General features: G+C 50.2%; 3 non-coding genes and 1 pseudogene across 3 annotated transcripts; 1 reads left to right on the top strand and 3 right to left on the bottom strand.

Moving 5' to 3' along the window:
* The first annotated feature begins 26,521 nt into the window (after nucleotides 1–26,521).
* On the top strand, nucleotides 26,522–57,534 carry LOC123363231 (annotated as a pseudogene).
* A 4,833-nt stretch (nucleotides 57,535–62,367) lies between these two features.
* Nucleotides 62,368–62,440, bottom strand: TRNAV-GAC. The gene has a single exon. It is a non-coding gene; the product is annotated as a tRNA-Val (tRNA).
* A 2,492-nt stretch (nucleotides 62,441–64,932) lies between these two features.
* On the bottom strand, nucleotides 64,933–65,004 carry TRNAA-UGC. Its single transcript has one exon. It is a non-coding gene; the product is annotated as a tRNA-Ala (tRNA).
* Nucleotides 65,005–68,728: 3,724 nt separating this feature from the next.
* TRNAC-ACA lies at nucleotides 68,729–68,800 on the bottom strand. Its single transcript has one exon. It is a non-coding gene; the product is annotated as a tRNA-Cys (tRNA).
* Between the last annotated feature and the right edge of the window lie 2,867 nt (nucleotides 68,801–71,667).

The raw sequence follows: 71,667 nt of genomic DNA, 5'->3' as shown, positions 1-71,667 counted from the left end.
ACACATAGGAACCCTAACCCTAGGGACGGAAGCCCTACCCATAGGAACCCTAACCCTAGGGCAGGAAGCCCTACCCATAGGAACCCTAACCCTAGCTCCAAGTGCCCTACACATAGGAATCCTAACCCTAGGGCGGGAAGCCCTACCGATAGGAACCCTAACCCTAAGGCGGGAAGCCCTACCCTTAGGAACCCTAACCCTAGGGCGGGAAGCCCTACCCATAGGAACCCTAACCCTAGCTCCAAGTGCCCTACACATAGGAACTCTAACCCTATGGCTGGAAGCCCTACCCACAGGAACCCTAACCCTAGGGCGGGAAGCCCTACGGATTGGAACCCTAACCCTAGCTCCAAGTGCCCTAGCCATAGGAACCCTAACCCTAGCTCCAAGTTCCCTACACATAGAAACCCTAACCCTAGGGCGGGAAGCCCTACACATAGGAACCCTAACCCTAGGGCGGGAAGCCCTACCCATAGGAACCCTAACCCTAGGGCGGGAAGCCCTACCCAGAGGAACCCTAACCCTAGCTCCAAGTGCCCTACCCATAGGAACCCTAACCCTAGGGTAGGAAGCCCTACCCATAGGAACCCTAACCCTAGCTCCAAGTGCCCTACCCATGGGAACCCTAACCCTGGGCCGGAAGCCCTACCCATAGGAACCCTAACCCTAGGGCGGGAAGCCCTACCCATAGGAACCCTAACCCTAGCTCCAAGTGCCCTACACATAGGAACCCTAACCCTAGGGCGGGAAGCCCTACCCATAGGACCCCTTACCCTAGGGCGGGAAGCCCTACCCATAGGAACCCTAACTCTAGGGCGGGATGCCCTACCCATAGGAACCCTAACCCTAGCTCCAAGTGCCCTACACATAGGAACCCTAACCCTAGGGCGGGAAGCCCTACCCATAGGAACCCTAACCCTAGCTCCAAGTGCCCTACACATAGGAACCCTAACCCTAGGGCGGGAAGCCCTACCCATAGGAACCCTAACCCTAGCTCCAAGTGCCCTACCCATAGGAACTCTAACCCTAGCTCCAAGTGCCCTACACATAGGAACCCTAACCGTAGGGCGGGAAGCCCTACCCATAGAAACCCTAACCCTAGGGCGGGAAGCCCTACCCATAGGAACCCTAAGCCTAGCTCCAAGTGCCCTACCCATAGGAACCCTAACCATAGGGCGGGAAGGCATACCCATAGGAACCCTAACCCTAGGGCGGGAAGCCCTACCCATGAGAACCCTTACCCTAGCTCCAAGTGCCCTATCCATAGGAACCCTAAGCCTAGCTCCAAGTGCCCTACACATAGGAACCCTAACCCTAGGGCGGGAAGCCCTACCCATAGGAACCCTAACCCTAGCTCCAAGTGCCCTACACATAGGAACCCTAACCCTAGGGACGGAAGCCCTACCCATAGGAACCCTAACCCTAGGGCAGGAAGCCCTACCCATAGGAACCCTAACCCTAGTTCCAAGTGCCCTACACATAGGAATCCTAACCCTAGGGCGGGAAGCCCTACCGATAGGAACCCTAACCCTAAGGCGGGAAGCCCTACCCTTAGGAACCCTAACCCTAGGGCGGGAAGCCCTACCCATAGGAACCCTAACCCTAGCTCCAAGTGCCCTACACATAGGAACTCTAACCCTATGGCTGGAAGCCCTACCCACAGGAACCCTAACCCTAGGGCGGGAAGCCCTACGGATTGGAACCCTAACCCTAGCTCCAAGTGCCCTAGCCATAGGAACCCTAACCCTAGCTCCAAGTTCCCTACACATAGAAACCCTAACCCTAGGGCGGGAAGCCCTACCCATAGGAACCCTAACCCTAGCTCCAAGTGCCCTACCCATAGGAACCCTAACCCTAGCTCCAAGTGCCCTACACATAGGAACCCTAACCGTAGGGCGGGAAGCCCTACCCATAGGAACCCTAACCCTAGGGCGGGAAGCCCTACCCATAGGAACCCTAACCCTAGCTCCAAGTGCCCTACCCATAGGAACCCTAACCGTAGGGCGGGAAGCCCTACACATAGGAACCCTAACTCTAGGGCGGGAAGCCCTACCCATAGGAACCCTTACCCTAGCTCCAAGTGCCCTACCCACAGGAACCCTTACCCTAGCTCCAAGTGCCCTACAGATAGGAACCCTAACCCTAGGGCAGGAAGCCCTACTCATAGGAACCCTAACCCTAGCTCCAAGTGCCCTACACATAGGAACCCTAACCCTAGGGCGGGAAGCCCTACCCATAGGAACCCTAACCCTAGCTCCAAGTGCCCTACCCATAGGAACCCTAACCCTAGGGCGGGAAGCCCTACCCATAGGAACCCTAACCCTAGCTCCAAGTGCCCTACCCATAGGAACCCTAACCCTAGCTCCAATTGCCATACCCATAGGAACCCTAACCCTAGCTCCAAGTGCCCTACCCACAGGAACCCTAACCCTAGGGTAGGAAGCCCTACCCATAGGAACCCTAACCCTAGCTCCAAGTGCCCTACCCATGGGAACCCTAACCCTGGGCCGGAAGCCCTACCCATAGGAACCCTAACCCTAGGGCGGGAAGCCCTACCCATAGGAACCCTAACCCTAGCTCCAAGTGCCCTACACATTGGAACCCTAACCCTAGGGCGGGAAGCCCTACCCATAGGACCCCTTACCCTAGGGCGGGAAGCCCTACCCATAGGAACCCTAACTCTAGGGCGGGATGCCCTACCCATAGGAACCCTAACCCTAGCTCCAAGTGCCCTACACATAGGAACCCTAACCCTAGGGCGGGAAGCCCTACCCATAGGAACCCTAACCCTAGCTCCAAGTGCCCTACACATAGGAACCCTAACCCTAGGGCGGGAAGCCCTACCCATAGGAACCCTAACCCTAGCTCCAAGTGCCCTACCCATAGGAACTCTAACCCTAGCTCCAAGTGCCCTACACATAGGAACCCTAACCGTAGGGCGGGAAGCCCTACCCATAGGAACCCTAACCCTAGGGCGGGAAGCCCTACCCATAGGAACCCTAAGCTTAGCTCCAAGTGCCCTACCCATAGGAACCCTAACCATAGGGCGGGAAGGCATACCCATAGGAACCCTAACCCTAGGGCGGGAAGCCCTACCCATGAGAACCCTTACCCTAGCTCCAAGTGCCCTACCCATAGGAACCCTAACTCTAGCTCCAAGTGCCCTACACATAGGAACCCTAACCCTAGGGCGGGAAGCCCTACCCATAGGAACCCTAACCCTAGGGTGGGAAGCCCTACGCATAGGAACCCTAACCCTAGCTCCAAGTGCCCTACACATAGGAACCCTAACCCTAGCTCCAAATGCCCTGCCCATAGGAACCCTAACCCTAGGGCGGGAAGCCCTACCCATAGGAACCCTAACCCTAGCTCCAAGTGCCCTACACATAGGAACCCTAACCCTAGGGCGGGAAGCCCTACCCATAGGAACCCTAACCCTAACCCTAACCCTAACCCTAGTTCCAAGTGCCCTACCCATAGGAACCCTAACCCTGGGCGGGAAGCCCTACCCATAGGAACCCTAACCCTAGGGCGGGAAGCCCTATCCATAGGAACCCTAACCCTAGCTCCAAGTGCCCTACACATAGGAACCCTAACCCTAGGGCGGGAAGCCCTACCCATAGGAACCCTAACCCTAGCTCCAAGTGCCCTACACATAGGAACCCTAACCCTAGGGCCGGAAGCCCTACCCATAGGAACCCTAACCCTAGTTCCAAGTGCCCTACACATAGGAACCCTAACCCTAGCTCCAAGTGCCCTACCCATAGGAACCCTAACCCTAGGGCGGGAAGCCCTACCCATAGGAACCATAACCCTAGCTCCAAGTGCCCTACCCATAGGAACCCTAACCCTAGGGCGGGAAGCCCTACCCATAGGAACCCTAACTCTAGGGCGGGAAGCCCTACCCATAGGAACCCTTACCCTAGCTCCAAGTGCCCTACCCATAGGAACCCTAACCGTAGGGCGGGAAGCCCTACACATAGGAACCCTAACTCTAGGGCGGGAAGCCCTACCCATAGGAAGCCTTACCCTAGGTCCAAGTGCCCTACACACAGGAACCCTTACCCTAGCTCCAAGTGCCCTACACATAGGAACCCTAACCCTAGCTCCAAGTGCCATACCCATAGGAACCCTAACCCTAGCTCCAAGTGCCCTACACATAGGAACCCTAACCCTAGGGCGGGAAGCCCTACCCACAGGAACCCTAACCCTAGCTCCAAGTGCCCTACCCATAGGAACCCTAACCCTAGCTCCAAGTGCCATACCCATAGGAACCCTAACCCTAGCTGCAAGTGCCCTACCCATAGGAACCCTAACCCTAGGGCAGGAAGCCCTACCAATAGGAACCCTAACCCTAGCTCCAACTGCCCTACCCATAGGAACCCTAACCCTGGGCGGGAAGCCCTACCCATAGGAACCCTAACCCTAGGGCGGGAAACCCTACCCATAGGAACCCTAACCCTAGCTCCAAGTGCCCTACACATAGGAACCCTAACCCTAGGGAGGGAAGCCCTACCCATAGGAACCCTAACCCTAGCTCCAAGTGCCCTACACATAGGAACCCTAACCCTAGGGCCGGAAGCCCTACCCATAGGATCCCTAACCCTAGGGCGGGAAGCCCTACCCATAGGAACCCTAACCCTAGCTACAAGTGCCCTACATATAGGAACGCTAACCCTAGGGCTGGAAGCCCTACCCATAGGAACCCTAACCCTAGGGTGGGAAGCCCTACCCATTGGAACCCTAACCCTAGCTCCAAGTGCCCTACACATAGGAACCCTAACCCTAGCTCCCAGTGCCCTACCCATAGGAACCCTAACCCTAGCTCCAAGAGCCCTACCCATAGGATACCTAACTCTAGCTCCAAGTGCCCTACACATAGGAACCCTAACCCTAGGGCGGGAAGCCCTACCCATAGGAATCCTAACCCTAGGGCGGGAAGCCCTACGCATAGGAACCCTAACCATAGCTCCAAGTGCCCTACACATAGGAACCCTAACCGTAGGGCGGGAAGCCCTACCCATAGGAACCCTAACCCTAGCTCCAAGTGCCCTACCCATAGGAACCCTAACCGTAGGGCGGGAAGCCCTACACATAGGAACCCTAACTCTAGGGCGGGAAGCCCTACCCATAGGAACCCTTACCCTAGCTCCAAGTGCCCTACCCACAGGAACCCTTACCCTAGCTCCAAGTGCCCTACAGATACGAACCCTAACCCTAGGGCGGGAAGCCCTACCCATAGGAACCCTAACCCTAGCTCCAAGTGCCCTACACATAGGAACCCTAACCCTAGGGCGGGAAGCCCTACCCATAGGAACCCTAACCCTAGCTCCAAGTGCCCTACACATAAGAACCCTAACCCTAGGGCGGGAAGCCCTACCCATAGGAACCCTAACCCTAGCTCCAAGTGCCCTACCCATAGGAACCCTAACCCTAGCTACAATTGCCATACCCATAGGAACCCTAACCCTAGCTCCAAGTGCCCTACCCATAGGAACCCTAACCCTAGGGCAGGAAGCCCTACCCATAGGAACCCTAACCCTAGCTCCAAGTGCCCTACCCATAGGAACCCTAACCCTGGGCCGGAAGCCCTACCCATAGGAACCCTAACCCTAGGGCGGGAAGCCCTACCCATAGGAACCCTAACCCTAGCTCCAAGTGCCCTACACATTGGAACCCTAACCCTAGGGCGGGAAGCCCTACCCATAGGACCCCTTACCCTACGGCGGGAAGCCCTACCCATAGGAACCCTAACCCTAGGGCGGGATGCCCTACCCATAGGAACCCTAACCCTAGCTCCAAGTGCCCTACACATAGGAACCCTAACCCTAGGGCGGGAAGCCCTACCCATAGGAACCCTAACCCTAGCTCCAAGTGCCCTACCCATAGGAACTCTAACCCTAGCGCTAAGTGCCCTACACATAGGAACCCTAACCGTAGGGCGGGAAGCCCTACCCATAGGAACCCTAACCCTAGGGCGGGAAGCCCTACCCATAGGAACCCTAAGCCTAGCTCCAAGTGCCCTACCCATAGGAACCCTAACCATAGAGCGGGAAGGCATACCCATAGGAACCCTAACCCTAGGGCGGGAAGCCCTACCCATGAGAACCCTTACCCTAGCTCCAAGTGCCCTACCCATAGGAACCCTAACTCTAGCTCCAAGTGCCCTACACATAGGAACCCTAACCCTAGGGCGGGAAGCCCTACCCATAGGAACCCTAACCCTAGGGCGGGAAGCCCTACGCATAGGAACCCTAACCCTAGCTCCAAGTGCCCTACACATAGGAACCCTAACCCTAGGGCGGGAAGCCCTACCCATAGGAACCCTAACCCTAGCTCCAAGTGCCCTACCCATAGGAACCCTAACCCTAGGGCAGGAAGCCCTACCCATAGGAACCCTAACCCTAACCCTAACCCTAACCCTAGTTCCAAGTGCCCTACCCATAGGAACCCTAACCCTAGGGCGGGAAGCCCTATCCATAGGAACCCTAACCCTAGCTCCAAGTGCCCTACACATAGGAACCCTAACCCTAGGGCGGAAAGCCCTACCCATAGGAACCCTAACCCTAGCTCCAAGTGCCCTACACATAGGAACCCTAACCCTAGGGCCGGAAGCCCTACCCATAGGAACCCTAACCCTAGTTCCAAGTGCCCTAAACATAGGAACCCTAACCCTAGCTCCAAGTGCCCTACCCATAGGAACCCTAACCCTAGGGCGGGAAGCCCTACCCATAGGAACCATAACCCTAGCTCCAAGTGCCCTACCCATAGAAACCCTAACCCTAGGGCGGGAAGCCCTACCCATAGGAACCCTAACCCTAGGGCGGGAAGCCCTACCCATAGGAACCCTAACCCTAGCTCCAAGTGCCCTACACATAGGAATCCTAACCCTAGGGCGGGAAGCCCTACCGATAGGAACCCTAACCCTAAGGCTGGAAGCCCTACCCATAGGAACCCTAACCCTAGGGCGGGAAGCCCTACCCATAGGAACCCTAACCCTAGCTCCAAGTGCACTACCCATAGGAACCCTAACCCTAGCTCCAAGTGCCCTTCACATAGAAACCCTAACCCTAGGGCGGGAAGCCCTACCCATAGGAACCATAACCCCAGCTCCAAGTGCCCTACCCATAGGAACCCTAACCCTAGCTCTGTAGCATGGGGGTGGGTCGCCTGCTGGGATCATCTGGGCATATTTCACCTTGTCAGCTCCCTGCCATTGCCTTGGGGGGCCGTTGTTCGCTGCCTCTGGCACCCAGTTTAGCCTCCTTCCTGAGGGCTGAAACGCTTTCATCTATCTTAGGTCTGTGGGATCAATTTGTGTCATGGTGTAATTCTGTGTTATTCGGGGGTCAGACTAGCTGAGCTAATGGCCCCTTCTGCCCTTAAATGCCATGAAAACATTTCCCTGGTTTCTCTTTGCGCCTGACAGACACCACGGTGAGGGGCCCAATAGAAGATCCTGGACACAGCGCTCTGGCTCTTACTTTACTTGGTGACGTCAGCGCTTTCCTAGCAAAGCTGCTGCTAAAGTGCTGGATTTGGGGAACGGTTCGGCTCTGATTCAGAGATCTGCCTGCGGGGTGTGAACCTGCCACGAGGAGCGGGAAATGCAACCAGCAACGGGAGGCATTGGCTGAGCTCCGGGCTGCCCCCGTGTAGCCAAAGCTTAGAACTGAGCAGCGGAGTTTAAAGCTGGCGCTGGGAGTGACCTGAACACGCGGGGCACGAAGGCTCCTGCGTGTAACGCTTGTTGGGTGGGCAGCTGAGCGTAGCTGATTGCCGGAGTTCAGGGCTGCACCCCGGGGTGCTGAGCAGGTGTCTGTGCTCAGGTTGGCCTCGCTATGATGGTTTCTGGAAAGTTTGGGGCCACCAGTCTCCCTAAAGATAGGGGAACCAGGCCAGAAAAGGAGGCTTTCAAAACTCTGGTACGAATTGCCAGTGGGACTGACCCTGTGAAGAGCCGCTGCAGCCCTGCCAGGGAGAGCCAGTCTCTCTTTGTGCAGCCCCCTCCATTCCTCAGGACAAGGGTTGTGCTCAAAGATCTGTGCCCCGTGTTTTTACCTCCGTGTGAAGCGCGCAGAGCAAATAACCCTCAGCGCCTCAGCTCAGTTCCAGGCTCCACTTCCACCCGCTCAGGCAAGATGGTGCAGAGCAGGGCCGGCTTTAGGTCTATTCCACCAATTCCTCCGAATCGGGCCCTGGGCCTAAGAGGGCCCCACGTCCAGTGAGAATCCCTTCCCTGGCTAGAGGCGTCTTTTTAATTTTTACTCATCTGGCGGCGCTCTGGGTCTTCGGCGGCACTTCGGCGGCGGGTCCTTCAGTGCCGCCAAAGACCTGGAGTGAGTGAAGGACCTGCCGCCGAAGACTCGGAGCACCACCCAGTGAGTACAAGCCCTGCACTTCCTAAAGCCGGCCCTGGTGCAGAGGAGCCCCTGGGTGGCTGTGGGCCTGGGGAGGAGGCTTTTGATTTTTCGGCCTGACCGCTACGGGCAGCAAGGCCAGCCGTCAGATGGCCTGCTCTCCCATCCACCACGCTCATCAGGAGCCCTTAGTCGACAGGCTCGGAGAATGCGGGCATCGCCCCCCACTACCTCTCGCATGCAAAGCGAGCACTCTGCTGCTTGAGCTAATTCCCCGCAGCTGGCCTGACTCTCAGGCACCGGGCAAAAAAAGGCAAGGGCTCTGTGGCCTTAAGCAGAACACAGCCTGAAATGGGGGCGGGGCGCTACCCAGAGCTGGGGAAGGGGGTCCAAGTCCCAGCCACGCTCCTCGGCACAAACACCAACGCTCCCTCCCTGGAGTGTGCCTGGGCTGAGAGTTAGCCCCTGAAACAAGCACCAAATTTCAGAAGACAACTCAGGGATAGATCATTTGACGATTGCCTGCTCTGGCCATTGCCTCTGAAGCGCCTGGCATCGGTTACTGTCAGAAGACGTGATAGTGGCCTAGCTGGACCGTCGGTCTCACCCAGGAGGGCCGTTCCTATCTTCACCACTTTCCTCTAACCCAAGCAAAGCCAGGAGCAGGCCCAGCTCTGCAACTCTAGCAGACTCCCTGGCCCCTGGCCCAGCATACAGCAAAACGACCCTGCCTCCGCCAGGATAGACAGCCACCGACTCCCTCTTCCAGACCAACGCAGCCCTTCCCCGCTTTGGCTGTCTCCAAGCTGTCCGTGCTAAACTCTCGGTGTGGGCGTTTGGCTTCCGCCAGTCAGAGTGCCATGCCTGCGTCTTCCCAGGGCTGACTCCCTTTTTGACATTTTCTTTTTCTCAGGCACAGGGAGTGACCTATGTCTGGATTCTCCCTGTCTCCCATGAGGTGTTGGGATGGTGAGTGAGAACGAGGAGGAGAATCCCCAGCAGGAAGATGCTGAGCAAGTACAACCCACTGCCCCGCTCCTGCACCCCCTTCACCCCTAACCCCTGCACCCCCTCCTGCACCCACGTGGGGACAGTGACCTGTGTGCATGGAGCAGCTGGCATTGCTGCCTGCTCCTCCCTGGGATGCTGCTCCTCCGGGCACCCCGAGGGGCTGCAGGGCGTGGGGAGGGGCGAGAAGTGACATCATCCGAGCTCCCTGCATCCAGGTCACTTTCCTCAGCCGGGCTGCGTCAGGGGAGGGCAGAGAGCAGCAGCTTCTGATGCTCCCCTCACAGCCCAGCCCAGGTGGGGAAAGCGACCAGGACGCATGGAGCACATAGTGTTGCTCCTCGCTCCCCCCAGCCCTCTATGGGGCCACGGAGGAGCATTGTGGCAGGGGAGAGCAGTGAGCACCTTTGCACTGGCACACGGTGCCTTTTGACCCCCTGGAGTCCTGGGCGGCTGCCGGGGGGCCCCACCCCTAAGGCCGGCCAGGCTCCCCAGCACGAACAGCAGAGACAGAGGGAGACTGGCCCCACACTGAGCAGAAGTAGCCTGGGTGGCTCGTAATGGAGGCTCGGGAGGGCTCAGCCTCCCCAAACCTTGTGTCGCCAAGGGGGCAGTGGGGCCCATGACTAGGGGCCCTGGAGAAATTAGGCCCCCCCTGGAAAAGTCTCCCCCATGTCTGCCCCAGGGCTGGAGGAGCTCCCACTCCCTGCTACGGCCCAGGGGCTGCAGCAGGGGCACAGAGCTTCTCTGGTCTCAGGGCCCCATCTGGGCAGGGGTAAAGGAGTGACAGGGTGGGGCCAGTGGGGGAAGGGGTGGAACAGAGGTGACAGTGGATGGGGCCGTGGGTGGAAGCTGTGGAAGGGGGCGGAGCCACAGACAGAAGTGGGGGTTGGACATGGTTCCAGTGCTGGGGGCCCCGCACTTGTTCTCCCTTTCCCTGGGCTTTGGCATCACTAGTCCCTGCTTAGTGAGTAGGGTTCAGTGGTCCCCAAAATGTGGGGCATGACTCCTAGGGGGACACAGATGAAGTTTCATGGGGGCACCTCAGGGCCCGAGCCAGCCCCCATGGAGGGAGCAGCACTCAGCCCCACTCTGCCCCAGCTCTTCCCCAACCCCACCCTCAGCCTGGGCCCCTGACTCCCAGCTCGGCCTCAACCCCCTTACCCCTGTCTGCACCCTTCTTCCCAGCAAACAACAGCCCCACTCCCAGCCCCGGTTCTCGACCATGGCTTCCGAGGGGCCACAACCATGGATGTCCTCAATCACATCTATGCAGTCCAATAAAAGCTATTCCTCACCCACCCACCCCTCCATCAGGACCGACTAGATTTGTTCTGCTGCCCTTCACTCATGCAGGAAGGATAATAACATTTCATTCCACTCAATCCTAAAGTGATTTGTAACCCACCACCAGCCAAAACTGGTCATTTTGGGGAAGCGGCCCCATTATGCTGCATAGCTAGGCAGAGTAAGTGTGTCTGTGCAAACACGGTCTGTTCCTAAAGTCTTTCCCCCAGCTCATTCAGCCCCTGCTTATGCTTAGTATTTAAAAACTCCATATTGGCCCTATCACTGCTGGCCTTAGATTTCTCCTCCTGTCCCTTTTTCTGCTAGCTCAGGTGAGGTGGCTGAGTGGTTAAGGTGATAGACTGCATGCATGGGTTCAAACCTTTCTCATGGGATGTGTTTAGTCTTCAGACCTTCTTTATAGACAACCATCTACCCCTTTGGTACAATGACAGAGCAAACAAAAACTTTCTCAGAAACTCAGACCCTCCTTGCTTTAAATAAAATGTCTAAATCCCATTTTTTAAGAAATTCTCTAGTCCCATATTTCTTAGTTTTTATCTCAAAAGGTAACATGCTCATAATCTCCCCCAAACACCCCAGGACCTCCCCAAATTATTAAAATACTCCCATCCTGAGCAAGGCCACAACAGTGAACCAGAGCTAGTGTCTAGACCAAGCTGTTCTGAAGGAGACAACTCCAATATTTTCTCCCTGCTTCCCTTGGCAAAGTCTGACTGAGAAAACAAAATTCCCCAAACTGAAAATTTTCTGCTAAGAAACCAATACTACTCTGTTTGGGGACTTTGGTTTGAATGTATTAATATTATTCTCTTCTGATTTCTGAATGAGTTCAGTCCAGTCTTTGTCCTCCAGGTGTGTTTCCAGATGTTGAGTTGTGGGGGAGAGAGGCCAAGTCATGATGTCTCTACCCTTCTTTCATAGTTTCTTCCGACTTGCTAGGAAGCTCCTTTGCTACGATGGTAGTCAAGCAGTGTCCATTGTCTCTGTGCTGTCTCGGAAAAGCCTGCATTGTACACGGCTCCTGGGATAGTCCTTGGGAGTGTGGATACCTTCAATGGCCAGCAGCGAGTCTGGCTCCTCCCTTGTCACACCTGAAAAACTGGTGGGGGGCATTTCCCAACCTCATAACATATCTCAGTAACACACACAGAGCAAAATTTCATAACTTCCCAACCAATGGGAGCACACACAATCCAACATGATATTAATGTTCAACAGATCAAGACTTTTGAAATGATACCTCACCAGGCAGACTTTGTACAAACCATATCATCATTATATGGGAGTGGTGAGTATGGGGCTTGCAGGGGGCTGCTTTGAGCAGAGCGTGCCACACCTGGGCTTACACTGCAATGGAGACGTACCCTTAGAGTCCATCTCTCCTGGGATAAAGATGGCAGCAGGGCTGGCCTGGGTCATCTGACTTGGGCTCATGGAGCTAAAGCTGAGGGGCTAAAAACTGTGGTGCAGATATTTGTGTTCACGCTGAAGCCTGGGTTCAGAAACCCTCACCCCTCATGGGGCCTCAGAGGTTGGGCTCAAGCCCATATGTCTGCACTGTAATTTTATAGTCTTGCAGCCTAAGTCCCATTACCGTGAGTCAGCTGACCTGGGTTTTGAGACAGGTGCCCTGGGTGTGTTAATCACAGTGTAGACATAATATTAGGCTACGTTTCCAGTGCAATGAAACACCCAGGGCTGGCCTGTGTCACATTAATCAGGATCACGCAGCTTGGTCTGGAGTAAAGTTGCAGTGTCCGTGTCTCGGCTCAGGCTCAGTCCCCTGCTCTAGGAGCCCAGAAGGTTGGGAGGGAGATTAGCAAGTGGAAATGGTAAAACCGCAGGGAAGTATTACCCTGGACTCAATGGCATTTCTCCATTGGTCTGTCTGCTCTGGGGCAGGGACAATAACACGTCCTGCTGCTTTTGTTATTTCAAAGGGTGGTTTAGGATTTTCATTCTCAGACACTGGGCACAAAGTAGGTCTCAACCCTCGGCATAAACTAAATGAGCTGCCCACAGATTCTAGCAGCCACAATGAAGCTCAGACCTGCCCCTGTCCTAGAGGGAGGGGGTCATCCTTGAGGGGACTGGACCACTGACCTACCAGCTCCTAAATCCCAAACTTTCAGTAACTCTATTATCAGTGCCTGTGAGTGTTATTTAAACCATAAGAACAGCCGCACTGGGCCAGACCAATAGTCCATCTAGCTCTGAATCTTGTCTTCTGACAGTAGCCAATGCCAGGTGCCCCAAAAGCCACTCCCCAAGGTACCAGTGAGAGTTGAACCCAGGATCTTCCGTTTACTAAACAGGTGCTTTAACCAACTAAGCCATGGTGCCTGCTGTTACTTAAAGCATCATGTCTGCCCACACCTGACTCTCTGCCAATCCCCACAGGGACCTGACAAGCTTTGCTTGTGTTTGGATTCTGTAAAGCAGAGGAGCAGGTGAAGGTTTACTCTTAAGGTGGGTGTGTGATTCTTTGGACAGGTCTGTGCTGCAAAATTAGGTCGGTGTAACTCCATTACTCATGTACACCCCCCCCAAGCAATGCAGTTCTATCAACCTAACCCCAGTGCAGATAGTGTCAACAGGAGGGCTTCTCCCATCAACAGAGCTTGGGGAGGGGCTTGGTTAGTGAAGACCCAGAGAACGGGTGGCCCATGACTCTTGCATGCGGGGAGGCTGGGCATGAGCACTGGAAGCTCTCTAGAAGTTAGTCCGCCTCTTGCTCACTCCTCTCCTCCCCTGAGGCCTCCTTGCCTGCTGCTTGTGCCTCTACACCCTCTGCCCCAAGGTCTGCCCACCACCCACACCTCTCTGCCCCTCCCCTGACCTGCCCAGCCCAGCCCACCGCTTGCACCTCTCTGCCCCTCCCCTGAGACCCGCTGTGCCCACCTCTTTCTTCATGCTGCTGTTGTTATTCCATGACACATCAGGGATGGAATAAAAAGCTGAGTTTACTCCAGGGTGAGGAAAGAAAGGAGCCACCAACCCCCTGGCAAAGCTCAGTGCCCCAGAGAAAACCTGCCCCCTGCTATCGCAGTCACTGATGTACTGGGGGTATGGCGGGAAAGGGACTGTCTGAATTAAGGCAGCCCCAGGGATGGGGAGGGAGCTGGGGGGAGAGCACTGGGGGCTGGCAGGGAAGTGACTCTGCATAAGTGGCCCCTCCTCAGCCCATCTCTGCCCCCCTGTGTCTGTGGCTCCCAGCGCTGCTGGCCCCACTGACAACCCCCCTTCCCTCCTGGCTCTGGCTCCCCTCAGGAGTGGCCGATCCAGCTCCAGGAGCGCACGTGCCCCCTGGGAACGGGACAGGGGCCAAGTGTCCCAGCCAGAGCGGGAAGGGGGCAGTCCAGGAGTTCTCAGACGGGGGGTTACAGCCCCTCGTGGGGGGGTGAGGTTATTATGTGGGGGTCACAAACCGCCCAGCTCTGCAGGCAGCAGCAGTGAGGGTGGCAATGGAGCAACGTCTGCTGTGAAAAGTGATATTGACAAATGTCTTCACACCCCCAGTATTAAACAGTAACTATTTAAAAACCCTTTTCTGCTTATAACAATAATTCAATTGACGTGTGTTCTAGGCTGAATTTAAAAGTGGTGAGAAAAGTTAAACTCATTTGAAAGAATTGGGTTATAAATTAAGCATTTCAAATAACGTTAAATATGAAAAAATGTGTTTTGAATTGATGCGAGGGGTCGCACTCGGCACCTTGCTTTGTGCAAGGGGTCACCAGTTCCAAAAGTTTGAGCACCACTGGGTTACACAGGGAAAGAGAAAGGGAGACACTGAAACAGGCCTGCAGGGGAAATCCCTGGGGAGAGGGGTTCCCAGCTCACACATCTTCCCCGCACATCCCTGGGTTGTATCTCCAGTGCCGAGGCCATCACAGATCCCCTCTCTGCCCAGGGGGCTTGCACACGTAGTTCCTTCTGCCAGGCCTCTGCCTCACTGAATAGTTGCATAAATTCACTGGTGCTCCTCCTCTCCCGCTGCTTCTCTCTGTGACCCTTCCGCCACTTGGAGTCGGCAGCAACATGGCCCAGGGTTCAATATCTTGGGGATCCTTTTAAACAACACAACACAGAACCCGCTCGAGCCCCCACCCAGTAACCTGGGACAATCCTACACCACCCCTGGGTGTCTCTAGGGGCAATACTTCCCCTGGCCAGCACCGAGTCTGAGGCTGTGTCTACACTACCAATGCCAACAACGGGTTCCGCTCAACAACGATTCACAGCAGTGCGGCCCGACACACGGTCATTTTCATTCTTTGAGTCAGGAAACCCACAAAAGCCTCTTCTTTTGTACTGGTGTAGACAAAAATAAGGTGACACTAAATTATTCTGATTGCTAAAAGCAGGTTTAGGGGGTTGTGTATTTTTGAAAAACAAAATCAGTACTGATCCTTCTAACTAGCAGCATGAGATAAAGAAAAGAACCCGGACAAACCTTGTCAGTAACGGCTAATGTCCTAAATGGGAAATCAGCAGCGGTTTGTAGCTGGGGGAGCGAACAGTCTGAATGTGTGTGACCCAAGCCCAGCCCCCACCCCCACATAGCAGTAGGGCTTGGCACTCTCAGTGCATTGGTGTGGTGGCTCACTGGTTAACTAAGCAGTGACAATCCAAGGAGGTTCCCTGAGTCGGTTTCACTCCTCAGGAGATTCTGCACCAAAAAATAAAAATTCTGTGCACAATATTTTAAAATTCTGCAAATTTTATTTGCCAATAAATAAATATGGAGGCTCCAGCATGGTAGAGCGGAGCAGAGGCTCCTGGATGCCCAGAGGTGGGATATCACCCTGCAGCCCCCTCTCTCCTCCAGGGAAACAGACTTGGTGGTGAGGCTGCACCTCTCTGCCGCCTACTCCAGGAGCCCCAAAAAGACTCCCCAGAACTGCTCATGAGGGGTGCATGACCACTCCTGTGGCTTCCCTATCAGAAAGTCAGATCAGCTGGCCCTGGGTGATTTGAAAGGCCCTGGGGGCTCCAGCAGCACCGTGGGGCTAAAGCGGATTCCTGCCCACCCTCGCTCTGCACGGCGCACCACTCCCAGAAGCACCTGGCACATCCCTGCGGGGTGTGTCTCTCACACGCTGCCCCTGCCCCAAGCACCAACTCTGCCATTGGAACTGCAGCAATGGGAGCTGCAGAGGTGGTGCCTGTGGGCAGTGGCCCCAGGAGATCCCCCCCGGCCTCCTCCATGTAGAAGTTGCTGCCAGATGTGGGTGCGGGTCACTTTCAGGAGTTGCCCAAGATAAGTGCCACACCCCAACACTCTGCCCCAGCCCAGATCCTGCACCCTGCGCGCACCCAAACTCCCTCCCAGAGCCTGCCACTGCCTCCCCTGCCCATCCCAGAACCTGCCCCTCATGTCCCCAAACTCCCTCCCAGAGCCTTAGGCAGAGGGGGGAGGGGCGGGACTTGGACCCGTTCTGGGCATGACCAAAAGTTATATAAACCTGGCAGCCCTGAGCTGGAGCCCTAGTCACTGCCCATCTCTCGCCCTCCAGGAGGGGACTCTGTGGGGCAGGGCTCTGCTGGGGCTTTATTCCTTCCTTTAATCACCGTGGAAGGGTGAACAGGAAGAGAATTTGTTCTTCTTTTCTCTGCAGAACACACGCAGGGAACTGGGTTATTGCCAGGAATAAAATCTAAGCTAGCAGAGGATGGTTTTGATCCATTGACCGCTGGGTTATGGGCCCAGCACGCTCCTGCTGCGCCACTCTGCTGTGGGGAGAAAGGGGCTTCCTGCAGGATGGATTCCCAGTGCAGCTCCCAAGTTGTGCCAAGGAGATTTAGACGCTTTAGCGGCAGGTGATTGACACGTGCTGGGTCCCAGCCCCAGCGCTGAACTGACCCGCGCTCGCTGCATTCTCCGCCGGGGGCTCCTTGGTCTGATGGTTCAGCAGCACCAGCCCCGCTCCCGCTTTTCCCCTGGGGAGACCCAGCCCCTCTCCTGCCCCCTCCGGGCTGAGGCGGGTCCCCGCTTCCCCGCGGGTCCCAACCCCCCTGCGAGGGGCCCGGGGGCGGGGCCAGGCCCGGGGACACGCGTGGGGGGGGGACACGCTCCTGCCACGAGGGGTCGGGGCTGGGGGCTGTTCGGGGCCGGTTATTACGTGGGGGTCACGAGCCCCCCCGGCTCTGCCGCTCCCCGGGAACAGGCGGGGGGGGTTCTGAGAGGCACCGGCAGGGAGAGGGGGCGGGGCCGGGGGAAAGGAGGAGCGGTGGGGGGAGGGTCAGGCTGGCCCCGGGGACCTCCCTTCCCTGGGCTGGAGAGGGCGGAAGTGCCCCCGGGGCAGGCTGGGAGATGTAGTTCCTCACGCTCCCTGGATAGGAAGTGACGTTGGCGAGGGAGGCGGAGCCGGACTGCGAACTCGCGCGAGCCAGAGAAGTGTTCTGTGTTTCCCGGCTCTGGGCATGCGCAGATCGGGGGGGCGGGGCGGAGTGTGATCAGCTGCTGGGTGAGCGCCGCGCGGCGGCTCCATTGTGAGCTGGGAGCCCGGGTGGGGTCCCGGGGGGGCTGGGAAAGGGACGGGGGGGGGGGACGTGTCGGTGCAGCCCGGACATGGCCGGGGGGGGGGGAAGAGCCGGTGATCCCCGAGGAGCGGGGAGAGAAAGGGGGGGCTGAGATCCCCTCGGATTTACCGCTGCCCCCCCCGTGGGGACCCCCCGCCCCCCCTGTCCTGCCCCCTTTCTCCCTAGAGAGCCGCGAGCAGCCCCCAGGGTGACCCCCTCCCCCACACCCCTGAGAAGTTCCCTGTTCTCCCCACCCCGATTGTGCCCCATTTTCTCTCCCCTTCGCCAGTGTCCAGCTCTCCCTGTGGCTGGTGGGGGCTCTGGGGGTGTCTGGGGCCCCTGGCCAGGGACTCTGGGGACTGGGGGCCAGGGAAGATCTGGCAGGACCCTGGCTGGGGCTGTGGGGGTGTCTGGGGCCCCGGCTGTGGGGTCTGGGCTCTGGGTATTGGGGGGTGTCTGGGGGCTGCTACTAACCCTGATCCTGCTCCCGGATCAGTTTGTGCCACAATCCTGGCTCCAAGCACGGCCAGGCAGCCCCCAGCCAGGCCCACTCACCCTGATAACTTTCTATCCACTTACCAAACACTGTGAGGTGAAATCACAGATTTTGCTTTTTTCTGCTCTTGAAAACTGCAGGAACTTCCGGTCCCGTAGGGAATATTCATGCCCCACCCTCCGCAAGTCCTTGTCCTAGATCTGGGGGGTGAGGCAGATGGAAAGGGGGCTAGAAATGCCACACAATGGTCTCTTCCACAGCATTCTGGACTCCGTCTTTCTGAAATCTGGTTTCATTGAGACCATTGTTAATCCAGAATCACTGCATGGAAAGACAAGGAGTGACTCCAGATGGACAGTGGGGTGACTGAGATCAGCAATTCTCCCTGTGAGGAGGGGCTCTCATTAGCTGCTCTCCCCAGAGAGCTAAAGGAGGGAAGCTGCTCAAACGCTCTGTCCCTCTTTGCTCAGGACATTGGGGTTCAGCTTCCTGGGTCGGATGCTGTAGCCTCCATTGTGATCTGGGAGACCAGGCTTAGCAGTCGCTGCTCCCCCAGTGGGGGTTCTGTGCTGGGATGTGACCTTAATTAAAGCTTCTTCTCTGCCTGGCCCAGGGGATGACTTTCTCCAGCTGGTACTAGCCCCCTAGGGCAGCCCTGGGCCCTGTTAATACAAATTCGGAGCTACGGACTCCAGGTTATTGAAAGACCTCAGGGAAAGTGCTGGGGACTGGCAAGAAAGTGACTCTGCACAAACAGCCCCATGTCATTTCTCCTCCGATTAGCAATTGCCAGGAGAAAATCCAGCCATGGGAGAGCAAAGCCCCCAGGAATGGGACTGTCCCAGCCAGAGGGGCAGGCAGAGAGGACAGGGGAAAGAGAGACTGAAAGGGGCAGTGGGAGAAATGAGTGGCGGGGAGAGATTTCCAGCTCTCTAGTCCACCCAGACACATGTATTGCAGCATCCCTGGGCAGAACCACTTTCCAGTGAACAAGAAAAGGGTCAGACAGAGGAAAAGCCAGTTCCTGACTCCATATTCCCCCTGCTGGGGTGTGGCTGCCCTGGGGTCAGTGTCCAAGGGAATCCCCCACAGTGACTCCTTTGGTTCTGCTCTTTTCCAGCCTTGTGTTCGGAGACTTTGTTATGGGATGTGGGAAGGGAGAAGGGAGGTTAAAAATCTCTCTGTGGGCTTAGCTCGGCAGGAGGGGCCAGGTCTACACAGTAATAAAGAGATTGAGCATTTCCCAGCATGGCAGAATCTAGGATGTCTGTCTGCAGGGAAAGGGCCTTGGAGAATCATCCTGTGAAATTAACTAAAGCCTGTTCTGAAACCCCCACAACTGCCCTTCTCACCCTCCCAGGCTGCAGAATGACGTCCATGTTTCGCTCCAGCTCATCCCATCCTCCCATGGGACAGGGGAGAGAAATGGCTGCAGAGGAGCCTGTTCAGGTAGGGATTGTCGGGGGGTTGCTGGTGGGTTCCTGCAGGAGGGAGAGGGACAGCAAATACAGCGGAGATGGGAAGATTTGCACAGTCTGGTTTGGAGCGGGGCAGGAAATGCACAAGGTGGGGAAGGGAGGAGGACAGCTTGTGACATTCCTGCTGGGAGTTATTTAATAAGTGGCCCAGATTCTAGGAACAGACCCATGAGATTAGGAGGTGGAAATACCCTAATTTTTTAAACAGAAAATAACCCTCTTACATGGGGCTAGGAAAACTGACCAGACTCCCAGTGCTGAAGCCTGACCTGACAAACCAGCGGCTGCTGTGAGATAGGAAGGGGGCACCCACCAGTGAGGTTTAGGGGAGATTTCCCCCCCCCCATCATATCCAGTTCCTCACAATGAGGAGGGTGTTGGGCTTCCTACGAGGGAGCTCTCCCTGGTCCCTGCTAGGGGCTCCATCTCCTGTATCAGTCTGTGGCTAGCAGGCGTGTGATGGATCTGCTGGGAGAGACAAGGGGCTCTCGCTTCGTCCCCTTAACCTGGTGATTCCAGGATGCTCTGAGTGGGGTGGAGGTGGCACTGACTGTGATCCACCCAGAGCTTGCATTTGATTGGCTTCTCTCCCCCACAAATAGTGTGAGTGGGGCAGCAGGTACTGAGTGTTGGACCCTTGCTCTTTCAGGGGCCAGTGACCTTTGAGGAGGTGGCTTTGTATTTCTCCAGGGAAGAGTGGACTCTGCTGGACTCTGCTCAGAGAGCCCTCTACAGAGACGTCATGCAGGAGAACTATGAGAATGTGACCTCGCTGGGTAAGGATTCCTGTCCCCTCAGTTCTTGGAAGGGGAAATGAAGAGATACGGTTCATGCCAGCCCCACAATGCCACCTCTGCTCTGTCCTGTCTCTGCATCACTCCAATATGCCAGTGACCCACACACACTGCCACAGACCCTCCCCTGCTGAAGAGCACAGGAGCAGTATCGCACAGTGTCAAATATCATAGAATCATAGAATCTCAGGGTTGGAAGGGACCTCAGGAGGTCATCTAGTCCAACCCCCTGCTCAAAGCAGGACCAAACCCAACTAAGTCATCCCAGCCAGGGCTTTGTGAAGCCTGACCTTAAAAACCTCTAAAATATCTCCTGTTTGCATAAGTAAACTTCTTTGAGATAGGGCGACCACATCTGCACGCAGTGTTATGCTCCTACAAAGCACATGGGATCTTTGTAGAGGAAGGTAAATACACAGCATTTATTGAGAATACAACAGTTAGCATATCTCACACACTCTCTCTCTCTCTCTCTGCCAGAGCTGTTCATAGTTACCAGTCTGTTGTAGCTCGAGTTGGCCAATTACACTGAGCACGAGTGTGGGGCTGGGCTCTTGTCGGTCACAATCCAATGCTCCGGGAATGTGGCAAGATGAACCCAAACTCCCATGGCCAAGCACTCTGGTTCTTATAGGGTTTTTTCCTTTGTTGAAGTCTATGGATTTTGCTGTGTCAGTTTGTGATCGGTTACTTCTTAACTGGTGTAAACGTTCCAGTGCACCTCTGAGAGGGTCAGCCTGTCCTTTGTTCTGATTTAATCAATTGTCCTCACGGGTGCCAGCCTTTACCTCAGGTCATCAATCTGCCCTTCATTATGGATGCGCGTTGATGATTCTTTGATGTCCTTTAAGTCTCTTGACTCCTTCTTCCTTGACTCTGGCTATAACAATGGCCTTTACACCTTCTCTTTTCCTAATGCATACATCCTCATTCACACAAACCCATTGAGAATACAAACAGTAGTATTTTATATCGAGCAAAAAGGCATTGCAAATGAAACCTTGCCTTCAATGTTTCTCTAATCTACTTAACATAGACACAATAGAGAATCCTGTCTCTTATTTACTAAACCTTAAAATAAAGACATGTATATTTAACTAGAGTGCCTAATTTGTAATACATAGAGGAAACCATAGTAGACAGTGTAACTTATCCTAAAACAAAAGGTGACCACAATCAGTCAGGAGGATTGTTCTGGTCTGTCATTCCTTTCTGCTATTCAAACAGGGTGGCTGACAGGATGAAATCAAATCATACATTAAATTCTCACAGTACATTATAAAATCCAGCTCCTACAGCCGTATTCGAGATGTGGGTGCACCATAGATTTATATACAGGCAATATGATATTTTCTGTCTTTTCTATCCCTTGCTTAATGATTCCCAGCATTCCGTTCGCTTTTTGACTGCCGCTGCACATTGAGTGGATGTTTTCAGAGAACTATCCATGACTCCTAGATCTCTCTCTTGAGTGGAAACAGCTAATTTAGACCTCATCATTTTGTATGTCTAGTTGGGATTATGTTTTCCAATGGGCTGCACTATGTGCTATCCTGACATCTAGTACTGCTGAGATCCTGCATCCAGTGATATCCCTGCCCTTCCTGTTCCCTTTCTCCACTGAACCCCACCAGCCCATGGTTACTGTTCCCAGCTTCCCCAGGACTCTCTCATTGTCTCTGGACCTCTCCGTCAGCAAGAAGCAGTGGCAGGGAGACTTGCCCTCTCTCTGGAGTCTTGGATTTCTGGGACATGGATTTACTTTCTCTGTGTTTTGGGAGCCTCTTTGAAATTGAGTGTCTGTGACATTAACCACAGTGCAATCTGGAGTGTTGAACAGCTGTTTCCCCTCAGTTCCCCAGGCTGGGGTGCCTTTTACACTGTTTTACTGTGAGAGCAGCCACTCCTGGGCAGGTAACACACAGTCTCCAGCATGTAACTCGCTCCCAGCTACACAGTATTTAGTGCTGCTAGTCAGCGACTCAGGAGTTACAGTGCAGCACAGGAAAACCCCAGAAAAGTCTCTGTTCCCAGACTTCCCCAGAAATGTGCATCTTTCCCTGTCCAGCACACTACTGAACAAGGCAAGCTCATATGAAGTCTGTCATTTCATCAGTGGAAACTGACATGCACCAGCCTTGTTATCCCATGTAGATGAGTGGATTCATCCCTGCGGCACCCCCTGCTGGTGACTTCTGGGAATTAGCTCATTCCAGCTCCGGTGCACCCTCTGCAGGCCAGTGATCTGCCTGTCCTCTGGCCCCCCGTGTCCCTCCCTGGACCTGGTGCCCCTTTTACCTGGGGTGCTGCCCTCTGGCAGTAACCCCTCAGTCTTAGGGTCTCCCCTCCCCAGGGAACTCCCACCCACTATTCCCATCTCGGCTCAGTATAAGGCCAGTCATGGTCTAGCCCCACACCCTGGGGCAGACTGCAGTATCAGCCACTCATCACTGGCAAGGAGGGTTTGGACCTGCTGCCTTTGCCTACCGCTGGGCTGCCCTCTGCAACCCCCCCCAGTACCTATTGCCTTCTGCTAGGCCGCAGCCTGGGGCTTTCCAGGCTGGAGCTCCCCAGCTCCTCTGCCTTTCCCCAGCCCTGCTCCACTCAGGTACCCTGTGTCCAGCTCCCTGCAGCCGGGCCCATCTCCCTCTACAAACAGAGAAAGACTCTATCTGCCCCTGGCTTCTCTGCCTTTATAGGGCCAGCTGAGTCTGTTTGGGGTGTGGCCCCAGCTGGAGCCACTTCCCCCAATCAGCCCAGCCTAAAAGCTGCTTTCAGGGCAGGAGCAGGGGTCCACCCCGCTAATCCCAAATGCAGTTTCCAACACACTTTAATCAAAACACGCTAGTTGGATAAAACAATAAAACAAGATTGTTAATTACCAAAAGAAAGATTTTAAGTGACTACAGGTAACAAGGCATGAAAGTCAGAATTGTTTACAAAAGAAATACAAGATAAAACACAAACTAACATGTAAGTCAGGGGTGGGCAAACTACGGCCTACAGGCCCAGCCTGCCTGGCCCTTGAGCTCCCAGCCGGGGAGGATCCCCCTCCCCACCTTCCCCTGCTGTCCCCTTGCCCCTGCTGTTCCCCTGCAGCCTCAACATGCCGCGCTGCCAGTGCTCTGGCCCACGGCTCCCGGGCAGTGCTACAGCGGTGGGGCTGCAAGCTTCTACTTCTCTGAGTGGCATGGTAAGGGGGCTGGTCTGCGCGCTCCTGAGGGACCTCATGTCTAGCTCCGGTGAGCCACGTGGCTGTGGTAAGGGGGCCAAGGGGTTGGATATGGGGCAGAGAGTCCTGGGGGGCAGTCAGGGGACAGGGAGCAGGGGACAGTTGGGTGGGCGGTCAGGGGATGGGGAATGGGGGGGTTGGATAGGTGTGGGAGTCCCGGGGTCTGTCAGGGGGCGGGGGTGTGGATATGGGTTAGGGCAGTCAGGGGACAGGGAGCAGGAGGGGTTGGTTGGAGTTTTGGGGGGGGTCTTGGGAGGAGGTGGTTAGGGCACAAGGATCGGGGGGCTTAGATAGGGGGTGGGATCCCAGGAGAGTTCGGGGGGGGGTTAGTGGCGTGGGGTCTCTGGAGGGGGAGGTCAGGGGACAAGGAGCGGGGTGGGTTGGATGGGTCGGCAGTTCTGAGGGGGGCAGTCGGGGTGGGAAGTGGGTGGGGTCAGATAGGGGGTGGGGCCAGGCTGTTTGGGGAGGCACAGCCTTCCCTACCCAGCCCTCCATACAATTTTGCAACCCCGATGTGGCCCTCTGGCCAAAAAGTTTGCCCACCCCTGATCTAAGTTAACAAGCTGAAACGGATTGAAAGCAAATGTTCTCTCACCATCTGCTGAGACAGGCTGGTTTTTCTTTCAGCCAGGACTCCCCTAACCCGCCCCTGCCGCCCACGTTCAGCTCTGCGGGAGTTGTCATGAGCAGAAGGGAAGAGGAGAGAGAGAGTCTCAAGCATTTTTCTCACCTCTTTTTATAATTCAGTTCTTTGTACAAGAAACAACGTCAGTTCTCAGCCGAGTCATGGTGCCAGGCTGTCCGTTGTACATATGAGCTTCCAGTGTCCCTCTGATGGAATGTAAATGTCTTCACACCTTCCCCCTGCCGCAGAGTGGCTATTTGACCAGCTGTTTAACTTGCTGTCTCCGAGAAACTGATCTTCCCCGGAATTGTAACTTTTTCAGTAATATCATCCAGAAAAATTTCATAATATTACAAGTTGCTACACATTTTAACAGGATAATATTCAGTAGATTATGTGTTTTCAAAATGCCATTCTGTGTACAAAATTGATCATAATTTTCTAGAAGAGTGAACATAGAGGTACAGACTGACACAGTGTCTGTCTGTGTGTGTTCCCAGCAGATATGTGGGTATTTCAATACGTCATAAGCACAGTGTTCAGTATCTTCAAGGACTGGGGGAGCTGGTCCTGGGAATTCACTGCTTTACCAAGTGTGACACTGTATGGAATTGTGATAACTGCCCTCCCAGGACCCCACCCCTACCCAACCCCGCTGCTACCTGTCCCCTGACTGCCCTGACCTCTATCCACCCCCCTGCCCACTGACAGACCCCTGGGACTCCCACACCTATCCAACCCCCGTCTCCCCAAAACCTCCGCCCCATCCAGTTGTCCCCTGATTGCCCCCCGGGACTCCCTGCCCCTTATCCAACGCCGTCACCTCCTTACCATGCCGCTCAGAGCAGCGTGTCTGGCAGCCACATGGACCACGCAGAGCCAGACACAATGCCCCGCAGGAGCGCACAGCCCCGCCCCGCAGGAGCACTGCCCACGTGGTGGCATGGCTGCGGGGCAGGGGTAGCCTCCCCAGCCGGGAGCTCAGGGACCGGGCAGGACGGTCCTGTGGGCTGGATGTGGCCTGTGGGCCGTAGTTTGCCCATCCCTGATCAAGGGCATAAACCTATTGAGTCAGCAAGACATGCAGGGGTATGTCTGTGTGCTGAGACCTCCGAGGCTTTTCCATGCCATGTGCTGTGAAGCTTCTGTTTGGGACACAGGTAGTACAAGCCACATGGGAAAAGGAATATAAAGGGCAGCTGCATCATCTCCATTTTGTCTTCAATCCCTCTTCCTACCTCTGGAGCAACTTCTCTACAAACTGAAGCCTTGAGCAAAGGACTGAATGACCCATCCAACCTGTGGATGTGTTCCAGACGGACTTTCAAGCCAACAACTCAACAATACTGCTAATAACCTGATATATAGATTTTGGAATGCATCTCACTGCTTTCCCATTTAACAACTTTTTTTGTGTCGTGTCTTGTCTTGTCTTTCCATGCTAAAGGATTGGCTGGCAGTGTGGTCTTTTGGGTAAGATCCAAACCTATAGTGATCTTGTAATGTGGCTGACCCTTTGGGGTCAGAAAAACATTTTGTATATGAGCAGAGTTTTTAAATAACCTCTCACTGTACGGGACCTAGGTGCTGATTGGGAGTCGGAGAACTGGAATGCAATAAAAGGGGCTGTGTGATTTCTTTTTTCAGCTTCTCGATAACCCGTGTGTGGGATCAGAAGCACAGTTTAACTTCAGTGTTAACCACCAGTTTTGGGAGCATCTGCTCTCCCTTTTTCAGCCTGCCCTGACCCTGGCATTTTCAGTGTGGACTGCCCCAGGCACACCAAGTCACACTAAGCACTGAAGTTAAATTAATAGTGTGGTTTTTTTTATGACAGTCTTGTGAAATCAAGTGACCTCCTTTGTTTTCTTTCATCTGAGCAGGGTTTCCAATTTCCCAACCTGATGTGATCTCCCAGCTGGAACAAGGGGAAGAGCTGTGGGTCCCAGACCTCCAGGGTTCAGAGGAAAGAGAGATCCTGAGAGCTCCCTGCACAGGTGAGGAAACATTAAACCAACTCAGAATCTGTAAGTGCCTGAAGGAAACATCTGGGATGCCCTTAAATGCCCTTGGAAGGTCTCTCAGTTCAATATTGTCCCTAGCAGGGGTCGTATCCTTAGGGTAAATATAGCTCATGGCTTCCTGTAGACCCTAGCAGACACCAGACAGTAGCTTCCTCCTTTCCCCCTGTGAATTTGGATGGGATGTGAAGCCTGAATTGATCCCCTCCTCTCTCCTGTTTGGGGAAGAACTTGGGGGAGTTCAGTTCCTGATTTTTATTTGACCTCTCTCCAGTACTTGTATTGGTTTGGCCTTCCCCTTTCCATCCCTGTTTGAGGTTTCTGTCTCTATCACAGCAGGTGACGCAATGGTATGTGAGAAAGTGGAGCAGAATTCTCAGCAGGAAAATGTTGAGCAAGTGGCTAAACACAGAGAATTATCGCAAAGATTGAAAAGGAATGTGTCCAGGAGTCATGAGCAGGGAAAATCCCATCACGTTCTGCACATAACAGAAAGAGAGCAGAGAAAGCAGCCAGAGGAGAAAGTGGGTAAATGTATTTCCTGTCAGGAAACTCAGAAGGACCTCAAGGAAATCACAACACAACAGGAAATCCTCAGCGGAAAGAGAAAAAATACATGCACTGAGTTTGGGAAAAACATATGTGATTACTCCATCCTTATGAAGCATCACAGAATCCACACAGGGGAGAGGCCCTATGAATGCAGTGAGTGTGGGAAAAGCGTCACTAGCAGCTCAGGCCTTTATCAACATCAGAGAATCCACACAGGGGAGAGGCCCTATGAATGCAGTGAGTGTGGGAAAAGCTTCACTAGCAGTTCAGGCCTTTCTAAACATCAGAGAATCCACACAGGGGAGAGGCCCTGTGAATGCTGTGAGTGTAGAAAATGCTTCACTAACAGCTCAGCCCTTTCCGAACATCAGAGAATTCACACAGGGGAGAGGCCCTATGAATGCCGTGAATGTGGGAAAACCTTCTGTCAGGAGTCTACCCTCACTTGAAACTGGGCGGTTTCAAAGTGAGGACCCGCATGTCTTCCCCCCACCCCAAAATCCTAGGGTAGGTCTCCCCTTCGGCTGCCACCACCCGGTCAATTCCGTGGGCCGGGACACCCCTGTTTCCCCCCTTGGGAACACAGATCAATTCACAGAGGAGGAACCTTCCCCCTCCCCCCTGATTCAACTCCTTGAATCTCACACACACAGGGAAGCAGCCCACTTCCCCCTCCCCTTCCCCTGAATTTCCCCAAGGGAAGGAATTAACCAAGTCCAAAGAAAAGAAAAGAATTTATTAAGAGAACAAAAAGAAAGTACAGAATCTCTATGAATCCAAGCTGGACACTCATAGGGTATAACCTTATCAATCTCTGGAGAGAATCCCCTCTCCCCCTTTTCTCAGTAAAAGCAATATCAGCAAACAGGAATAAAGCATTTCCTTTAGCAAACACACAATTGCAAATATAGAAATCAAATCATAAGACTAATTTGCCTTTCTAATTAATACTCACTATTAATTAGTAGAAACTACTCCAGGAGAACTTGGAGACATGACTGTCCTCTGTTAGATTCAAAAACAGTTCTCACTCAGACAAAGGCTTCCCTCCACAGAGATTTGAAAAAATCTTATCTCTGATTGGTCCTCTGGTCAGGTGGTCACCAGGTACTACATGTTAACCCTTTACAGGTAAAACAGACCTTAACCCTTAACTATCTGTTTATGACACGCCCCCCAAATCGCCAACAGTGGGAACTACTGGTGGTGATTTCCTCCTAGAACTGTAAAATAAACAGATAAACAAAACACACGCACTATTACATATACTACTAAGTATGTAAACACAAGATATTTGACACTGAAGAACACTTTGTATGCATTTGAGCGGACATACTTGGCATCGTCCTTGCCCATCCCCTCCCAGTGGAAGGAATGTTTTTAACCTGTTTTTGCTTTGTTGACCCCAGAATGCCCCCTGGGATGTCAGGGCCCAAGCTTAAGAGCTTGTCCCAGTACTTAGTTGGAACTACCAACTGTCTTTGAGGATGCTGGCCTTCCTGGTGTGCACCAGAAAGAATGTTCTTATATAAAAGTCCTTGTTTTACAACAAACTGGAATTGGGTAGAAGAGCTGAGAGGCGGTGGGTTGCTTCGTGCCGCCGCCCAAAGCTTTTTTAAGGCTGTGATCGGCTTCCTGCTCAGTCTGGAACTGTTCCCTTGAGGCGGGAGACACCAGTTCCTCTGGGAGCGATGTAGGTGATGAGGTTGTTTTCATTGACTGTGGACCGCTCTCCGCTGGTGCACAAGGTGATATTTCAGGCTCTGGCTGAGCCTGTTGGGTAGAGTTGTCTGCTGCTTGTGCCAGTTTAGGCCCGTTGGCGCCCCCTGGCGGTGGAGTTGCAAGCGCTGGCGTCAGTGCTGGCGCTGGTTCTGCCGCTGGTTGCTTTTCCAGTGCTTTTCCTGTTGGATGGGAATGTACTTTGGCGAGCACTTCCCCCCACCTCAGGAATCCTGAGTGGTACCTTGTATCACAATGGACGCCAGTACCTCTCCACCGGAGGCTTTGTAACAGAAAGCCCTGCAAAAAACTGAAAATACTTGTAACCCTGAAACTGCCTCAGAGTGCCTCTGGTAGAAAAGCCTTGCCTCTCTCTCTGGGTTCGAAACACCACTGCCACCATGTCAGGAGTCTACCCTCACTTGAAACTGGGCGGTTTCAAAGTGAGGACCCGCATGTCTTCCCCCCACCCCAAAATCCTAGGGTAGGTCTCCCCTTCGGCTGCCACCACCCGGTCAATTCCGTGGGCCGGGACACCCCTGTTTCCCCCCTTGGGAACACAGATCAATTCACAGAGGAGGAACCTTCCCCCTCCCCCCTGATTCAACTCCTTGAATCTCACACACACAGGGAAGCAGCCCACTTCCCCCTCCCCTTCCCCTGAATTTCCCCAAGGGAAGGAATTAACCAAGTCCAAAGAAAAGAAAAGAATTTATTAAGAGAACAAAAAGAAAGTACAGAATCTCTATGAATCCAAGCTGGACACTCATAGGGTATAACCTTATCAATCTCTGGAGAGAATCCCCTCTCCCCCTTTTCTCAGTAAAAGCAATATCAGCAAACAGGAATAAAGCATTTCCTTTAGCAAACACACAATTGCAAATATAGAAATCAAATCATAAGACTAATTTGCCTTTCTAATTAATACTCACTATTAATTAGTAGAAACTACTCCAGGAGAACTTGGAGACATGACTGTCCTCTGTTAGATTCAAAAACAGTTCTCACTCAGACAAAGGCTTCCCTCCACAGAGATTTGAAAAAATCTTATCTCTGATTGGTCCTCTGGTCAGGTGGTCACCAGGTACTACATGTTAACCCTTTACAGGTAAAACAGACCTTAACCCTTAACTATCTGTTTATGACACCTTCAATCGCAGCTCAGGCCTTTATCAACATCAGAGAATCCACACAGGGAAGAGGCCCTATGAATGCAGTGTGTGTGGGAAAAACTTCACTAGCAGCTCAAGCCTTTCTAAACATCAGAAAATCCACACTGGTGGGAGACCCTATAAATGCAGTGAGTGCGGGAAAACCTTCTGTGGGCACTTAGCCCATGTTAGTCATCAGAGAATCTGCAAGGGAGATCAACAACATAAACACCTCTAGGGCTATCAATACTTTTTTTCTTCAGTAATTTTCCTGATTCCCACATAGTAAATTTTAAAGCTGTTTGAACTGTTTGCAGCATGGTTATCCCTCAGTTTGACCAGATGAGTGGCCCGTTTTTGCCTTTTGCCGTTTGCCCTGTTTTGAGGTGGACCCATTTGTCCTTTCTATCAACTCCATTATCCCATGAGTAATTCGAGTGTGCCCTTCCTATCAGGAACCAGGGAGCATCACATTTGTACTATTCCTCCTATTTCAAAATTATTGTTAGTCACCAGTGATACAGATTGTATCATTGCCCATTGTTCTCACATTGCTCTGGGTTGTGCTGAAGAGCAGATATAATGGGAATTTTTCAAATTATATTTAAATAAAGAGGAGCAGGGGCAGGAAAAAAAAGTGTAATTTCAGCCTCTGTGACACTGGAAGGAGATGGGGAGAGTCAGAGATTCCCTCCTTCCCCATCACTGCAGAACTGTTACCTTTTCTCTGAGCCATGCAGAGGTTATCATCATCACATTCTATCCATCCACTTCTCAAAGTGTCCTGTGAGGAACAGTTCTCAGCTGTCTGTGCTTGGAGATGATGGTTTGACTTCTTTAATCTTATATTAGAGTCACTCTGACTGGAGATGAAAGTGTCAGAGACCTGGAAGGGGAATTCAAATGGATCCCAAACACAGTGTGATCATTGGGAGTTTAAATCGCAGGTTCCATCTATTGGTAAAGCCACTTCTGGCAAGGTGAATGGTTTTGTCCCCCATTATGGCAATGCTAGGATACTAAAAATTTTGTAAATAACATAACTGACTATTGAGACAGTGCTGAGTGAAGTATGTTTGAATGGATCAGAGGAGAATGTGATGGGAGGATCTCTTGTAATGATTCTGAATAATAAGATGTAACCTGCTCTGGAATTTCACTTCACACTTTCATTGCCGTGTATTCTAGCTCTCTGTGATGTGGGTTTCTATTTTTCCTGAAGGCTGTTTGGTCACTCAATTGGATATTAGTTCAGTTTGATAGGATGTAGCTCAGATTTATTGGAGAATTTAAGACAAATGACTATTTGCTAAAGTCATCATTTCTCACTTCAGCTTTGCTTTTTCCCCATCCCTGCATGATGACATGGAGAAAGTTGAAGTGCAGTTCTGTGTGCATTAGAGAACTCTCCAATTTACTGGACAGGCCAACAAAGAAGCAGCAGTGATTTAAAATCTGTACTCAGAAATGGTGATCAACAGTAGAACCCCAACTAACTGTAGGAAATGCATATGATCACAGTGTAGTTCAATTTTTTAAGTCAATATTGTCCCATATGATCTGGGGAGAAAATTCCATGGTAAGTGATTTTTGAACTAGGCACAATGCCCTTGTATTTGGTTCCAAACCTTTGTAACCCAGGCCCTACAGAAGATCTTTCCTAGCTAATCTTATTGTATCGGAGATGCTGCCCTTCATGATGCAGATGTTGAGGAAATAGAAGTGGAGTTTTGTTGAATTTATCCTTTGTAGGTGCTAAAAATGTATATCGAATCAAATCAGTTTTGGAAATCTAATAGCTGCAGAAAAATAGCTATTTTTGAATAGAAACTCCAGCTCTGGTCACTAATGAAGATTGTGATCCAGCCCTGTATCCAGTCCCTTGCCTGGAACTGTGCCACCAAATTAAAGAAAAGCTGAGCATGTTTTGGTAAGCCTCACTAACACTGCTGAGATTTGGAGTGGTTTTGTAAAGGATTCTACTTCGGAGAAGTGTAAATTTACCCTAACCAAGGCCAAGGATTTGGAAAGAGCTGGGGCTGAAAGAGTCCACATCCAGTTCTTGGTTTCCACCCCAGTAAAGGAAGCTCTGGTGACCAATGACCCAAGGAAAATTGTTTGTACAACTCCATTTCCTAGTTCAGTGTCACTGATTACAGTTCCAGAGGATGCCAGGTTACATTGAGAACAATCATCCTTCACCATTTGGATCCAAAGAGAGAGTGCTTCAAAGGACATTCCTTCCCCGTGGATCCCAAACTGGCTGCCTGATTGGGTAACAAGGACTTAAGGCTGTAGAAATGATGGTAACCAGTGAGGCAATGAATGTATCAGGCTCCAATTTCAGACTTCCGGATACTCGCATGTTGAGTTCTGATTCTATGGTTTTGTGTCTGATGCTATGGCTACACAATAAAGCTGATGTTGGTGCAGCTGCACCAATATAGCTGCGCTGCCGTAGCACTGCTATTACAGATGCTTTCAGCCAATGGGAGAGATTTCTCCCATCAGACTTGATTAGTCCAACCCTCGCAAGTGGCAGTGGCTCTTTTGGCAGGAGAAGTTCTGCTGCTGATGTATCGCTATCTACACAGGGGGTTAGGGTTGTGCAACTACATTGCCCTGTGGTGTGGATTTTTCACACATCTGAGTAATATAGTTAACTGATAAATGTCTTTAGTGTAGACCAGACAGTTCTCTTGTGTTTTATGCATTTACATCACTTCTCCTCTAAAGATTACAAGTGTGACACAAGAGGTCTTTTTCCTCATGATGCAAAGATTCCCACATAGGAGACCCCTTCCACCAACACATACTGCAGAAGATCCTGAGATATATGAACTCACAGAAGTGGTTGGGACAAACCACAACTTGAGCCAAGGTTCAGTTGTTGGCAATGGGCATGAAAAGAAAACTAACATATATGATAATTTGTGATCTTTGAATATGTTTTTATCATCTATTAAAATGAGATTATTGGTGAAGTTATTGGTTAAAGAAGAAGAGACTAAATGTGTGATAATCTGAAGTATTTTGGAAAACTGAGAGTTGTCTTGTTTTTTTGTTTTGTTAGTCGTACAGGAAATGATGGCTAATCTTGAAAAGTTAATTTGATTTAATTTACCCCCTGTAGTATGAAGAGTTTTGGTAGAAAACCTCACTCCAAAGGTTGGGGTGGGAGAATGTGTGGGAGAAAGTGTGTATAAGAGAATATTGGCCCAGTATAGATTTTAATATTTTGTGTTTTCAAATAGAATTTATTTTGTTTAGTTTCAAAGTCAATTTCTATTCAAAGGAAAGCTACTCGAGGTGACAAGTTGTATACATTTTTACCAACTTAGACTGTAAGGGTCACTGTCTTCCCCACTTCTCTAATTTGCAAAGGAAAGGCCTGACATCTGTCACAGGATGTGTCCAGCAGGTAGGACAGCTGCACTCATCAACCATCAATATAAAGAATAAGACTGAAATCCATTGCCTTTCAGGTCAATAAGCCAGCTAAAGGCTGGTCGATGTAGAAAAGCTCTGTTGGCAGAGCCACATCTCTCAGGGGTGTGAAAAGTCCTCTCCACTGAGAGAAGTAGTTAATGTGACCTGAGCCCCAGTGTAGACAGTGTTAGGTTGTCAGAAGAATATTTCCAGTGTTTGAAGTGTAGACACAGCCTTAACATCAATTCCAATTTTGACCCATCTCCCTGTGTGTGTGAGAGTTACTCGTATGGAGGGCTGAGCCAGCTGTCCGATCACCCGGTTCCTCAACTGTAACTACAGCTCTGAGTGCCCATGAATGCAAAGACTGAGAGAAATGGAGAGTTCCAGCCATTGTCATTTTAGTATCTTATTGTTCCTCTCTCTGTTTTTTGTGCTGGCCTTTCTGTTCTATCAGGGGGTGACTGTATAGCTCAGTGCATCTGTGACAAAAGCTCATTGGTGCCAATTGGCAAAGGGGTCACTGTTCTTCACAAGCAACTCCTGTGTCAGACCTGACAAACTCGCCACGCCTAATACACTGCTTTTATAATATTTATCCAGGAAGCATAGCAGTGAGATCTCTGCTGAAAGCTTGTAAATTATTGATACTCCTACTCACTGCGAGAGGTGTGCCCAAGTCATAGTTAAGAGGTAATGTGAGTACATGGAAAATTGGTATTGTTGTGAAAGTGAGTCACCCCAATCATAAGTCTTGGTGGGGACGGTCCATTCAAGTGGGAGGGAATTGGCACCTGTTCCTTGCTAGCCAGTTATGTGATGTATTGCTCCATTGTCAGCCTTTGCACCAACCCAGAAAAGCCAATAGAAAACCATCAAAGACAAATTATAGACATCAAAACCCTGTGGAAGTGACAAGGACAATATGAGACTGAGGAGATCGTCCTTTCTGTGAATAAAGACAAAAGACTGATTCAGTTCATAACAGGGTGGAGAAAAACACTCTGGGTCCATTCACCAAGGAGATTCCTAATGACCAGTGGCGCTTCATGAAAGGCAGGGCCGTGGCTCCTAGGGAAATTGACTGAAGTGTGAGGTGAGACTCTACTTAAATAGGAAAGGTAACTATTAAAAAGTGTAGGTTGCATTTTCTGATTTTGTTTAGTTTGGTTTCCATCACTCTCATTTGTTTGTTTAAATCTCTATCAGTTGTTAAATAAATTTCTGCTTGTTTGATAACTATACTCAAGTGCTGTGTGAGATACAGTAGCAGTGGTCCACAGTAAAACCAGTAACCTGGGATATACCATTGCTTTGGGCAGAGAGAATCTGGGATTTCTCTGAGTATCTGGTGATCCGGGCTGGACCCCAGAGGGGGACACGTTGAAGGAACTCAGGGGTTAGGGTGGCTGTTGTAGCTCAGAGGAGGGTCCTTGAGTGCCTGATGGGCGGGTGAGTTTGGTCACTAACATCCAGCTGCCAAATGCAAAACTCCGTCTTCCTAGTGGCAGGTGGCAACAAGGAAACTCACAGCCCTCAGCTCCCTGAGAAGGGTCACAATATGTCTCTATGTTGATTCACCTGTCAAATTCACACAGGGAAAGCTCCCTATAGCATAAAACTCTGCCATATGAAATCATGGAACATGTGCTCTTCACTCTGTGAAAGCATGTAAAGAATCCAAGCGCTGGAGGACAGGGTTTGGGTCCAGAGTGACCTAGACAAATTGGAGGATTGGGCCAAAAGAAATATGAGCAGGTTCAACAAGGAGAAGTGCAGAGTCCTGCACTTAGGAAGGAGGAATCCAATGCAGTGCTATAGCCTGGGGACCGACTGGCTAAGCAGCCGTTCTTCAGAAAAGGACCTGGGGATTACAGTGGATGAGAAGCTGGATATGAGTCAACAGTCCCCTTGTTGCCAAGAAGGCTAACAGCAGATTAGGCTGCGTTAGTAGAAGCATTGCCAGCAGATTGAGGGAAGTGTGTTCATTTCAAACCTGCAGCTTATTCATTTCATTTGGTGACCCCTCCTAGTTCTTGTGTTATGAGAAGGAGTAAATAATACTCCCTTCCTTGGTCCTTGAAAAGATATTATGTGACCCCCTCCCCCTTGTCTCTCACGTCCTGGGACCAAAGTGGATACACCACCACCGCAAACAACAAGGTTCAAAGTCAATGCACATGGGAGAAGCATCTTGTGTTTCATTCCTTATGTCCTAGGCCCATTGTGTGGCCATTTCCTTTTCTTCCTTTCTGTCAAAAGCTTTGGTGTTTTGCACAGAAACATTATTTCCCCAGGAGAGACCCAGGAGTGAGGGCTGCATTCCTGTGCCAAACAGTCACTAGAAGGGGGCAAAGGCCTTTAGGACGAGGCGACCGTCACTGTCAAAAAATCATCTCCCTCCTGTGGTTCCGCGGGCAGCAGGAGCAGCCGCAGCTTGGTGGCCCCTGGCAGCACTCCTGGGGTGGCCGGAGCAGCAGCAGGCCCCCTGGGGCTCCCCTGTCTGGGGCAGCAGCTGGAGTGGCAGCAGGGGGGGGGGCTGAAATTTTGGACCGGACATTGTAGGTCCACCGTTATTTTATTGAATTGCCTCAAAACAGCAAGTCAAGAAAGTCTCCTAAGTGCCAGGCTCTCTGCCATGGAAACAGCTGCCCCTGCTCCCCAGGAGTCTGTGCGTTCCACCCAGCAACGTACAAACCTCTGCACTGAAGGGGGGTCAGACAGTGACGGTAACACAAATCTTCCGACTATTAACCCAAGTCCCTTCCTTCCTTTAACCCAGGACGTGCCAGTCAACTGTTAGCCATGGTGTTATCTTCATCTTAAAATACCTCTCAGGACATTGAACAGAGGAAGTGAACCCCCCTCCCCCAAATGGCTCCCTGTTGAGGTGTTGTACCATACCTGCCCCTGGAGACTGTCTGGTTTTATATCCTTAGACCTTTTTCTCTTCAAACCCCTTATCACAATCTATGGGCCACCTCCACATTTCAGAGTTTAGAATTTACTCTCCTCACCCTGGTATGGCACTTTCCATGTGGATTAGACAAAGTGAGTGGGGGAAGCTCCATGGCTAATGAAAACCGATGCTTTGGGTGAGGCTTGAACTCATAACCCCAGCAGTGCACCTCCTTCACTAGCCAGGTGTGCCCCTGTAGGTGCTTCATAGACAAGCTTGGGAAGTAGGGTAGTTACCTGTGTCTGTGATTAACCACTTTGGTGACCTAATTGAGAGGCTGATGGTTCAAACCCAGGTGAAGATAGCGATAGTTTTTTTTTTAGTGATGAGACTCCAGTACATTTTAACAGGCAGTAAAATGCCTCAATTCTGGTCTAGTCTCATTGGGCAAGTGTAAGTAGTACTTTTACCAGATGCATTGGTGGTACAGTGGTGAGCATAGCTACCTTCCAAGCAGTTGACTGGGGTTCAATTCCCAGCCAATGCAAAGATGTGATGTTCTTTCCCCTGGGCGTTGGTTTAATTCCAGTCACGTTGTATCAGTTTATTAATGGAACGAGAGAATCAATGTCCTGCAGGTCATTCAACACCCAGTGGAGGAAGAAAGGGGCAGGGCTATACAATGAGCAGGTGGAGTCGTCTTGGTATTACAATGTTTGGTTTATTTTTTATTTTTTTCCCCTTTACTTCCCTCTCCCTTTTAGACTCAGAGCCTTTAAGGTCAGAAGGGACCAATGTGATCATCTAGTCCGACCTGCTGCACCTTGCAGGCCAAAAGACCCCACCCACCCACTCCTGTAATAGACCCGGGAGGGGAGGCAGCTCTGTGCACTGCCCCTACCCCAGGCAGCACATGGAGGCTCTCTGCTCCCCTCCCCCATGGGTGTGCAGAGATGTGCCAGCAGCACTGAGGTGGCTCCCGGCCCACTCTGCCTCCGTCTCTCTGTGCCGCTCCCAGAAATGGCCGGCATGTCCCAGCATCCCCTGGGGTGGGGGGAGTGTCTCCATGCGCTGCCCCTGCCCTGAGTACCAACTCCGCAGCACCCATTGGCCAGGAACTGCAGCCAATGGGAGCTCTGGGGGCGGCGCCTGCAGGCAGCGGCACACGGAGACCCCTGGCTCCGCCCACCTAGGAGCTGCTGCCGGAGGGTTGTGTGTACCGGTCACTTTGGGAGCTGCAGTGCCCGGGGTAAGCGCCACCCCGCCTGTACCCCAACCCCCTCCCCCAGCACAGAGCCTGCACCCCGCACCCAAATTTCCTCCTAGAGCTTTGCTTGTCTTTCTTTCACCCAGAACTGTCCTTCTCCTGGGCTGCAAGTAGCCATCCCTGGGAAGCCAAGAGGCAGGCACAGGATTCTACCTCCCAGCAGCCAACCGCACCTCCCCCGGCTTTGCAGAACGAATGGTGACCCTCTACTAACCCCACTTAGCTGCACTGAGGTGCTTAGCTTCTGCCCTGCCTTCCTCAGCTCGACTTTCCTCTTTTGCCCCATTCCCGCCTCACTTCCTCCTTTGGCAAGTCACACAGAGGAGGCAGCAGGAAGAGCCGGCCGCCATAGGACAACCTCCCAGGGCAGAGGAGACCAAACCACAAGGCTTCAAAAGGTGAGTGGCCCAGATCCTCTAGCTTTCCCCTGCTGATGCCAAGGCTTTTTCTCAGCTCATTTCACCAACCTCTGTCCTGCAGGGGTTGAGTTTATCGCAGGTGTTACCCAAAATTGGGCTGGCTAGTAAGCATAGGAAGGAGTAATGACCAACCAGAGTTTGGCAGAAAGCAGCACGTTTGTTATACTGACAGCTAAGCTCAAAATAAGCGGGTGGGGAGGGGGTATCACACTCGCATACTCACGCTCCTAGGACAGGCACGGCACTGGAGATGTCAGGATTCTGCAAGGTAAGTGTCCCACAGCGCAGCTATGGATGGTGCGATGAAGGTAAGTCTTCCTGAGACACAATGAAATACAATGCAGAGAACCACTGGCCAGGCGGTCCGGGCAAAGGGCATTCACTGGAGGTACAAGCTTGTGAGTGCTCCCCTGAGCACAGGGCCCCTTCCCCTTTTAAGGGCCTGCACCTCATGGCCTGTGACTAGAGATGACTTGGCTGCATCTGGTTGGTCACACTCCACCTTGGGCAGTGTCCATGCTCTGGGTGTGTGAGTGCAGCCTAATTAGCGTCCCACACACCTTGTCTACCTGGGAGCTCTTCTGCTCTTCAACCAGCCCATTCATCCCACGAGCATTCCAGGAGGGAGCGGGAGGGGAAAAGCCACTTCACAGGCATTCAGAGAGGGAGAGGAGACAAAAGTGGGAGCAGGGGAAGTATAACAGACCTCTGAGCATAGAAATCACTGCTGCTCCTACAACAGCAGGGACAGGCCAGGAGGAGCTGGGAAAAATAAGCCAGCATGTTTCTGCCTGGCTTTGAACCAAGAACCTTGTGTGCATTAGGCAAACGTGATAACCACTACACTACAGAAACTCTGTTGCAGGGCTCTGCCCCTTCCTTCATAAGAACGTAAGAATGGCCATACTTGGTCAGACCAAAGGTCCATCCAACCCCGCATCCTATCTGCCAACAGTGGCCAATGCCAGGTGCCCCAGAAGGAGTGAACCTAACAGGTAATGATCAAGTCATCTCTCTCCTGCCATCCATCTCCACCCTGTGACAAACAGAGGCTAGGGATACCATTCCTTACCCATCCTGGCTCATAGCCATTCATGGACTTAACCTCCATTAATTTATCTGCAAAAAGAACAAGGAGTACTTGTGGCACCTTAGAAACTAACACATTTATTTGAGCATAAGCTTTCCTGGTCTAAAACCAACTTCATTGGATGCATGCAGTGGAAAATACAGCAGGAAGATATATATATATATATATATATATATATATATACACACACACAGAGAACTGAAAAATTGGGTGTTGCCATACACACTATAACGAGAGTGATCAGTTAAGGTGAGCTATTATCAGCAGGAGAAAAAAACCTTTTGTAGTGGCTTTCATGGCCTTTGAGAAAGCAAGACAGAGCCTTGGAAGACCCAGCAGGGTTTGTGGCACAGGAATTGTTCTCAGATTCCACTGAGACTTCAACTCAGATTGCAGGATTCAAAGTCCTGAGTGCTGCCCTTACACCATGGGACCAGCAGAGCACCTGTTGATTACTGTAGACTTCCAGCAGGGAGGACTCCGTGGGCAGGGGCGGCTCTAGGCATTTTGCCGCCCCAAGCATGGCAGGCAGGTTGCCTTCAGCGGCTTGCATGCGGGAGGTCCGCCGAAGTCGCAGGTTCAGCGGACCCTTCGCAAGCATGCCGCCGAAAGCAGACTGCCTGCCACCCTCGCAGCGACCGGCAGAGCACCCCCTGCGGCTTGCTGTCCCTGGGGCCTGGAGCCGCCCCTGTCTGTGGGGACCTTTTTTTCTGGCAGGGAGGACTCAGTGGGAACATGCCTGTCTGGCCAGCCCAGCATTTGCTCAAAAAGTCAGCGCACGGACTTTGCTGCAGGCCTAGAGGCCTGTCTTCCGCCAGACTGTGAGGCCAGTGGACAGGTGAGGCAGTAGCACCTTCAGTCCCAGGCAGTAAAGGGCCCTTCCTAGGAAAGGCCATGTCCTGAAAAGGCGAAGCTGAAGTCAAGGAGAGTCCTTCAAAACATTTTTGGGGATATCACAGGGGGAAAGTGTTTCTTTACCTCACCAGGGACTTGAACCCTTGACCCTCAGATTAAAAGTCTGAGCTAGCCAGGCTCACATTTGAAAAGAGGCAAATTTTGTGCAGAAGAGAAACTGGTCATGAAAATGAGGGCAGGAAACTATACAGAAAACGTGCTACTCTCGCTCTCGTAGCAATCCTAGGCCCAGCCTGCTCCTCCATCCAACGCCCTGAGGCCTTATTCTTTTTTTCATTAAATATCAAATCCAGGAGAAAACACAGTTATACAAAGCAAAACGAAATCACAAACAGAAATGTCATTGGAAATACAGAAATAAAAAAGGAAAATGCAATCCCCATCACTTTATCATGTAAGGGCCATTCCTGTATCGAGAGCACCCTTGAAGGTCCCTGTGTGCTTAGGAGAAACCTGGAGGAACTCATACCACAGCCTGAACATGAAACTCAACTGCTTCCAGGTGCTGCAGTAAAACTCTTTCCCTGCTGTGACGTTGCACTCCATAGGGTTTTATGAAAATATGCTAATGAGTGTGAATATAAAGTGACTGGACTATGCTTCATGCAAAAGGTCTCTTGTAAGGTATCATTACAAAGCTTATAATCTACTGAGTGTGTTCATCCTATTTGTATGAACTGATCATTCCTGCATCTGAAACTAGACATATGAACTATAACTCTGAGGTCCTGGTGTAATGATGCAAAGTGTGGGCCATTAATAGTGGTTTGGACTCTTGATGGCTCCCATTAACCAGGACAATTGACTGTAGATGGCTCTGTCCTGCACCATCTGTGAGTCAGGCCAGGAAGAATGAAGGCTTGGGGGGGTCTCACAGGACATGTGACCATGTCACCTGGTACAGGAATCCATCTTAAACCTGGGGCTCTTCCTCAGGAGAGAGACAAAAAATTCCTGCCTTGTACCAAAGCTGTATAAGGGGGTGGAACTGAACAAACAAGCAGTCACGAGACATCCCCTAGCTATCACCTGAGCTGGAACAAGGGCTATACCAGATGAAAATATTGGGCCCAGACAAGAAATAAGTCTAGTCTTTGCCTCTCAGTCTGTGCAGATGGGAACTTCCTTTCCAGTGCTGGAGGATTCTCTCTTCTCATCCACCCTTGTCCCAAGCAGCACAGCTTGTGGGAATCTTAAATGTACAGAGGAGACTTAGGAGCAGAAACCCCCCCAGAACTTCCATGCAATTGGCACTTACCCCTCACTGAGCAGGACTGAAATTCCTGCAGGGAGACATCCCCTCTGGTCATGAGCAAAGCAGCAGGGTGAAAAGAAGCTGGAGATTGAACCCACGACCTCATACATGCAAAGCATGTGCTCTTCCACTGAGCTACATCCCCAGGAGGGTCATGTACGCTATAGGTTATACTCAGAGCCCTCCTGTTTCCAGAGCACCCAGTGGCCTAAAGGCAGCATGGGGGACACATTCCCTGCTCTGAGGCCAAACCTGCTGTCCTGGAGGCTGCTGGTTCTTAGAGGTCACTTTGCAGCAGGGCCAGATTCTATGTGTGGGGCAGAGAGAGTGGGTGCCCTGGACTCAGGGTGCAGAGATACTCTCAGCCCTCTCCCCAGCATTGGGTGGGGGGTGCTGCACCCCCTGCTGGAAGGAAATGTGTCGGGGGGGCACTGTGAGTCACTCAACACCTGACCCTGGTAGCAGAAATGCTGTGGGGAGCTCCAAGTGTTTCTAGGATCTGCTCTTTCCACCTGCCTATGAAGTCCAGCTTTCCCCAGCACATTCACTGCGGTGCAATTGGGTCACTGTTTCCATGGCTGAACAGCAAAGAATCACTCCCAGTTTCCCTTCTATCTGCAGCAGGATTAGCCTGCGTCAGTGGTTAATGAGGTGGATCTAGTTGTAGATTGTTATTCATTCCACACCTTGACAATTCACACTGTCCCTTTCCCATGCAGATTCCCAGCACCTCAGTGATCCTGGTAGCGGGGGTTGGGTCCTGAGATTTTCAGGGTTCTTTCCCCCTCCACCTGGAGTGAACTCAGCTTTTCCCCCATCCCAGACAATCCATGAAATAACAACAGGGGCATAAAGAAAGAGGGGAGGGAACATCTCACGGCCAGGGCTGGATGTGCCCAGGGCCCCCTGCTTGTCCATTGTTTCCATGGAATTTGGCCCCCTGCTTTGCACAAGGGACAGAGAAAGATCTTGCTGTTCCTGTGTCTGTGCAAGGAAAATTGTGCTTCCCTAGGAAAGAGAGGCGGGAAATGGCCCCATGAAGGTACAATTTCCTCAGAATTAAGAGCAAAGGACTCAGGCTGAGAACTGATTTAACCCCACTCATCTGGGATTTAATAAATTCTCTTCCATGGAGACACTGGGAACTTGTGACATTAATCCAGACTCTGGGGGTTTGGGCTGCTTTAACTCTTGGCAAAAACATGAACTTGATTCCAAGAAGGGAGAGAGGAGAAGCCTGAAGCTGACTTTAGTCCCAGGCTGGGGTCTCCTGAATGGTGGGAAACATCCTTGGCTGCTACCCAGGGACAGCAGGCTACTGGTGACATACCAGGGCTGGGATGAGAGGGTAATGTTACATGGACTTTATCATACAGGCCCCATCCTGCTTCTCAGAGCCCACAGGTGAGAATCTAGAGAAGGGTGAGTCATTTCTCAGCTGCATTCTCAGGCGTAGTCGGTAGCCGTCCTTGACCAGAGACCCACGGGAGAAACCACAGCAGTTCTGCGGAGAGCTCTGGCTGCCAGGGGATCCAGCTAGGAGAGGGAGTGCTGGGGGATCTGGAGGGCCAGTCCAGTGGGGCTGTCTCAGGAGTCAGAGGTGGCTTTGCCAGTGGGGAGGCGCTAGGTCAGATGTTGTTGGGGTGGGGAAGTAGGGACTACAGGATGTGAGGCTGGTTAAAATGAAACTGCACAAAAAACCCTCCCCCTTTGCTCCAGCTAAAGGCCCTACTGTGGCCTCTCCCCCTTTCATAAAAATCTCCATATCTACCCTGGCTCTCAGAAGCCCCCTTTCTCCCATGGGTATTTTCATGGTTTCTTCTTTTTTTCATGGTCTCGTACAAATATTTTTGCCATCAGATTGATCAAGTAAATTTAAAATGAGAAAAACAATCAAACAACACATCTGTCTCTCCTTCACCAGACATGGTGTGTGTCTGAATTTTTCTACAGAACAGTCTAGGCAGGCAGAGTCACCCCTACATTTACTTCACATCAGGTCCAGCAGTTCTTGAGGCCGTGGGACAGAACTGAGCTTCACTGGCAGCAGCAAGGGAGGACTGTTGGGACTGAGCTGTCTGGGGAATATTTTAATCCTTATCTATTTTTCAGAGGATTAAATTAATGCAGCTTCCACTTCTCCATCCCTCCCAAGGAAATGATGTTTCTGTGCAAAGTACCCAAACCTTTTAACAATAAGAAGTGAAATGAAATGGAAACATGATGGCAACAGAACCTAAGAAATGTGTTAGTCTCTATGGTGCCACACGTACTCCTGTTCTTTTTGAGGATACAGACTAACATGGCTGCTCTGAAACCTAAGAGATGAGAAGCCATGTTCTTGTTCAATGTGCATTGAAGCTGAAAAAGGAAGATGTTTCCTCTTTGATTCCTAAGCCCCCAACTCTAATCCACTAAACACCCCTTTCCTCCCACAGCCAGGACTAGAACCCAGGAGTCATAACTAGTAGCCCCCCCCCTTAACCTTCTCTCTGTGAGGAAAAAGAAGCTCTGAGACCCCTGTGCTGTCCCCTTGCCACCCTGCCTGGGCTGCCCTTGAAACCCAATGGGGTTTCCTTTGGCAGTTCTGAATCTTGCTCCCAGGAAGGGTGAAATTTTAGGAGCAGGTTCCAAATAGTGCAATTAACCAGCCAGATGGGACAGCAGGTATCGGTGTAGGAGCCATTGAAATAATCACAGCAAAATAGTTCAGGGAAACTGTTATTAATGAAGTGTGAGTGAAAGGTGAGAATCTGATGGCGCTGAGATGGTTTTAAATTTGTCATCCAAACCCAGTCACCACCTAGCACATGTTTTAACCTCTTCCTCTCTTACCGTTGCTCCTTATCAGGGAAGGGGAGAGAGCAAACGAGCAATAGAAACACAGACCTAGTGACCGAAGCAAACATTTCTTTGCTCCTTGCTTGTCTCTGTCAGTTATTTGGGTACAACTCACCCCCCACCCACTGTCTGGGCTCGGCTGAGTAGGCAGGAAGTGCTCAGCTGTCAGTGGGACTTGGGGAGCTCGGGACATTGCTGTGAGCTGCTTGAACGTTTAGGTGAAAACCACCTAAACATGGACACAAGATCTAGGCTGCAATAAAGAGGGGAGTCGAGTTCAATCCCTTGTCACCATCAATGTGCAAACCAGGAACTTCTTGGTTTGCATTCCTGATGTGTCGCCATCATGTGGCTATTCTGTTTCAGTCCCTTTAATTAAAAAATTGTGTTTTTTTCATAGAAACTATATTTCCCTCGTAGAGACTCAGGGGCAGATTAATCTACAAAGGGAAGGTGATTCCAAGGCAGTTCTGGAGTAGAAGGGAATGTTTTCAGCATCACTAAATTATTTTGTTGTGCCTCACAGAGAGAGAGAGAAAAAATAAAGCTATTTATTTGTGCCAGCAACACAGTTCACAGCATGAAATACACAATTTTGTGTTCAATGAGTTGTGTAAATTTACATACTAAGAAAAATATGTTTTGGGCAATGCATGAAAACCTCACTGCATTGAACAACCCACTTGAGCTAGTCAATGTACTACAGAATATTTAAAGAAGTTAAGAAAGATGTGCTTATAAATTAATGTGTTGTGCCATTTACACACACACAAGACACAGAAGAAACTGAATTATTTGAGCTACTAAAATTTCCATTTTCTCACAGCATTTTAGGTCTCAAGGTTGTTTTAATTTGCTTATTTTTTTGGAACTAGAAATGGGGAAAGAGTACGCTGAAGTCAGTCGAATTACCGCAGTGAGGGATTAGTCTCATTATTTGCAACTAACAAAACCTTTGTTAAAAGAGAGTTAACTTTGACTGTGAATATCTCTTACCTTCCAGAACATCGAGTTCAGTAAAACTCAAACTCTGGAGAAACAGGGAATACAGAGTGAGGGTACATGCCCAGATAACCTTAACTCTGCCCTCTAGAAGAGAATCCCTGATAGCATATGAGAACAAGGAAAGGTTTGGGGACAAATTACAGCTACTTCCCAAGAGTTTGTTTCTTTTGTAATTAATTGAACCTGGCCCCATCCATTGATCCTGGTCTGGTCTCTGGCTGTGGAATTTACTGTTTACTATTTTTATCCTGCATATTTAAAGATGAAACTGCTTTACAAAAGCTCCTTTATTCTAGTTTATACAAACAGGTCACTTCCCCAGCTATTTCAAGGAGATGGAATTTTCCTGACCCACAGGGAACTTAAACTATCATGCTCAAGATCACACATTCCTTAGGAGAAAACGAAGGGAGAAAAAACAAACAAAACTCACCAAACCGTTGCTGTTTCTATCCAAATGATCAATGAGACCAGAAAGGGAGACTGTGCAATTAACTGTCTGGTACTACACTGACTCTGCAGTTACTTGGATGCAGACACACCCAGCTCTACGGTTGGTAACATACAGAGACTCTGCTGCTACTCATGAACTAGCAGCACATGACCTCTAAACAGCTGCCATTCGAATGTATCTGAAAGTCGCAAGGAACAAGGATCTGTGTTAAAGGAAGGTTGCCATTTATTAGAGCCCCATTTGATGCCATGTGCACAAACAGAGGATTGAATGTGTAACAGGGAGTTTGGTAAATCTTGGTTATTTTAGTTTTGTAACAGGCTCCTGTCCACCTCCAGTAGAGTTTTCAGTCCCAATGGCAACTTACTTACCAAATGTAATACAGACTAGTCCATGCCAACCAAGTGGATGTGGTTCTTCTTCTTCTGCACATTGTAGCCCATAGAGGCCATGGACCTGCAAATGTGTCTTCATGTGCCTTTGTTTCATTGATGAAAACAAACCTAGACAGAGGATTGGAACTGATTTCAGCTGGGGGACATGTTTGCTAGGTTTTTATGCATTTGCACAGGAAAACATTGAAAGTGTCCCATTCAAGGATGCTTATTTAGTGGAGCTCCTGAACATACTGGAAATGGAACTATTTTTATTGAGGGAACAGGTTTGGGAGGGGGCACTTGGATTTGAACCAAATACCACTTGATCTGCAGTTATACACTCTACCACTGAGCTATATGCCCATGATATTTGCATAGGCAAGTCAGTGATCTTAAGGATTTTGAAAGACGGGCTCTGCCTCAGCTAGCTCCTTTTCTATTCCCAGACCACAGGGGTTTAAAAATGCGGTTTGATTAAACTTTATGTACACATGTAGACACCACAGCTTGCACACACACCAGCATAGCTTCCCCCCACTGACATAGTTACCACCTCTCGGGGAGATGGGTTAACTACACGGACAGGACAGCTCACTCCCCTCCACTTAGAGCAGCTTCATTATTTATGAATAGGTGGGAAATAACCTCCTGAATGGACAGGCACCAATGTATCAGATATTGCTGTGTCTGCATTCAATATGGGTAACTGGTCATATTGGGCTGGATTAGGAGGAGCATTGCCAGCAGATCGAGGGAAGTGATTATTCTCCTCTAGTCAGCACTGGTGAGGCCACATCTGGAGCATTGCATCAAGTTTTCGCTTGCTCCTCTCCTCCCCCAAGGCCTCCTCGTGCCTCTCCACTCCCTACTCCAAGGTCTGCCTGCTGCCCACAGCTCTCTGCCCCGTCCCCTGAGACTCACCCTGCCCATCGCCCACACCTCTCTGAGCCCTCCCCTGAGACCCCCCCTGCCCACACCTCTCTGCCCCCTCCCCTAAGACCAGCTCTGCCCACCACTTGCTCCTCTCTGCCCCTCCCCTGACCTGCCCACCACCCACACCTCTCTGCCCCTGTCCTGAGACCTGCCCTTCCCACCCCCTCATCTCTGTGACCTCTCCCCTGAGACCAACCCTGCCCACCACCCACACCTCTCGTGTGTGTGTGGGGGGGGGAGAGACAGTGTGTGTGTTGCGGAAGAGTGAGTGTGTTGCACACTGTCTCTAAGCTCAGACAGCTGCTGGAAGCAACCAGTCTGGAGGCAGGGGACAGCCCTGACATCAGCCCCCCTTCTCTCACTGGCTCAGCTCAGCTCAGCACTCTTTGTCGCACACGCACACACACACTGCTGCCTGCTTAGCTCTGTGTCAGGGGTGCTGGAACAGGGGGTTTAGATGGCCATGGCCCCACCACTCTTGGAGAGAGTCTAGGGGAGGGCAACAAAAATGATTACGGGGCAGGGGACTTACGAGGAGAGGCTGAGGGCAGGGCCGCCCAGAGGGGGGGCAGGTGGAGCAATTTGCCCCAGGCCCTGCAGGGCCCCCAGGAGAATACAGGATTCTATTGTATTGCAACTTTTTTTTCTGGAAGGGGCCCCTGAAATTGTTTTGCCCCAGGCCCCCTGAATCCTGTGGGCGGCCCCTGCCCAGACCGTGGTGCTGCCCACCCGCTCCACCCCCTTCCCTTGTTCTCCTCCCTCCGAGGCCCCACCTGTGCTCCGCCCTCACTCCCATTTGGCCACTTCCCACCCCTGCTCTTTGGCTGAGGCCTGCTGGTCCACCTTCCACTCGCTCCTCTCCTCCCCCTACCCCATGGTCTGCCTGCTGCCCCCACCTCTCTGCCCCCTCCCCCGAGACCTGCCCTGCCCACTGCTCCAACCTCTGCCCCTCCCCTGAGACCCCCTCTGTCCACGTTCAGTCGTCTGTTATCCCATGACACATCAGGGATGGAATAAAAAGCTGAGTTTACTCCAGGGTGAGGAAAGAAAGGCGCCACCAACCCCCTGACATTGCTGCTTTATTAACGTGTTTTAATTAAACAGCTATTGAATGTCCAAACTATGCCCCTTGTGTCACCAGAGCACATCCATTCTAGCAGTTTTGGGTTGGCCACAGACAGCAGTGCACTGTGGGTAGCTATTCCACTGTGCAACTGGCTGCAGGGTGCTTTGGGAAGGGTTTGCAATGCCTCACGGGCTGGTACAGCATCACATGATGCAGGTTTCTCTATCCCATTGTTCCATGGGCATCCTACTAGATTGCCAGCTGCTTTTCAACTGCCGTGTGCGTGGCAGGATAGAGACTGTTTGTGTGTGGGGAGAGACAGTGAGTGTGTTGAGGTAGGTAGGAGCGGATCATTATTATCCCTACGTGAAAGAGGGAGAAACTAAGGCTGAGAAAGGAGAAGTGACTTATCTTAGGTCACACAGCCAACCAGTGGCAGAGTTGGGAGTAGGACCCATGTGCCCTGATTTTCAAACTAACCATCGGATCTTGCATCCGAAGAAGTGGGTATTCACCCACGAAAGCTCATGCTGCAAAACGTCTGTTAGTCTATAAGGTGCCACAGGATTCTTTGCTGCTTCTACAGAACCAGACTAACACGGCTACCCCTCTGATACTTGACATCGGATCTTGAATTTCAGACATTGAATGACCTGAGTAAAGTGCTCTCAGATGAGCTCCAGACCAACAACAGTGCACAGTAATTATTCAGCAAGTATTTGAGGAGAACTGCAATGTTAGAGAGAATCATGAACTGCTCAGAGACAATTAATGCAGAGAAGCAGCAAAATTCATCAAACATATGACTGGTTATGACTTATTTACTTGGTCTTAAAAGAGAACAACAAGGACCTGAGTCTCCTCCCTGTCAATAACCCCCTGCTTAGCCAATCATGATAGAGACTGGGGACGGGAGGCTGAGGGTTCTCACCAGAGAGCCCAAAGGATGGCCCAGGTTACCGGTGGGGATCACTGCCCGAGCACTATTTCATCCCGATATTTTGGGTGGACCTCCCACAGTGGGAGCTGCCGAGCACTCCCCTGCAGCACACTCACACACCCACACACACACCTCCTGGTGTTGGGAGGGGAACAGATGAAAGGACAAAAGAAGCAAGAGACGAAGAGAAAGGAGGGGGGAGGGATGGAGGAAAAGGTGAAACAAAAAGGACAAATCCTAATGTCCCCAGTGATTTTGAGGGACAAAATCCCAGGTGTGGAATAAAATTCTGCCTCCTTAAGCTCGTTTTTTTCATGCCTAGAATTCAACTGTCACCAGATGGATCAGACTGAACAGGTTTCAAACCTCAAGGAGGCTCTTACCTTCTAAACAGGGATGGCTGTTTTCTAGTAAAATCACTAAAAGGGAAGAAGAAAACTCGAAAGAGCTCCCTCCTGGAGCTGACGTCCGTGAACCTGAATACGCTCTCAGTCCTCAAAGAGAGACCTGGAGAAGGAGACTTGCTGAAGCAAAGCCCTGGCCCTTCACCCCTCTCCTGCCTGGCTGATGTCAGCATCTCTCTGTGAGGTCACCACCTCCCCACCACCTTTGACCAATAGTCTGAGGTCCTGGAAAAGGCATTTGTGATGTCACTGCCACACCCCTCCCTTGCTGTGCTAATGTCCTGCCCCTGCCCAGACACTTTGGAGGTTTGAGCTACTCCCTGTGGATCATCCTGTTGGTGTCACTAGACCTGAGTAAACCAAAGTTGTGACTGCAGGCCTGAGTGAACCAGAGATCTTCCATGCTGTGAACTTTAACCAGCCTAAGATGCTAACAGACTGCAAGCAAAATGTGTAACTGTCAGCTGTTTCAGCTTGCAGATGCAGGAGTTTGAAACAGCAGAAGCGGCGGGGAGGAGGGGGAGAGGGGGGAGGAAAATCTGTATGCGTTTATGCTGTGAAGGCCAAAGATAAGCTTGTGGATGAGAACTTTTTCTAACACGCTGAAATGTAATGCCTAATGTAACTGCTGTTGGGAAGGGAGGGGTGAGGGGGAAAACCGAACAAAAGGCTTACACAAACAAGGGGGGTATAAATGCTGGGACCCCGCCTGCGCGCGGGTGTGCAGGATTTGAGAATGCTTTTCTCCCTGGCACCTTTCTTTGGGCTCAAATAAACCTGGTTTTGCTTCTCCACCCTGGTGTGATAATTAGTGCGACGCACACCGGGCAACGAACCCTGCTGTTGCTCCGCCTCGGGCTCTTTGAGCCGGCAACAATCCCATTCAAGGAGCATTCATTCTAGGAAGCAAGCCGGATAGACAGGAAAACATCAGACGCTGCTCCCAATGCTACACTCAGTTTTTCAGAAATTAGTCAACTTTATGGCCAGAAGCGACCATTGGAGCATCTAATCTGACCTCCTGCATATCACAGGCCTCCTGTATGACACAATAGCTACTTTTGGGGCAAACACATTCCAGAAAGGCATCTAGTCTTCATTAAATGACATCAGGAGATGGCGAATCCACCACTTTCCTTGGTAGCTTGTTCCTGTGGTGAATCATCCTCACTGTTGACTATTTGTGCCTTATTTGTAATATGAATCCTTTGTCTGGCTCCCAGCCCCTCTCCAAGGGTTGCAGCTGTCTGGAAGTGCTGCCTTCCACGCCTTCCTCATTCACCCCTCATTCATTCAACAGGGCAACTGATTACCAAGTGGGGGGAAGATATTATTCTACTTCTAGCAAAAACACATTTTTCTTTTACCTTAATTATACTACCTTAGGGGCTCGCTATAACATACTACCAAGGTTCAATATAAAGTGCTATACAAGTTATACAAAAATGCATAATGCAGAGATTTATCTACAACTGCATTGATTGACTGCGGTGTTTGAATGAGGCTTTATACATGGCTTCCTGTAGACCCTTGCAGACACCAGACAGTAGCTTCCTCCTTTCCCCCAGTGAATTTGGATGGGATGTGAAGCCTGAATTGATCCCCTCCTCTCTCCTGTTTGGGGAAGAACTTGGGGGAGTTCAGTTCCTGATTTTTATTTGACCTCTCTCCAGTACTTGTATTGGTTTGGCCTTCCCCTTTCCATCCTTGTTTCAGGTTTCTGTCTCTATTACAGTAGGTGATGCAATGGTATGTGAGAAAGAGGATCAGAATTCTCAGCAGGAGACTGTTGAGCAAGTGGATAAACACAGAGCATTATCACAAAGATCGAAAAGGAATGTGTCCTGGGAATTCACCGCTTTACTAAGTGTGACACTATGGAATTGTGAGACATTTTATATTATTTTTTTTATTATCAATACCAATTTGATACAATTGAAATGACTCATGCTAGATATGTCATGTAAGGTGTCAGTGAAAATGTTATGTTTTTCCAAGTATGATAATTTTGTTCCTATGTTTGTATCACCTTTGTATTGTGGGTTATAGATTTGTAGAGTATATCTGTATTTCCAGACTTGTGCAGTGTTTCTGGGTGAGACGTATTGGCATCAGCGCTGCCTAGGTTATTTGATGGCCCATCACCTGTACAGTGAGACCATGGAAAGGATCAAGGGCAGGGGTGGGCAAACTTTTTAGCCCGAGGGCCACATTGGGGTCCCCAAACACCCTGGCCCCAACCCCTATCCGCCCCCTCCCACTTACCGCCCCCTGTCTGCCCCCCTCAGAATCCCCGAGCAATCCAACCCCCCCTGCTCCTTGTCCCCTGACCGCCCCCTCCAGAGACCACCCTCCCTAACCAAGTGTGACACTGTATGGAATTGTGATAACTGCCCTCCCAGGACCCCACCCCTACCCAACCCCGCTGCTACCTGTCCCCTGAATGCCCTGACCTCTATCCACCCCCCTGCCCACTGACAGACCCCTGGGACTCCCACATCTATCTATCCCCCGTTCCCCCAGAACCTCCGCCCCATCCAACTGTTCCCTGACTGCCCCCCCGGGACTCCCTGCTCCTTATCCAACGCCCCCACCTCCTTACCATGCTGCTAAGAGCAGCGTGTCTGGCAGCGACTTGGACCACGCAGAGCCAGACACACTGCCCAGCAGGAGCGCACAGCCCCGCCCCGCAGGAGCACTGCCCGCGCAGTGGCGTGGCTGTGGGGGAGGGGCTAAACTCCCCAGCTGGGAGCTCAGGGACCGGGCAGGACGGGCCTGTGGGCTGGATGTGGCCCGTGGGCCGTAGTTTGCCCATCCCTGATCAAGGGCATAAACCTATTTTGTCAGCAAGACATGCAGGCGTATGTCTGTGTGCTGAGACCTCCGAGGCTTTTCCATGCCATGTGCTGTGAAGCTTCTGTTTGGGACACAGGAAGTACAAGCCACATGGGAAAAGGAATATAAAGGGCAACTGCATCATCTCCATTTTGTCTTCAATCCCTCTTCCTACCTCTGGAGCAACTTCTCTACAAAATGAAGCCTGGAACAAAGGACTGAATGACCCATCCAACCTGTGGATGTGTTCCAGACGGACTTTCAAGCCAACAACTCAACAATACTGCTAATAACTTGATATATAGATTTATGAATGCATCTCACTGTTTTCCCATTTAACAACTTTTTTTGTGTCGTGTCCTGTCTTGTCTTTCCATGCTAAAGGATTGGCCGGCAGTGTGGTCTTTTGGGTAAGATCCAAAACTATAGTGATCTTGTAATGTGGCTGACCTTTTGGAGTCAGAAAAACATTTTGTATTTGTTTTTAAATAACCTCTCACTGTACGGGACCTACGTGCTGATTGGGAGTCGGAGAACTGGAATGCAATAAAAGGGGTTGTGTGATTTCTTTTTTCAGCTTCTCGATAACCCGTGTGTGGGATCAGATGCAGTTTGTGACTGGTCGTTGAGTTTAACTTCAGTGTTAACCACCAGTTTTGGGAGCATCTGCTCTCCCTTTTTCAACCTGCCCTGACCCTGGCATTTTCAGTGTGGACTGCCCCAGGCACACCAGCTCACACTAAGCACTGAAGTTAAATTAATAGGGTGTTTTTTTATGAAAGTCTTATGAAATCAAGTGACCTCCTTTGTTTTCTTTCATCTGAACAGGGTTTCCAATTTCCCAACCTGATGTGATCTCCCAGCTGGAAAAACGGGAAGAGCCATGGGTCCCAGACCTCCAAGGTTCAGAGGAAAGAGAGATCCTGAGAGCTCCCTGCACAGGTGAGGAAAGATTTAACCAACTCAGAATCTGTAAGTGCCTGAAGGAAACATCTGGGATGCCCTACAATGCCCTTGGAAGGTCTCTCAGTTCAATATTGTCCCTAGGAGGGGTCGTATCCTTAGGGTAAATATAGCTCATGGCTTCCTGTAGACCCTTGCAGACACCAGACAGTAGCTTCCTCCTTTCCCCCAGTGAATTTGGATGGGATGTGAAGCCTGAATTGATCCCCTCCTCTCTCCTGTTTGGGGAAGAACTTGGGGGAGTTCAGTTCCTGATTTTTATTTGACCTCTCTCCAGTACTTGTATTGGTTTGGCCTTCCCCTTTCCATCCCTGTTTGAGGTTTCTGTCTCTATCACAGCAGGTGACGCAATGGTATGTGAGAAAGAGGATCAGAATTCTCAGCAGGAGACTGTTGAGCAAGTGGATAAACACAGAGCATTATCGCAAAGATCGAAAAGGAATGTGTCCTGGAGTCGTAAGAAGGAAAAATCCCATGACATTCAGCACAGACCAGAAAGAGAGCAGGGAAAGCGGCCAGGGGAGAAAGTGCATAAATGTATTTCCTGTCAGGAAACTCAGAAGGACCTCAAGGAAACCACAACACAACAGGAAATCCTCAGCGGAAAGAGAAAAAATACATGCAGTGAGATTGGGAAAAATCCCAGTGAGATTGGGATTACTCCATCCTTATAAAGCATCACAGAATCCACCCAGGGAAGAGGCCCTATGAATGCAGTGAGTGCGGGAAAAGCTTCCCTAGCAGCTCAGGCCTTTATCAACATCAGAGAATCCACACAGGTGAGAGGCCCTATGAATGCAGTGAGTGTGGGGAAAAATTCAGTCGCAGTTCACACCTTATTAGGCATTGGAGAATCCACACAGGGGAGAGGCCCTATGAATGCAGTGAGTGTGGGAAAACCTTCAATCGCAGCTCAAACCTTCTTACTCATCAGAGAATCCACACAGGGGAGAGGCCCTATGAATGCTGTGAGTGTAGAAAATGCTTCGCTGACAGCTCAGCCCTTTCCGAACATCAGAGAATCCACACAGGGGAGAGGCCCTATGAATTCAGTGAGTGTGGGGAAAATTCAGGCGCAGCTCAGTCCTTATTAGGCATCAGAGAATCCACACAGGTGAGAGGCCCTATGAATGCAGTGAGTGCGGGGAAACCTTCAGTCGCAATTCACACCTTATTAGGCATCGGAGAATCCACACAGGGGAGAGGCCCTATGAATGCAGTGAGTGTGGGAAAACCTTCAATCGCAGCTCAAACCTTCTTACCCATCAGAGAATCCACACAGGGGAGAGGCCCGATGAAGGCAGTGAGTGTGGGAAAACCTTCACTAGCAGCTCAGGCCTTTCTAAACATCAGAAAATGCACACCGGTGGGAGACCCAATAAATGCACTGAATGTGGGAAAACCTTCTGTGGGCACTTAGCCCATGTTAGTCATCAGAGAATCAGCAAGGGAGATCAACAACATAAATACCTCTAGGGCTATCAATACTTTTTTTTCTCTAATAATTTTCCTGATTCCCACATAGTAATATTTAAACTGTTGTTTGAACTGTTTGCATCATGGTTATCCCTCAGTTTGACCAGATGAGTGGCCCATTTTTGCCTTTTGCAGTTTGCCCTCTTTTGAGGTGGACCCATTTGTCCTTTCTATCAACTCCATTATCCCATGAGTAATTCTAGTGTGCCCTTCCTATCAGGAACCAGGGAGCATCACATTTATACTATTCTTCCTATTTCAAAATTATTGTTAGTCAACAGTGATACAGATTGTATCATTGCCCGTTGTTCTCACATTGCTCTGGGTTGTGCTGAAGAGCAGATATAATGGGAATTTTTCAAATTATATTTAAATGAAGAGGAGCAGGGGCAGGAAAAAAAGTGTAATTTCAGCCTCTGTGACACTGGAAGGAGATGGGGAGACACAGAGATTCCCTCCTTCCCCATCACTGCAGAACTGTTACCTTTTCTCTGAGCCATGCAGAGGTTATCATCATCACATTCTATCCATCCACTTCTCAAAGTGTCCTGTGAGGAAGAGTTCTCAGCTGTCTGTGCTTGGAGATGATGCTTTGACTTCTTTAATCCTTTACCAGAGTCGCTATGACTGGAGATGAAAGTATCAAAGGCCTGAAAGGGGAATTTCAATGGATCCCAAACACAGTGTGATCATTTGGAGTTTAAATCCCAGGTTCCATCTGTTGATAAAGCCACTTCTGGCAAGGTGGCTGTTCTGTCCCCCATTATGGTGATGCTAGGATACTAAAAATTTGGTAAATAGCATAACTGACTATTGAGATAGTGCTCAGTGAAGCTGGTTTGACTGGATCAGAGGAAAAAGTGATAAGGAGAAATCTCTTGTTCTGATTCTCAATAATCAGATATAAACTGCTCTGGAGTTTCACTCCACACTTTCATTGTTATGTATTTTATCTCTCTGTGATGTGGGTTTCAATCTTTCCTGAAGGCTGTTTGGTCACTCAGTTGGATATTAGTTGAGTTTGATAGGATGTAGCTGAGATATATTGGAGAATTTAAGACAAATGACTATTTGCCAAAGTCATCATTTCTCACTTCAGCTTTGCTTTGCTTTGCTTTTTCCCCATCCCTGCATGATGTCATGGAGAAGGTCGAAGTGCAGTTCTGTGTGCATTAGAGAACTCTCCAATTTACTGGACAGGCTAACAAAGAAACAGCAGTGATTTTAAAATCTCTACTCAGAAATGGTGAACAACAGCGAAACCCCAACTAACTGAAGGAAGTGCATATGATCACAGTGTAGTTCAATTGTTTAAGTCAATATTGTCCCAGATGATCTGGGGAGAAAATTCCATGGTAAGTGATTTTTCAACTAGGCACAATGCCCATGTATTTGGTTCCAAAGCCTTTGTAACCCAGGCCCTACAGAAGATCTTTTCTAGCTAATCTTATTGTATCAGAGATGCTGCCCTTCATGATGCAGATGTTGAGGAAATAGAAGTGGAGTTTTGTTGAATTTATCCTTTGTAGGTGCTAAAATGTATATTGAATCAAATCAATTTTGGAAAGCTAATAGCTGCAGAAAAATAGCTATTTTTTAATAGACACTCCAGCTCTGGTCACTAATGAAGATTGTGATCCAGCTCTGTATCCAGTCCCTTGCCTGGAACTGTGCCACCAAATTAAAGAAAAGCTGGGCATGTTTTGGTAAGCCTCACTAACACTGCTGAGATTTGGAGTGGTTTTGTAAAGAATTCTACTTCGGAGAAGTGTAAATTTACCCTAACCAAGGCCAAGGATTTGGAAAGAGCTGGGGCTGAAAGTGTCCACACCTAGTTCTTGGTTTCTACCCCAGTAAAGGAAGCTGTGGTGACCAATGACCCAAGGAAAATTGTTTGTACAATTCCATTTCCTAGTTCAGTGTCACTGATTACAGTTCCAAAGGATGCCAGGTTACATTGAGAACAATCATCCTTCACCATTTGGATCCAAAGAGAGAGTGCTTCAAAGGACATTCCTTCCCCGTGGATCCCAAACTCGCTGCCTGATTGGGTAACAAGGACTTCAAGGCTGTAGAAATGATGGTAACCAATGAGACAATGAATGTATCAGGCTCCAATTTCAGACTTCCGGATACTCGCATGTTGAGTTCTGATTCTATGGTTTTGTGTCTGATGCTATGGCTACACAATAAAGCTGATGTTGGTACAGCTGCACCAATGTAGCTGTGCTGCTGTAGCGCTGCTATTACAGCTGCTTTCAGCCAATGGGAGAGATTTCTCCCATCGGACTTGATTAGTCCAACCCTCGCAAGCGGCAGTGGCTCTTTTGGCAGGAGAAGTTCTGCTGCTGATGTATCGCTATCTACACAGGGAGTTAGGGCTATGTAACTACATTGCTCGGTGGTGTGGATTTTTCACAAATTGAGTAATATAGTTATACCGATAAATGTCTTTAGTGTAGACCAGACAGTTCTCTCTTGTGTTTTTATGCATTTACATCACTTCTCCTCTATCTTCTCCCACTTTGAAAGATTAAAAGTGTGACACGAGAGGTATTTTTCCTCATGATGCAAATATTCCCACGTAGGAGACCCCTTCCACCAACACATACTGCAGAAGATCCTGAGATATATGAACTCACAGAAGTGGTTGGGACAAACCACAACTTGAGCCAAGGTTCAGTTGTTGGCAATGGGCATTAAAAGAAAACTAACATATATGATAAGAATTTGTGATCTTTGAATATGTTTTTATCATCTATTAAAATGAGATTATTGGTGAAGTTATTGATTAAAGAAGAAGAGACTAAATATGTGATAATCTGAAGTATTTTGGAAAACTGAAAGGTGTCTTTTTTTGTTTTGTTTTGTTAGTCGTACAGGAAATGGTGGCTAATCTTGAAAAGTTAATTTGATTTAATTTACCCCATGTAGTATAAGGAGTTCTGGTAGAAAACCTAACTCCAAAGTTTGGGGTGGGAGAATGTGTGTGAGAAAGTGTGTATAAGAGAATATTGGCCCAGTATACATTTTAATATTTTGTGTTTTCAAATAGAATTGATTTTATTTAGTTTTGAAGTCAATTTCTATTCAAAGGAAAGCTACTCGAGGTGACAAGTTGTATACATTTTTACCAACTTAGACTGTAAGGGTAACTGTCTTCCCCACTTTTCTAATTTGCAAAGGAAAGGCCTGACATCTCTCCCAGGATGTGTCCAGTAGGTAGGACAGCTGCACTCATCAACCATCGATATAAAGAAAAAGACTCAAATCCATTGCCTTTCATGTCAATAAGCCAGCTAAAGGCTGGTCGATGTTGAAAAGCTGTGTTGGCGTAGCCACATCTCTCAGGGGTGTGAAAAGTCCTCTCCACTGAGAGAAGTAGTTAATGTGACCTGAACCCCAGTGTAGACAGTGTTAGGTTGTCAGAAGAATATTTCCAGTGTTTGAAGTGTAGACACAGCCTTAACATCAATTCCAATTTTGACCCATCTCCCTATGTGTGAGAAAGTTACTGGTATGGAGGGCTGAGCCAGCTGTCCACTCACCTGGTTCCTCAACTGTAGCTACAGCTCTTAGTGCCCATGAATGCAAAGACTGAGAGAAATGGAGAGTTCCAGCCATTGTCATTTTAGTATCTTATTGTTCCTTTCTCTGTTTTTTGTGTTGGCCTTTCTATTCTATCAGGGTGTGAGTGTATAGCTCAGTGCATCTGTGACAAAAGCTCATTGGTGCCAATTGGCAAAGGGGTCACTGTTCTTCACAAGCAACTCCTGTCTCAGTCCTGACAAACTCCCCACACCTAATACACTGCTTTTATGATATTTATCCAGGAAGCATAGCAGTGAGATCTCTACTGAAAGCTTGTAAATTATTGACAATCCGAATCACTGCGAGAGGTGTGTCTTGAGTTATATTGAAGGAGTAATGTAAGTACATGGAAATTTATGCCCATATGGTATTGTTGTGAAAGTGAGTCACCCCAATCATAGGTCTTGGTGGGGACGGCCCATTCCAGTGGGAGGGAATTGGCACCTGTCCCTTGCTAGCCAGTTATGTGATATATTGCTCCATTGTCAACCTTTGTACAAACCCAGAAAAGCCAATGGAAAACCATCAAAGACAAATTATAGACATCGAAAACCTGTGGAAGTGACAAGGACAATATGAGAATGAGGAGATCGTCCTTTCTGTGAATTAAGACAAAAGACTGATTCAGTTCATAACAGGGTGGAGAAAAACACTCTGGGTCCATTCACCAAGGAGATTCCTAATGACCAGTGACTAATTCCTAATGACTAGCAATCAGTGAAATTGACTGAAGTGTGAGGTGTGAATCTACTTAGATACGAAAGGTAACTATTAAAAAGTGTAGGTTGCATTTTCTGATTTTGTTTAGTTGGTAACAGTTGGTTTCCATCAGTGACGTTTGTTTGTTTAAATCTCTATCGGTTGTTAAATAAATTTCTGCTTGTTTGATAACTATACTCAAGTGCTGTGTGAGATACAGTAGCAGTGTTCCACAGTAAAACTAGTAACCTGGGATAGACCATTGCTTTGGGCAGAGACAATCTGGGATTTCTCTGAGTATCTGGTGATCCGGGCTGGACCCCAGAGGGGGACACATTGAAGGAACTCAGGGATTAGGGTGGCTGCTGTAGCTCAGAGGAGGGTCCTTGAGTACCTGACGGTCTGGGTGAGTTTGGTCACTAACATCCAGCTGCCAAATGCAAAACTCCCTCTTCCTAGGGGAAGGTGGCAACAAGGAAACTCACAGCCCTCAGCTCCCTGAGAAGGGTCACTATATGCCTGTATGTTGATTTACCTGTCAAATTCACACAGGGAAAGCTCCCTATAGCATGAAACTCTTCTATATGAAATCATGGAACATGTGCTCTTCACTCTGTGAAAGCATGTAAAGAATCCAAGCGCTGGATGGTAGGGTTTGGGTCCAGAGTGATCTAGCCAAATTGGAGGATTGGGCCAAAAGAAATCTGAGGCGGTTCAACAAGGAGAAGTGCAGAGTCCTGCACTTAGGAAGGAAGAATCCCCTGCACTGCTACAACCTGGGGACCGACTGGCTCTCTGCCATGGAAACAGCTGCCCCTGCTCTCCAGGAGTCTGTGCGTTCCACCCAACAAAGTACAAACCTCTGAACTGAAGGGGGGTCAGACATTGATGGTAACACAAATCTTCTGACTATTAACCCAAGTCCCTTAGAATCATAGAATCATAGAATCTCAGGGTTGGAAGGGACCTCAGGAGGTCATCTAGTCCAACCCCCTGCTCAAAGCAGGACCAAACCCAACTAAATCATCCCAGCCAGGGCTTTGTCAAGCCTGACCTTAAAAACCTCTAAGGAAGGAGATTCCACTACCTCCCTAGGTAACCCATTCCAGTTCTTCACCACCCTACTAGTGAAAAAGTTTTTCCTAATATCCAACCTAAACCTCCCCCTCTGCAACTTGAGACCATTACTCCTTGTTCTATCATCTTCTACCACTGAGAACAGTCTAGATCCATCCTCTTTGGAACCCCCTATCAGGTAGTTGAAAGCAGCTATCAAATCTCCCCTCATTCTTCTCTTCTGCAGACTAAACAATCCCAGTTCCCTCAGCCTCTCCTCATAAGTCATGTGCTCCAGCCCCCTAATCATTTTTGTTGCCCTCCGCTGGACTCTCTCCAATTTATCCACATCCTTCTTGTAGTGTGGGGCCCAAAACTGGACACAGTACTCCAAATGAGGCCTCACCAGTGCTGAGTAGAGGGGGATGATCACATCCCTTGATCTGCTGGAAATGCCCCTACTTATACAACCCAAAATGCCATTAGCCTTCTCGGCAACAAGGGCACACTGTTGACTCATATTCAGCTTTTCATCCACCGTAACCCCTAGGTCCTTTTCTGCAGAACTGCTACCCAGCCATTCGGTCCCTAGTCTGTAGCAGTGCATGGGATTCTTCCGTCCTAAGTGCAGGACTCTTCCTTTCTTTAACCCAGGACGTGCCAGTCAACTGTTAGTCATGGTGTTATCTTCATCTTAAAATACCTCTCAGGACATTGAACAGAGGAAGTGAACCCCCCTCCCCCAAATGGCTCCCTGTTGAGGCGTTGTACCGTACCTGCCCCTGGACACTGTCTGGTTTTATATCCTTAGAGCTTTTTCTCTTCAAACCCCTTATCCCAATCTATGGGCCAAGGGCCACATTTCAGAGTTTAAAATTTACTCTCATCACCCTCGTATGGCACTTTCCATGTGAATTAGACAAAGTGAGTGGGGGAAGCTCCATGGCTACTGAAAACCAGTGCTTTGGGTGAGGCCTGAACTCATAACCCCAGCAGTGCACCTCCCTCACTAGCCAGGGGTACCCCTGCATGGGCTTCATAGACAAACTTGGGAAGTAGGGTAGTTACCTGTGTCTGTGATTAACCACTTTGGTAACCTAATTGAGAGGCTGATGGTTCAAACCCAGGTGAAGGTAGAGGTAGGTTTTTTTTTTTAGTGATGAGACCACCAGTACATTTTAAGAGGCAGTAAAATGCCTCAATTCTGGTCTAGCCTCATTGGGCAAGCATAAAAGGTGCTTTTGCCAGAAGCCTTGGTGGTATAGTGGTGAGCTTAACTGCTTTCCAAGTAGTTGACCTGGGTTTGATTCCCAGCCAAGGAAGGGGTGTGATGTTTTCTCTGCTGGGAATGGGTTTAATTTCAGTCACATTGTATCATTTTAGCAATGGAAGGAGAGAATCAATGTGCTGCAGGTCATTAAACACCCAGTAGAGGAAGAAAGGGGCGGGACTATACAATGAGCAGGTGGAGTCATGCTGGTATTACAATGTTTGGTTTATTTTTTATTTTTTTTCCTTCCCTCTCCCTTTTAAACTCAGAGCCTTTAAGGTCAGAAGGGACCAGTGTGATCATCTAGTCCGACCTGCTGCACCTTCCAGGCCAAAAGACCCCACCCACCCACTCCTGTAATAGACCCGGGAGGGGAGGCAGCTCTGTGCACTGCCCCTACCCCAGGCAGCACATGGAGCCCCTCTGCTCGCCTCCCCCCATGGGTGTGCAGAGATGTGCCAGCAGCACTAATGTAGCGCCCTGCCCACTCTGCCTCCGTCCCTCCCTGTCACTCCCAGAAGTGGTTGGCATGTCCCAGCATCCCCTGGAGTGGGGGGAGTGTCTCCATTCACTGCCCCTGCCCCGAGTACCAACTCCGCAGCTCCCATTGGCCAGGTACTGCAGCCAATTGGAGCTCTGGGAGCAGCGCCTGCAGGCAGCGGCACACGGAGACCCCCCTGGCCCCACCCACCTAGGAGCTGCTGCCAGAGGGTTGTGTGTACCAGTCACTTTAGGAGCTGCAGTGCCCGGGGTAAGCGCCACCCCGCCTGTACCCCAACCCCCTCCCCCAACGCAGAGCCACCACCGCACACCCAAATTTCCTCCCAGAGCTTTGCTTGTCTTCCTTTCACCCAGAACTGTCCTTCTCCTGGGCTGCAAGTAGCCATCCCTGGGAAGCCAAGAGGCAGGCACAAGATTCTGCCTCCCAGCAGCCAACCGCACCTCCCCAGGCTTTGCAGAATGACTGGTGGTGCTCTACTAACCCCACTTAGCTGCACTGAGGCGCTTAGCTTCTGCCCTGCCTTCCTCAGATCGACTTTCCTCTTATTCCCCATTCCTGCCTCACTCCCTCCTTTGGCAAGTCACACAGAAGAGCCGGCCGCCATAGGCCAATCTCCAAGGGCGGAGGAGACCAAGCCACAAGGCTTCAAAAGGTGACGGGCCAAGATCCTCTAGCTTTCCCCTGTTGATGCCAAGGCTTTTTCTCAGCTCATTTCACTACCCTCTGTCCTGCAGGGGTTGGGGTTATCACAAGTGTTACCCAAAATTGGGCCAGCTAGTCAGCATAGGGAGCACTAATGACCCACCAGAGTTTGGCAGAAAGCAGCATGTTTATTATATTGATAGCTAAGCTCAAAAGAAGGGGGGCGGGGTGTCACACTCACACTCCCAGGACTGGCACGGCACTGGAGATGTCAGGATTCTGCAAGGTAAGTGTCCCACAGCGCCATGATGGATGGTGTGATGAAGGTAAGTCTTCCTGAGGCACAATGAAATACAACGCAGAGAACCACTGGCCAGGCGGTCCGGGCAAAGGGCATTCACTGGAGGTACAAGCTTGTGAGTGCTCTCCTGAGCACAGAGCCCTTTCCCTTTTAAGGACCTGCTCCTCATGGCCTGTGACTAGAGATGACTTGGCTGCATCTGGTTGATCACACTCCACCTTGGGTAGTGTCCATGCTCTGGGTATGTGATCGCTGCCTAATTAGCGTCCCAGACACCTTGTCTACCTGGAAGCTCTTCTGCTCTTCAACCGGCCCATTCATCCCACAAGCAGTCCAGGAGGGAGCAGGAGGGGAAAAGACACTTCACAGGCATTCAGAGAGGGAGAGGAGACAAAAGTGGGAGCAGGGGAAGTATAACAGACCTTCTGAGCATAGAAATCACTGCTGCTCCTACAACAGCAGGAGTTGTTTCTGCCTAGTTTTGAACCAGGAACTTTTTGCATGTCAGGCAAAGGTGATAACCACTACACTACAGAAACTCTGTCCTAGTGTTCTGCCCCTCCCTTCATAAGACCATAAGAATGACCATATTGGGTCAGACCAAAGGTCCATCCAACCTCACATCCTATCTGCCAACAGTGGCCAATGCAAGGTGCCCCAGAGGGACTGAACCTAACAGGTAATGATCAAGTGATCTCTCTCCTGCCATCCATCTCCACCCTCTGACAAACAGAGGCTAGGAATACCATTCCTTACCCAGCCTGGCTAATAACCATTCATGGACTTAACCTCCATTAATTTATCTGCAAAAATTTATTTGAGCATAAGCTTTCCTGGGCTAAAACCAACTTCATTGGATGCATGCAGTGGAAAATACAGCAGGAAGATATATATATATATATATATATACACACACACACAGAGAACATGAAAAATTGGGTGTTGCCATACACACTATAACGAGGGTGATCAGTTAAGGTGAGCTATTATCAGCAGGAGAAAAAAACCTTTCGTAGTGGCTTTCATGGCCTTTGAGAAAGCAAGACAGAGCCTTGGAAGACCCAGCAGGGTTTGTGGTACAGGAATTGTTCTCAGATTCCACTGAGACTTCAACTCAGATTGGAGGATTCAAAGTCCTGAGTGCTGCCCTTGCACCATGGGACCAGCAGAGCACCTGTTGATTACTGTAGCCTTCCAGCAGGGAGGACTCTGTGGGCAGGGGCGGCTCTAGGCATTTTGCCGCCCCAAGCACGGCAGGCAGGTTGCCTTCGGCGGCTTGCCTGCGGGAGGTCTGCTGAAGTCGCAGGACCAGCGGACCCTTCGCAGGCATGCCGCCAAAGGCAGCCTGCCTGCCGCCCTCACTGCGACCGGCAGAGCACCCCCCGCGGCTTGCTGTCCCAAGCACGCGCTTGGCGTGCTGGGGCCTGGAGCCACCCCTGTCTGTGGGGACAATTTTTTCTGGCAGGGAGGACTCAGTGGGAACATGCCTCTCTGGCCAGCCCTGCATTTGCTCAAAAAGTCGGCACACGGCACTTCGCTGCAGGCCCAGAAGCCTTTCTTCCTCCAGAGTGTGAGGCCAGTGGACAGGTGAGGCAGTAGCACCTTCTGTCCCAGGCAGTAAAGGGCCCTTCCTAGGAAAGGCCATGTCCTGAAAAGGAAAAACTAACGTCAAGGAGAGTCCTTCTAAAACTTTTTGGGGATATCATAGGAGGAAAGTATTTCTTTGCCTGTCCAGGGACTCAAACCCTGGACCCTCAGATTAAAAGTCTGACGCTCTACCAACTGAGCTAACCAGGTTCACATTTAAAAAAAAGGCAAATTTCATGCAGAAGAGAAACTAGTCAAGAAAAATGAGGGCAGGAAACAATACAGAAAACCTGCTACTCTCGCTCTCTTACCTGTCCTAGCCCCAGCCTGCTCCTCCATCTGGTGCCTTGAGGCCGTATTCTTTTTTTCATTAAATATCAAATCCAGGAGAAAACACATTTATACAAAGCAAAACGAAATCACAAACAGAAATGTCATTGGAAATACAGAAATAAAAAAGGAAAATGCAATCACCAACACTTTATCATGTCTGGGCCATTCTTGTATCGAGAGCACCCTTGAAGGTCCCTGTGTGCTTAGGAGAAACCTGGAGGAACTCATACCACAGCCTGAACATGAAACTCAACTGCTCCCAGGTGCTGCAGTAAAACCCTTTCCCTGCTGCGAAGTTGCACTCCATAGGATTTTATGAAAATATGCTAATGAGTGTGAATATAAAGTGACTGGATTATGCTTCATGCAAAACGTCTCTTGTGAGGTATCGTTACAAAGCTTATACGCTTCTGTGTTTGTTCATCCTATTTGTATGAACCAATCATTCTTGGATCTGAAACTAGAAATATGAACTATAACTCTGAGGTCCTGTTGTAATGATGCAAAGTGTGGGCCATTAATAGTGGTTTGGACTCTTGATGGCTCCCATTAACCAGGACAATTGACTGGAGATGGCTCTGTCCTGCACCATCCGTGAGTCAGGCCAGGAAGAATGAAGGCTTGGGGGGGTCTCACAGGACATGTGACCATGTCATCTGGTACAGGAATCCATCTTAAACCTGGGGCTCTTCCTCAGGAGAGAGACAAAAAATTCCTGCCTTGTACCAAAACTGTATAAGGGTGTGGAACTGAACAAACATGGGTGCAGTCATGAGACATCCCCTAGCTACCACCTGAGCTGGAACAAGGGCTATACCAGGTGAAAAGATTGGGCCCAGACAAGAAATAAGTCTAGTCTTTGCCTCATTCTGTGCAGATGGGACCTTTCCCTCCAGTGCTGGAGGATTCTCCGTTCTTATCTACCCTTGTCCCAAGCAGCACAGCTGGTGGGAATCTTAAATGTACAGAGGAGTCTTAGGAGCAGAAACCCCCCCAGACCTTCCATGCATTTGGCACTTACCCCTCACTGAGCAGGATTAAAACTCCTGCAGGGAGACTGCTGGGCCACATCCCAGTTGGGCATGAGCGAAGCAGCAGGGTGAAAAGAATCTGGAGATGCTGGGGATTGAACCCAGGACCTCATACATGCAAAACATGTGCTTTACCACTGAGCTACATCCCCAGATGGGCCAATGGTGCTATAGGTTACTCTCAGAGCCCTCCTGTTTCCAGCGCCCCTAGTGGCCTAAAAGCAGCATGGGGGACACATTCCCTGCTCTGAGGGCCAAACCTGCTCTCCTGGAGGCTGCTGGTTCTTAGGGGTCACTTTGCAGCAGGGCCAGATTCGATGTGTGGGGCAGAGAGAGTGGGTGCCCTGGACTCAGGGTGCAGAGATATACTCAGGCCTCTCCCCAGCATTGGGTGGGGGGTGCTGCCACCCCCTGCTGGAAGGTAATGTGTCGGGGGGGGGCACTGTGAATCACTCAACACCTGACCCTGGTGGCAGAAGTGCTGTGGGGAGCTCCAGGTGTTTCTAGGATCTGCTCTTTCCACCTGCCTGTGAAGTCCAGCTTTCCCCAGCACATTCAATGCGGTGCAATTGGGTCACTGTTTCCATGGCTGAACAGCAAAGAATCACTCCCAGTTTCCCTTCTATCTGCAGCAGGATTAGCCTGTGTCAGTGATTAATGAGGTGGATCTAGTTGTAGATTGTTATTCATTCCCCACCTTGACAATTCACACCGTCCCTTTCCCATGCAAATTCCCAGCACCTCGGTGATCCTGGTAGCAGGGGTTGGGTCCTGAGACTTTCACGGTTCTTTCCCCCTCCACCTGGAGTTAACTCAGCTTTTCCCCCATCCCAGACAATCCATGAAATAACAACAGGGGCATAAAGAAAGAGGGGAGGGAACATCTCACGGCCAGGGCTGGATGTGCCCAGGGCCCCCTGCTTGTCCATTGTTTCCATGGATTTTGGCCCCCTGCTTTGCACAAGGGACAGAGAAAGATCTTGCTGTTCCTGTGTCTGTGCAAGGAAAATTGTGCTTCCCTAGGAAAGAGAGGCGGGAAATGGCCCCATGGTGGGACAATATCCTCAGGATTAAGAGCAAAGGACTCAGGCTGAGAACTGATATAACGCCACTCATCTGAGATTTAACAAATTGTTTTCCATGGAGACACTGGGAACTTGTGACATTAATCCAGACCCTGGGGGTTCGGGCTGCTTTAACTCTTGGTAAAAACATGAGCTTGATTCCAAGAAGGGAGAGAAGAGAAGCCTGAAGCTGACTTTAGTCCCAGGCTGGGGTCTCCTGAACGGTGGGAAACATCCTTGGCTGCTACCCAGGGACAGCAGCTACTGGCGACATACCAGGGCTGGGATGAGAGGGGAATGTTACATGGACTTTATCATACAGGGCCCAGCCTGCTTCTCAGAGCCCACAGGCAAAAATCTAGAGAAGGGTGAGTCATTTCTCAGCTGCATTCTCAGGAGACGCCGGTAGCCGTCCTTGACCAGAGACCCAATAGAGCAACTACGGCAGTTCTGGGGAGAGCTCTGGCTGCCAGGGGATCCAGCTAGGAGAGGGAGTGCTGGGGGATCTGGAGGGCCAGTCCAGTAGGGCTGTCTCAGGAGTCAGAGGTGGCTTTGCCAGTGGGGAGGCGCTAGGTCAGATGTTGGTGGGGTGGGGAAGTAGGGACTACAGGATGTGAGGCTGGCTAAAATGAAACTGCACAAAAAACCTCCCCCTTTGCTCCAGCTAAAGGCCCTACTTTGGCCTCTCCCTCTTTCATAAATATCTCCATATCTACCCCGGCTCTCAGAAACCCCCTCTCTCCCATGGGTATTTTCACGGTTTCTTTGTTTTTTCTTGGAGAGAGAGAGAAAAAACAAGCCTATTAATTTGAGCTACCAACACAGTTCACAGCATGAAATACACAATTTTGTGTTCAGTGAGTTGTGTTCATTTACATAACATGAAAAATATGTTTTGGGCAATGCATGAAAACCTCACTGCGTTGAACAACCCACTTGGTATAGCTAATGTACTACAGAATATTTAAAGAAGTTAAGAAAAATGTGCTTATAAATTAACGTGTTGTGCCATTTACACACTCACAAGACACAGAAGAAACTGAATTATTTGAGCTTCTAAAATTTCCATTTTCTCACAGCATTTTAGTTCTCAATATTGTTTTAATTTGCTTATTTTTTTGGAACTAGAAATGAGGAAAGAGTACACTGAAGTCAGTGGAATTACCGCAGTGAGGGATTAATCTCATTATTTGTCACTAACAAAATCTTTGTTAACTGACTGTTGTGGAAGTAGAAAGAACTGAGAGGGATTTGTAGGGGATCTTAATGCATGACAGTATCTGTTAGCAAGAGTCAGGCTAACTGTAACCCTAATAATGCAAGATTTGTAGAAGCAAGGATTGTGTGAGTCAAGTGGAAAAGAACTGTGTGAGAAGTTGTTTTGACCTTGTGTAGATAAAATGAAATGTAGACTGGAGTGAGAAAAACAAGATATCAGGATGACCTATGTATAAACAAAATGCAGCTGTTGCTTATTATTGTCTGTAGCAAAGGTATAAATACTTGCTGTAATTGTTTACCTGTTGAGAATCCTGTCCGGGACTGGGGCGACCCTGTGTCCTAGTGCACTCTCTCCCTGCTGTAGCTGCTAAACAGAATAAAGTATCTGACTCTGCTGTACCCAAACAAAAAGTGAGAACTGAGTTTTTCTCCGACACTCTGAATATCTCTTACCTTCCAGAACATCAAGTTCAGTAAAACTCAAACTCTGGAAAAACAGGGAATACAGAGTGATGGTACTTGCCCAGATACCCTTAACTCTGCCCTCTAGAAGAGAATCCCTGATAGCATATGAGAACAAGGAAAGGTTTGGGGACAATTTACATCTACTTCCCAAGAGTTTGTTTCTTCTGTAATTAATTGATCCTGGCCCCATCCATTGATCCTGGCCTGGTGTCTGGCTGTGGAATTTACTATTTACTATTTTTATCCCAGCATATTTAAATGCAAAACTGCTTTACAAAAGCTCTTTTATTCTAGGTTATACAAACAGGTCACTTCCCCAGCTATTTCAAGGAGATGGAATTTTCCTGACCCACAGGGAACTTAAACTAACATGCTCAAGATCGCACATTCCTTAGGAGAAAACGAAGGGGGAGAAAATCAAAACCCACCAAACCGTTGCTGTTTCTACCCAAATGATCAATGAGACCAGAAAGGGAGACTGTGCAATTAACTGTCTGGGACTACACTGACTCTGCAGTTACTTGGATGCAGACACACCCAGCTCTACGGTTGGTAAACGTACGGAGACTCTGCTGCTGCTCATGAACTAGCAGCACATGACCTCTGAACAGCTGCCATTCGAATGCATCTGAAAGTTACACGGAACAAGGATCTGTGTTAATGGAAGGTTGCCATTTATTAGAGCCCCAGTTGATGCCATGTGCACAAACAGAGGATTGAATGTGTAACAGGGAGTTTGGTAAATCTTGGCTATTTTAGTTTTGTAACAGGCTCTTGTCCACCTCCAGTAGAGTTTTCAGTCCCAATGGCAACTTACTTACCAAATGTAATACAGACTAGTCCATTCCTCCCAAGTGGATGTGGTTCTTGTTCTTCTGCACATTGTAGCCCATGGAGGCCAAGGACCTGCAAATGTGTCTTCATGTGTCTTTGTTTAGTTGATGAAAACAAACCTAGACACTTAGAGGATTGGAAGTGATTTCAGCTGGGGGACATGTTTGCTAGGTTTTTATGCATTTGCACAGGAAAACATTGAGTGTGTCCATTCATTTCAGGGATCCCTATTTAGAAGAACTCTTGAGCATACTGGAAATAAAATTATTTTTATTGAAGAAAGAGGCTTGTAAGGGGGCACTGGGATTTGAACCAAGGACCATTTGATTTGTAGTCAAACACTCTAGCGTTGAGCTATATCCCCATGACATTTGCATGGGCAAGTCCGTGATCTTAAGGATTTTGAAGGACAGGCTCTGCCTCAGAGAGCTCCTTTTCTATTCCCAGATCACAAGGGTTTAAAAAATGTGGTTTGATTAAACTTTATATACACATGTAGACAACACAGCTTGCACACCCTCCAGCATAGCTTCCCCCCACTGACATAACTACCACCTCTCGGGGCGATGGGTTAACTGCACGGACGGGACAGCTCTCTCCCCTTAGAGCAGCTTTATTATTTATGAACAGGTGGGAAAGAACCTCCTGAATGGACAGCAACCAATGTATCAAATATTGCTGTGTCTGCATTCAACATGGGTAACTGGTCATGTTGGGCTGGATTAGTAGGAGCGTTGCCAGCAGATTGAGGGCAGTGATTATTCCCCTCTAGTCAGCACTGGTGAGGCCACATCTGGAGCATTGCGTCCAGTTCTCCCCACCCCCCACAACAGAAACAAATTGGAGAGAGTCTAAGGCCTGGTCCACACTAGGACTTTAATTCGAATTTAGCAGCGTTAATTCGAATTAACCGTGCACCCGTCCACACCAGGAAGCCATTTAATTCGACCTAGAGGGCTCTTTAGTTCGAATTCGGTACTCCACCCCAACGAGGGGAGTAGCGCTAAATTCATCATGGCTATGTCGAATTAGGCTAGGTGTGGATGCAAATCGAACTTACTAGCTCCGGGAGCTATCCCACACTGCACCACTCTGTTGACGCTCTGGACAGCAGTCCGAGATCAGATGTTCTGATCAGCCACACAGGAAAAGCACCGGGAAAATTTGAATTCCTTTTCCTGTCTGGCCATTTTGAATCTCATTTCCTGTGTGGACGTCGTGGCGAGCTCAGCAGCACTGGCAGCGATGCAGAGCTCTCCAGCAGAGGAGTCCATGCAATCTCAGAGTAGAAAGAAAATCCCAGCATGGACTGACCGGGAAGTCTTGGAGCTGATCGCTGTGTGGGGCGATGAGTCTGTGCTTTCGGAGCTGCGCTCCAAAAAACGGAATGCAAAGACCTACGAGAAGGTCTCCAAAGCCATGGCACTCAGAGGATACAGCCGGGATGCAACGCAGTGCCGCGTGAAAATCAAGGACCTGAGACAAGGCTACCAAAAAATCAAAGTGGCAAACGGACGCTCCGGAGCCCAGCCCCAGACATGCCGCTTCTACGAGGCACTGCATGCCATTCTCGGTGGGTCTGCCACCACTGCCCCACCAGTGACCGTGGACTCTGAGGATGGGATAGTGTCGAGGGTCTGTTTCTCGGCGATGTTCGCCGATGGGGAAGATGAGGAAGGGTTTGTGGAGGACGAGGCAGGCGACAGCGGTTACAATACTGCTTTCCCCGACAGCCAGGATCTCTTCATCACCCTCACAGAGATTCCCTACCAACCCTCCCCGGCCGTTAACCCGGACTCCGAATCAGGGGAAGGATCAGTCGGTAAGTGCTATAAACATGTAAACATTTATTTCTTAACAAAACAGGAATAAAAACTATATAAAAAGAAGGTCAATGCATATAGGGATCAAACAAAAATCCTCTTGGGACAGTTCAACGAAGCTCTCTGAGAGGTACTCGAAAAGCCTCCGCAGGAGGTTCCTGGGGAGAGGTGCCTTGTTGGGTGCTCCGTGGAAGCACACTCTTCCACGCCAGGCCATCAGGAGGTATAATGGGAGCATCGCCTCAACCAGCATGGCAGCATAGGGCCCTGGTCTGTGCAGGGATTCACGCAGCATTCGCTCTCTGTTTCTCCTGGAGACCCGCCTCAGGGTGATCTCGCTCGACGACTGCTGCATCTAATTAGGGGAATTACTTTAATGTTACTATTGTGAATGCTTGACTTTTCCTTTGCATAACAATGACCGTCGTTTAACACCCACGTGGTGGAGGCTGCAGAGGAAAAGCATACAGGGATCTTTCCCGGGGACAGCCGCGAGGGGCTGGAACAGGGTCAGACTTTATGCTTTCCAGATTGCCTGCAGCAGGAGGGCACTGCTATCCATTAACTGTTAAGCAGCCCAAAGTTTACGGTTTACCAGGCCTGGCTGCTACACGGATTCTGCTGTCCTGCCCCGCTTGTCCGATCTCCAGTGCAAGACCCCAGGCAATGAAAGCGAATGCCGAAAATTCGAACTTGTCCTGAGAGCACATGAGATTAGGTGCCCTGTATGGTCTTGTTCACAGAAACTGAGTAGACTGTGTTCAGTGTTCGCAAACATGTATCTTTGGAAGGAAATCACTTCCTTTTTCCCATCACACAGCTGCGGCTCTTTCCCAAACTGCCCCGGCATCCCCCTCACAGAGGCTGGCGCAGATTAGGCGGCGAAAGAAAAAGACTCGGGACGAGATGTTCGCTGAACTGATGGCCTGCTCCAGATCCGAGGCGGCCCAGCAGAGCCAGTGGAGGGAGACCCTCTCTCAGCAGCAGCGCTCACACAGCGAACGGGAGGACAGGTGGCGGCAGGAAGACCAGCAGGCGACTCAAACGCTGCTTGGACTAATGAGGGAGCAAACGGACACGCTCCGGCGCCTTGTGGATGTTCTGCAGGACCGCAGGCAGGAGCAGAGAGCCCCCCTGAACTGTATCTGCAACTGCCCTCCCCCGCCACAAAGTCCTGTCCCCCCCTCACCCAAAATCACAAGAAGGAGGGGCGCTAGGGGCCGTGAAAACTGTCACTCCACCCCAGCAGAGCGCTCATGTACCAAACAGCTCTCATTCCCTAAAGTATGAGCATTGCTTGCCTTCCTGGCTCACCCGATCCCAAATCCCAGTTTCATCCCCCAACTGTGTAGTTGAGTATTAAAAATAGTTTGCTGTTCATTACTGTTTCCGTCATGTTTCTTTGCAG

This window comes from Mauremys mutica, chromosome 2 (genome assembly GCF_020497125.1).
Source record: "Mauremys mutica isolate MM-2020 ecotype Southern chromosome 2, ASM2049712v1, whole genome shotgun sequence".
Classification (NCBI taxonomy): Eukaryota; Metazoa; Chordata; order Testudines; family Geoemydidae; genus Mauremys; species Mauremys mutica.
Note: the sequence above shows the minus strand (reverse complement) of the source record. Positions and strands in the feature narration are given on the sequence as shown.